This window comes from Balaenoptera musculus, chromosome 10 (genome assembly GCF_009873245.2).
Source record: "Balaenoptera musculus isolate JJ_BM4_2016_0621 chromosome 10, mBalMus1.pri.v3, whole genome shotgun sequence".
NCBI classification, from domain to species: Eukaryota; Metazoa; Chordata; class Mammalia; order Artiodactyla; family Balaenopteridae; genus Balaenoptera; species Balaenoptera musculus.
The window spans coordinates 81,061,911-81,133,999 of NC_045794.1; the positions used below are offsets into that span (position 1 = coordinate 81,061,911).

At 40.1% G+C, this 72,089-nt stretch overlaps 1 long non-coding RNA gene across 1 annotated transcript; it reads right to left on the reverse strand.

Moving 5' to 3' along the window:
* Positions 1 to 6,785: 6,785 nt before the first annotated feature.
* Positions 6,786 to 59,900, reverse strand: LOC118901515. Its single transcript, XR_005021405.1, has 3 exons — positions 59,765 to 59,900; positions 30,140 to 30,236; positions 6,786 to 8,618 (listed from the first exon to the last, which is right to left on the reverse strand). It is a non-coding gene; the product is annotated as an uncharacterized LOC118901515 (long non-coding RNA).
* Positions 59,901 to 72,089: the final 12,189 nt, after the last annotated feature.

The window sequence follows — 72,089 nt, forward strand, 5'->3', positions numbered from 1 at the left end:
CTCACTATAAGATAAAAATGTTGATCCCTTTCTCAAACATGAGGAAAGAGACTCATCAATGTTAAGTGACCAAGGTCACACAGTATATGTGGAAAATTCAGAACTAGAAGCCAGATATTCCATTCCTATTGCTTTAACCATATCACCTATTAACTAGGAAGATGGCAGAGCTTGGAGAGTAGAGAAGACTATCTTGGCACTTTATTCTCAATTTCTTCAAGTCATCATCTCACACCTCCCTGCCCACATGCAAGGAACTTAAAACAGTGAAAAATCTATTTAGACAAATAGGGAACTCCTCTATTCATGAATCATATATATATATATATATATATATATATATATATATATAATGTATGTGATGAAAAGAAAGAGAATTATGTGAATTTAACCTCCAAAAAGATGGTAAGTGATTAATAATGGCAATTACCTTAAGAATAAATAGATTACCTTAGTGATCACAACACCTATGTGATATAAAATCTAACCTTGAGGTGGAAACATCTGCCACCATAATGTATCAGTCAGGACTCTTTTGGTTCCTTTGTACCCAACCTGCAAGGTAGCCTCCGATAGTCTTCATCTCTTGGTATCCACATCCTTGTGTATTCTCCTCTCACACTGAATCATGGCTGACCCATATCAACAATAGAATACTAAAGAAGTGACGGTGTGTAACTTTCAAGGCTACGTCATAACAGACATTTGCATCTTCCACCTTGGTCTCCTGGATTCCTTGTTCTAGGAGAAGCCATTCACCATGTCATAAGAGCACAGGCAGCTCGGTGGAGAGGTCTGTAGGAAGAGGACGTGAAATCTCCTACCAACAGCCAGTACCAATGTACCACCATGTGACTGAGCCACTTTGCAAAAGATCTTCCAGTCCCAGTCAAGGCTTCAGGTGACTGCAGCTCCAACCAACACTGAATGAACCAACCAACCCCAAGTCAAGACCACCCAGACAAGCAGCTCCTGAATCCCTGACCCACAGAAACTGTGAGAGATAATAAATGCATATTGTTGTCTTAAGCTACTATGTTTTATAGTAATTTATTAGATAGCAATAGACAGAAATACAGGTTGCAAGTGACAGAACTCCAATTTGAACTAGCTTTAAACAGAATGGGACCTTTTAACCTATGTAACTATAGGAAGGTCTGGGGGTACACGGCTTCTGGGAAAATGGAATGAGGAACCCAAAAGGAGCCAGACCCTTTTCTTTTATCTCTCATCTCTGTTTCTCTCTGCACATGTTTTATTCTTAAGACAGAAAACACAGCCAGCAACATGATCAGATGTTACATCTCACTTTCTCCCATCCCAAGGTCTGAAAGCCTGGAAAGTGCTCCAATTGTCCTAACACAGATCGCATGCCCATCCTAGACCAATCAGTGTAGGCCAAGCTGGTGGGATCCATGAGAATATGTCCAAACCACACGAGTAGGGTGAGGAAAACATTTCTTAGAAGTGGAATGGGGCAGGCAGAGTTTCCTTGGAAGTAGAACAGGAGGCCCACTGCCCACTGTGTGTTTGTATAGGAGCATGAGGGTGCACACATGCATGCTCAGGGTTGCTCTGTGCTAATCCCCTGGTGACACTTGACATTACTACTTTCACGTATCATTTCATCACTTGGCCCTAAGGACAAGCTTCTGACCAGCAAGAAGATCATATCAGCCAAATTTCCAATAAGAAGTAAATCTTGGGGCTTCCCTGGTGGCGCAGTGGTTAAGAATCCACCTGCCAATGCAGGGGACATGGGTTCAAGCCCTGGTCTGGGAAGATCCCACATGCCACGGAGCAACTAAGCCCGTGCACCACAACTACTGAGCCTGCGCTCTAGAGCCCGCAAGCCACAACTGCTGAGCCTGCACACCACAACTACTGTAGCCCGCGTGCCTAGAGCCCGTGCTCTGCAACAAGAGAAGCCACGGCAATGAGAAGCCCACGTGCTGCAACGAAGAGTAGCCCCCGCTCGCCGCCACTAGAGAAAGCCCGTGTGCAGCAACGAAGACCCAACACAGCCAAAAATAAATAAATAAAATAAATAAACTTATAAAAAAAAAAAGAAGTAAATCTTGTTTTTCAAAGAAGGAGAGGAAAAAGAAAAGAAAAATTGACCCAAAGCAGCTCAATATTAGAAAACACTTTTTAAAATGCTTTCGCTAGAATGTAGGGCCTAGAAAATGAGGTAGAGAAATGATAATAATTAATGATAACAGACACCATCTATCAAGCACATGTCAGACACGTGAGGTTTCTGGGTATCACATAATTTGCGCCATCTCACAGAGCAGGTAAGTGCCAGAGCCAAGGCCACACCTGGGTCTGTTTGTCACATGAGTCCAAGCTCTTAATCACTATGCAAAATACCAGAGATGGGCTCACACAAGCCCAAGCATTATCCAAGTTCCCGTTTAGCACCTAAGCTAAGGAGAGGCGGAGCAAGCTGAACACAGCTCAGGATTCATTCTCCTGTATCTAGCTAGACCTCACCTCAGCACTCCTCTGAGCTCCATCTGGGAGAACTGAAATCCAGCCCACACCTGCTGCTCTTGTCTATGAAACAAACCAGACCCAAGGCAAAGGTTTTCAGAATTTTTTTATAGCAAAACCTCTGCTTTTCATTGTCCTCAGAAATAAGCTTTGCTAAACCAGTTTCATTTTTGGGTGGCTCTCAGAGGGAGTTACATAAAAAGAAAGCCCATGTGACTCATTCTGGCTGCGAGCAAACCACATGGAACAAAAGATTTTGAGTGTTCATCAAGGCAGGCATGCCATCATCAGTGACAAGTGAGGCCAACATGCAGCTGAGGACTGTTCCTGTGGCACATCAACCATCAACTGTGTCTTGGAGAAGATATAACTCCATCTCATGGTTTCTTTATCTGAAAAGTGGAAGTAAATCACATATCTCACAGTTATTGTGGAGACCAATTGAGGTATCATTTGTAGAAACACCCAGCACGGTACTTGATAAATATTGCTGGAATTTGTCTTTCATCAACAGGAATTTGTTTTGTTCTGTGTTTTAGTGCATGAGACTTTTCTCCTCAAGGAAACTATAAGTTCCTTATGTCAGAGACACCCTCTTATTCCTGTTCTGTACTCTACACATCACCTATGAGCAGGTAGTGCTTGATGTACTAACACAGTGGGCTGTGCTGGGCCCCATGGAGAGCACATTAAACAAACCAGCAGGCAGCATGCTTTCTGGCATGCTGCAATATGCCCTCATTTCAACCAGGTAACAGTAATATGGATGAATACTTCAAAGGCTGCATAAACAGATATCCAAGCTAACAGGCTCAGTGACTGTAAGAGGCAAGCCTATAGATAGATATAAATATTTTAATCCTACATGTCAAAAATAGTGTCAGTAGGTATAGGAGGTCAGTTGATAGGACCCACTCCTCCACTACCTGATCTAGGAAACCACGCCCTCTCTGTGACCCCTTTGACAAGGAAACCCAAGGCGGTCACATTGCAAACCACATGATCCTATCACCTTACTCAGCTGCACAGCTGATTGGACCAGAGCTAGCATTTTAAGATACAACTAGGCACCGAATGAAGAATTGGGCCAATCAGATTCTTTCCCTTGGGAACCTGTCTTAGTCTGTTTGGGTTGTTGTAACAAAATACCGCAGACCGAGTGACTTAGAAACATTTATTTCTCACAGTTCAGAAGCCTGGGAAGTCTAAGATCAAGGTTCTGGCAGATTCAGTGTCTGGCGAGAGCTGCTTCCTCATTCACAGCCATCTTCTCTCTGTTACCCCACATGGAGGAAGGAAGGTTTCTTTAAGAAGGGCAATAATCCTGTCATGAGAACTCCACCTTCCTGATTTAATCACCTCCCAAAGGCCCCCACCTCCTAATACCATCACCTTGGGGGTTAAGATTTCGGCAAATGAATTTGAGAGGGACACAAACATCCAGTCTCTAGCAGAATGTGAACCTAGAAATACCGAGAGAATAAGGCAGTGGAAGATGGAAGTTAAAACTGAAAGAATGCTATTAGGAGGCAGATTACAGTAGAAAATAAAGACTGGAGTCAGATGGCCTGGATCCATGCACCAGCTCTGTTAGTTCCTACCTGTGTGATCTTAAGCAAGATACTTCACCCCTCTGCATCTCAGTGCCCTCATCTGTAAAATGGAGATGATCATAGAACCTGCCTTGTAGGCTTAGTGTAAGGATTCAAAGAGTATATGAATATGGAAAGTTCTTGAAATGATAGCTGACATATGGTTAGTGCCATACAAGTGATGGCTAGTATTACCAGGTAGACTCCAGGATCAAGGCAAGTCCATGCCACGTGCAGGCCATTATGAGAAAGCAGAAACTATGAGAGACCATAGGAAGCTGGTCAGTACTGAGGGATAATGAAGCATGTGCAGGGAGAAGCCATGAGTCACAAAGACCCTCTAGCTCATGAGAGAGATACACAGAGCATAACCTGTCTTGAAGATGAATTTCCTCCAATTTCCTTAGAATGAACTCCCTGGAGGATGGGTCAACCTGCCTGTTCTCTGAGCTGGGCAACCTAAAAAACCTAAAAACTTGGTTCAAGAAGGACCCTGAATAAGCAGAAGCATTATGTCTTTACTGCTAGGAAGTCTGCAAAGGCTAGATGGAAATAACATATCCCAATTTTTTCAGTAAAGAGAAAAATAATGAGGCTCTGAAAAAAAAACCATCAGTATGCCCCTTACCTCATCATGAATTTCTGGTGCAAGCCCCAAGTTGGCATATAGGAGCTTTCCATATCTAGCAAAGTGATAACCCTTATCAAAGAGGCAGAGTCAGAAGCAAAGAATGTCTTGCAGCCCTGATAAGCTCTAAGGGGCTCGGCCAGGGTAATGGACCATAGGAGATGGAGCAGGGGTCTGCCAGCCTCAATAATACAGCATTGTTGCTGCATTGGAAAATGTTGTAATTTACATTTTCAAGTGCAACATATTTTCCCCTCATGCTTTAGCTAAATTAGGTAGTTAAAGTCTGTGAAGTGGCAGTAATTGGAAACAATGGATTTTATATTTGACATTTATTATTTTAGTGGAATCTGTCTTACATTTACATCAAACACCCAAGGACCCCGGAAGAAGTTGCTTTTGCTATTGCATTGCCATTTAATTCTAACAATGCACTTCGAATCCCCAAGTCTTAATTATAATTATATCATTTCAGATGGAGTAAGAGATAGGATAGAGGTAAACCTTCAGTGGCAGTTGTACCCCCATGCTTTCCTCTCCTTTTGTTGAACTTTCATAAGCTGATAATTTGCTCAATGTATTTTACCCTAATTTTTTACACTTTCATGTTGTTCTCTAATTACTTTATATACTTTAGTCTTACTTCACCAAAAAGCTACTTAAGGGCAAAGATCATGGCTTATAACCTCATAGTACTTGCTTTGAATCCAAGCACGTAATAAGAATGAAGAAATGTTTGATTGACTATTCAAAACACACTAGTGTTATCTTATAGGCAACGGGGAGCAGTTGGAAAGACAAAATTCCAGTTTGGTACAAGGAAAGACTCTTATAGAGCTACTTAAGTTGGATTAGGCTGATCCAAAAGTGGTGAGCCCTTTGTCCCCAGTAGTGTTCAAACAGAAATTCAATGACCACTTGATAGTGAGGAAATCAGCCAGTAATTAAAAGGTTTGGAGTCAAAAAGAATTGGGCCAGACCCCTAGCTCCATACCTTAAAACTGTGCAACCATAGCCAAGTTACTGACCCCCCTCTAAGCCTCAGCTTCCTCATCTTTCAATGGGATAAACTGTCTACCTCTTATGAAAAGTGAGGAAACATATCCATGTAATGAACCAGATGTCCTGAGGGGCCCCCAGATATTCAGTGGTTCTTTCTCCCTTAAGACAGCCCACATCTTTCATGGTGGAGGCAGGTCAAAAATTACCATTTCATTCTTGATTTTGATAATTAAAGAAATATAGACTAAGCAAAGCTTTAAAATAAAATTCAAAGATAACACTAGAAATAAAACCAGAATGCATACCATCCAAATTATAGGAGAAACTGAAAGTAACTGAGAAAAAAGGGAAAAAGAAGAAAATCTAAGATGACAGAAGCTATAAAGTAAAATGATATAACAAAAATAGCATACTTATTAATGCAAATGAAAGTATTGGTGCCAGGACCCATAGTAAAGACCTTACGTACTTTATCTCATTTAGTTCTCATGTGTCCTAGAGGTTGGCATCATCGTTATGCCCATTTTACAGGTGAGAAAACTATGGCTTAGGGAAATAGGAAATTCCTAAATTTACCCAAATTTGAACTGTAGTAGCCCAACCACAGAGGGCATCGTCCTAAACATTATGACACCATGTAGGAACAAAAGAAGGATGCATGTGTCTAGATGTCTAAATATGCTCACAGATTTACATTGGTAGGAATGAATGGGTCATAAATAAATGAAAATGTTAAATAGTGTTTATTTCTATCTAGGTAGTAGGATTATGAGCAACCTTAGTTTTCTTTTTTAACGTTGTCCATATTTTCTGAAATTTTCTGCAGTGAGCGTATATTTTTATAGTCAGGGGTAAGGCTGTAAAATGTACAATAGATTGTTCCTTTTCTTGTTATATTAGGAAGCCTTAAGTCATGGTATAAAATTCTTGAGATTTTCATGGGATTTATGCTTCCTGAGGGAAAATGTTTCCAAAGGGTTCTCATTATTTCTTCCAGTGGAACGAGAATTAAAACTAGTAGATGAAACTGTTTCTTTTGTTGTGTCTAGTATAAGGACTTTTTAAAAAAAAAAAAAGTAGAGGAAGGTTTTGTCAGAGGAAAACTAAATAACCTCTCATCCTATGTTACAATTTGAGTCAAAGTAAAAATTATAAAATACGGTTGTCAGAAGTTCTGCAATGAAGTCTGAAGCACTGGTATAAAGTATGTCTCATCTGAGGAGTTCAGAGAGAACCCCACATCCAGGAAAAGCCCCACCCAAAAAGCAGCATGTGAGAGTGCATGCTACACACCAGTCATGTGGTCACACAGCAATACACTCTTCCCCAAAGTATTTCCATTCCCCCAAACCACAGAAATTGCCGGAAAGCTTCCTAATGTTGAGTCCAGCCTTTCTTTTGCAAAGAGGAAACTGAGAACCTGAAGGGCTCTATCACTTTGTTTCTAGCATTTTCTCCCTAGGTAGGGAGGAAATGTGTTTATAACACAGTCACCAAGCTGTGGCTGTCACTCACCTGGATTCCTCCCTTGATCTGACTCGTCGTGCCCACTCCAGCCTCTCTCAAATCCACTTACCACCCGCTGATCACCCCACTCTCCGACTCGTGGCTTCTTACTGCTCTTACAATAAAGAACAGTGTTCTTACCATGTTTGACAAGGTCCCCCGTAATCTGACCCCATCCCTCTCACGTTATCTAAATCACCCTCTTTAACCCTCTAAGTTCCAACTGCACTCTTCTTTCTGTTTTCCAAACTTGCCATTCTACCTTTCACCAAAGCACCTTCTCGGGTGCTCTCTTCCTCCATCTGCTGGTCTCCTAGATAATTTCCACTCAGAAGCCCTCCCAGACTCTAGTCCGAGTCAGATTCCTTTCACCCATCATCTATATGTCCTTCCTAGCACTCATCACAGCTGTAGCTTTACATTTCTGTGTCTGTTTTCTCCCACTAGGTTGTAAATCCCAAGGCATAGGGACGTGTCAGTTTCATCCACCATTCCATCGCCAGAACTAGCCCTGTGCCTGCCACATTGTAGGGCTTCATCAACGTTTGTTGTGTGAATGAATGGGTGGCACATAGCAAATCAAGGATAGAGCAGGGTAAGTGCTTCATCACACACTATTTCTTTTACACTTTGGGGGACAGAAAAGGAACTTCTGGAATCCCAGGAATTTGTCCACCCTGCATTGTCTAAAATTGCTTATTCCTCTCCTTAGAAACACAGTTTTAGAACCAGTGGGGCATTAGATGTCATCTAAGCTTCTCATTTTATAATCAAAGAAACAGGGGCCCAGAGAGGTTACATGGTTTCTCCAGGGCACATACCAGTAGTGATGTAGTGAAAACCCAAAACCCAAAACTAGGACTCCAGCATTGTTTCTAAAGAACCCATCATCTCTTCCAAATAGGGCTGCCTTTATCCATCAGTTGTAGCTCTAGCCAAATACTTTTTTTTTCCTTCTGACTTCTCTCAAAGTCTACCTTTCCACCCTCAATCCCAAGTCCCCACTGAATACCTGCATTTTACTTAGAGTGGCAAAACTACTTGCTTGTGTTTGGTTCAACATGTTTCCCTGACATTCTGAACTTTCAATAAATCAACCAATGCCAAAAATGTATTCAGTCCCTCCTGTGTCTTCAGAACTAATCTGGGCACCACAGGGAATAAGGGAAAGACACAAACGTCCTTATGACAGTCAAGAAACAGAAAAGCTACCTCAGGAAGTAGGGTTTGCACACCTAACACTACTAGAAGGGGAAAAAAACAGTAATGTTAGTAATCAAGCTTTTGAATATAGACTCTAAGTGCTACAGAGATTCAGCCAAAGAAAGACAAGGAAGGCTGCATGTGGAAGGTAGAAGTTGATTCGGAGCTTGAAGGAAGGGAAGAACTTGGACCTGTAGAGAGGAGAGAGAAAAAGCAAATCACCATCTTCCAACAAAGGATAATGTCTCAATAAGCCTCATCAGCAAATTTTGTAAAATATCAACCAAATGAAGAGCAGGGCCAGGTTTGGCAATGTGAAGAAAAATAAGGGCGTAACGTCTTTTCCAAATTCCATAGGGACAACTGACAGACAAGTTAGTGAGGCTTGGAGTATGACTCTTAGACTCTGCTATGACCTCTCTGTCATCATCTTGTCCAGATGTCAATATTAATAGTTAATAATAAAGTTAACCATTATTGAAATCTAACTACATGGCATGCATTGTGTTAAGTGCTTTGCATGTATTGTCTCACTTATTCTCACTTAACCCTCCCAATACTCCTATGAGAACAGATAATGTTATTATCCTCACTTTATATGAGGAAACTGAGGCTTTGACAAAGTAAATAACTTGCCAAAGAAGATTACATGGCTGGATTACATAAATCCAGTCTCAACTCAAATTCTCTGACCTCAGCCTGAGCAACAATAAAAATAACTCAGAAGTTTCCAATGCCATTTTTAAAAACCTAAATAATAGCGCAGAGCATGAACTGAGAAAACCATTCATTCTACCTATTATAGATAATTGTAAGCAAATTTTTTTGCGTTGTGCAGGAATCCAGAGATGCAAAAGGGTCAGTTCTCACAACTTTACAGTATTAAAATTTCATTAGTTTAAAACCATTAAGTCATTAAGGGGTGGGGAAGCCACAGTGTATCTGAATTGGCAACCCCAAAACTACACGAATCCGTCTCCATTCTTCCCTCAACACTGAATTGTTCTTCCTGATGTTAATAACAGCATTTTAACACACCCATTAGGGGTAACAGATGTAAACTGCAGCACCAAAGGAAAGAAGAAAGGGAGGGAGAGAGGGATTCTAAAAAATTGTCTTCTGTTATTGTCAAATGATGCTAGCCACCACTTCGATCTTCCCTCCACCTCCGGTAATGTGTGTTGACAACAGTGACACCCCCTGGTGAAAACAAACTCCATCTCCTGCTGCATTTCATTTTGCTCACTCACTGCAAATTACTCTTGACTCTTCTTGTTGCCTCCAGGTGTAATTTTCTTTTCCTCATCTGTAAAAGCGTACACTGACCGGCCCATCTTCAACCTCAGAAACTCAATAACTCAGTGCTAACCTGACCGCAGAACTCCACTACGCAAAGCCCCCCGAGTTTCATCCTGAACACGTCAGCATGAGTAGCCCAGAGACCCAATTCATAGTCCTCCTACTTACAGCTACATTAAATATACGTAAAACAAACTAAATACCAGCTACTGAAAAATAGTTCAATTAAATCCCACAATGAGACTGCCTCTTGATTTTCATGTGTTTGATCCCCTGGGAAACACGGTTGGTGTATGCCTTTCTTTTCTTGTAGAATGCTTTTTTGGTCTCGGACTTGTGTAAATCATACAGCCACCAAAAAGACTAAAAGATGTTGGTATTATTGTTAACCAAAAGCAGTAAAAGATTTGTTTAATGAGTGTGGAAGGTATTGTTTCATCTCATTTGCAGAACATTCTAGGGCATGATCCCTATGGTTACTCACCTTGAGAATAGTATATTGGAAAATATAGTAAGGTGTTTTGTCCCTTCTTTGAAAGCAGTGCAGCATTTTATTTGTTAAACTAGACCACTGAATAAGCATAGTTGAAGGAGAGAGGAATTGGCCAATCACAGGAGAGAGTGGAGAGCTCAGACTCCACGGTATTCTCAAATTTTATAAAATAGCTGAGGGCTTCTGTTGTTCTCTCTAAAAGGAAGGCACTGAGTGTTTCAAAGCATGAAGAATTTACCTTGAAACTGGGTTTGCTTCTATTCCATGCACAGTCTGCACAATGTGAGTGTTTGGCTAACTAAACCTTGTTAAGTTCACGGGTTGGAAAATGTCTATGAACTTTCCCTTAGTTATGCTTTTATTTTGAAAAGGTTCCTCTGAGAGATCTGCACAGTAATTCTCAGGTGAACTTGCATTCTAAATTAATAAAAATTCAAACCCTAGCTCCTTCCCACATCTAGTGATTCTTTTGGCAAATAAACCTTGGAGATTAGATTATGTCTTTGCTATGCATGAACAGAAAACACTTGTATTAGAGAGAACAAAAGCCCTTCAAACTGATCAAAAAGGAAAAGGCAGTTGGGTTGTGGAAGCTATGTTTTTGCTTCTGTTTTGTTTTTCAATGAAAATTGCGGTTGAAATTTCAACTTCATTCTGACACAGTGACGATTCCAAACATGGGCATTTCAAATCATGCATGCAAAAGCAAATTGTGGTGGAAGGGCCAGTTCCTAAGCTCTCTGCTTGCTTTAAAACACACATGAAATATAGACAACGGGACTAGAGAACGTGTTTCATGATTAACCAAGCATTAAAATGACAGATCTGGATCATGTCAGCACATAATATACAGATACTAAATTTATGTTTGGACTTCATTAAGTAGTTTATTTATTTCGTCAACAGTGACTAAAGTGTGTGCAGTGGGTTAAGCAAAATGCCAGGTGTTGGGAACAGTGATGACCCCTGCCCTCAAGGGAGATCAGTCTAGTAGAAGAAAGGGTTGTTTGGGACATACATATACTAAAAATTATTCATTGTTTATCTGAAATTCAGATTTAATTAGGTGTCCTGTATTTTTATCTATTAAATCCTGTAGCCCCAGGAGAAGGTAAATGGGCGATTTCATCACAGCATGAAGTGGTAAGTATGATCTGAGTGCTAAACAAGTGCATACGGAGGTACAGGTAACCCAGATTTGGGGACCAAGATATAAACGATGAATAGGAGCTAACCAGGAAAAGAGAAAAAGGTAAGGGATTTCAAGAGGAAATGCAAGTTCAAAGTTCACATGGAGTCAAAGAGACTGGCACATGTCTATCACTGTTGTTAAAAATGACAGGGCACAGGGTGATAAGGCAGGCCAGATAAGCAGATGCCAAGCCATGGGGGGCCCTATAAAGGCATGTGGGCACTTTTAGGACGGTGGAGAGTTGTAAAGGTTTCTAGGCAGAGGCGTTTTACAATCAGATACATGATTTAGGAAGACTATTCTGGGTGAATGGTGGAAAATGGATTGACAGCTGGCAAGATGGAAGGCAAGGAAACCCGATGAAATAATTTGCCTAAGGGACACTGGTGACTTGAACTAAAATCCTAGCAATGGGGATGTAAGAAGTGGGTAAATTAGACAGACACCTGTCGTAGAAATGGACTATGAGATAGGCACAAGAAGATTTGATGATCAACTGGATGTGGGGTTGCTGGAAAGGAAGGAATGAAGTATAATACAAATACAACATTAATTGAGCACTTACAGATCAGTCACTATGCTAACTGCTACATGCATATATGTACAGTCCTTACAAGTCTATGCAATAGGCACTATTATTCCCATTTTATAAATGACAAAAAATGAGATTTAGAGAGACAAACAAGTAATTAGCCTGTAAAGCTAATTGTAAGTGGTGCAGTAAGAATGATGACCACGTTTGGAGGCTGGGCAAAGGGCTGAACAATGGTACCGCTGACCAAGATTAGAAATATAGGAGGGTATACATTTGTGGGAAAGATGCTGAGCTCCTTTTTAGACTTATTGAGTCTCAGGTGCCTGGGAATGATGTCTGAGGGAAACTGGAGAGATGGGTGTAGAGTTCAGCCAAGGGATTGGACCAGGGATCGGGACTGGGAAGTCATCAGAGTAGCACTCAAAATTAAAAATATAGATAAGGTGAAGGAATTCCCTGGCAGTTCGGTGGTTAGGACTCCACACTTCCACTACAAGGGGCATAGGTTGGGGAACTAACATCCCGCAGACTGTGCCGCGAAGCCAAAAAAAAAAAAAAGTATACATAAGATGAGAGTACAGCTCACTATAAGAGTATAGATAAGATGACCCAGAGAAGGTATACAGACTGAGACCAGAAAGGGGCCTAGGGAAGAATCCTGAGAAACACCAACGTTTAAGGGTCAGGAGTGGCCAGAGTAGTAGGGGAAAGACCAGGAGAAAACTGTCTCAAGGAAGAAAAGAGGACACTCTAAGATGTAGGAAGTGTCAGCACTGTGATTTGAGCTATGTGAGATGTGCTCTTGTATAGGAGCAGAAAAGAAAAGTTCCAAAGCTAGTTGGTTGAAGCAAAAGGATTTAAATTAGTAAATTTAGGGTATATACTGCTGTACAAGGAGAGACAGATAAAACAGGGGGAAGAGGAAGGTGGAAGTGTAAACTGCTGTGTATTCTTGCCAGCCCCGTGACCAGATAGGAGTAAAGTCGATTTCAATAAAGACTAAATTGTACATTTTAATAAGTTCAGTAAAGACCAATGCCACTCCTGGTTGATCTAGTCATGGGGAGGGGGTGCCACCACCCCATGCTGATGGCATGACTGGGAAAAAGAAACGTAGGGGTGGAGCCATATTCAACCAAGCAGATTCGACCCAAAGGAAGAGTCTGGGGAGGTGCTGGGGAAAGGAAGGAGTTTAAAGTGGTTTTGGTTGATGATGAACCCAAGTGATGGGCAGAATGAAATTCAAAAAAAAAATTTTTTTTAACATCTTTATTAGAGTATAATTGCTTTACAATGTTGTGTTAGTTGCTGCTGTATAGCAAACTGAATCAGCTTTATGTATACATATATCCCCATATCTCCTCCTTTTTGCGTCTCCCTCCCACACTCCCTGTCCCACTCCTCTAGGTGGACACAACGCACCGAGCTGATCTCCCTGTGCTATGCGGCTGCTTCCCACTAGCTAGCTATTTTACATTTGGTAGTGTATATATGTCAATGCCACTCTCTCACTTCATCCCAGGTTACCCTTCCCCTTTCCTGTGTCCTCAAGTGTGTTCTCTATGTCTGCATCTTTATTCCTGTCCTGCCCCTAGGGTCTTCAGAACCTTTTTTTTTTTTTAGATTCCATATATATGTGTTAGCTTACGGTATTGGTTTTTCTCTTTCTGACTTACTTCACTCTGTATGACAGACTCTAGGTTCATCCACCTCACTACAAACAATTTTGTTTCTTTTTATGGCTGAGTAATATTCCATTGTATATATGTCCCACATCTTCTTTATCCATTCATCTGTCAATGGACACTTAGGTTGCTTCCATGTCCTAGCTATTGTAAATAGCACTGCAATGAACATTGTGGTACATGACTCTTTTTGAATTATGGTCTTCTCAGGGTATATGCCCAGTAGTGGGATTGCTGGGTCATATGGTAGTTGTAGTTTCAGTTTTTTAAGGAACCTCCATACTGTTCTCCATAGTGGCTGTATCAATTTCCATTCCCACCAACAGTGCAAGAGTGTTCCCTTTTCTCCACACCCTCTCCAGCATTTATTGTTTGTAGGTTTTTTGATGATGGCCATTCTGACTGATGTGAGATGATACCTCATTGTACTTTTGATTTGCATTTCTCAAATGGTTAGTGATGTTGAGCATCCTTTCATGTGTTTGTTGCCAATCTGTATATCTTCTTTGGAGAAATGTTTATTTTTGGATTGAGTTGTTTGTTTTTTTGATATTGAGCTGCATGAGCTGCTTGTATATTTTGGAGATGAATCCTTTGTCAGTTGCTTCATTTGCAAATATTTTCTCCCGTTCTGAGGGTTGTCTTTTAACCTTGTTTATGGTTTCCTTTGCTGTGCAATCACTTTTAAGCTTCATTAGGTCCCAATTTTTTATTTTTGTTTTTATTTCCATTCCTCTAGGAGGTGGTTCAAAAAGGATCCTGCTGTGATTTACGTCATACAGTGTTCTGCCTATGTTTTCCTCTAAGAGTTTTATAGTGTCTGCCCTTACATTTAGGTCTTCAATCCATTTTGAGTTTATTTTTGTGTATGGGGTTAGGGAGTGTTCTAATTTCATTCTTTTACATGAAGCTGTCCAGTTTTCCCAGCACCATATATTGAGGAGGCTGTCTTTTCTCCATGGTATAGCCTCCTTTATCAAACATAAGGTGACCATAGGTGCGTGGGTTTATCTCTGGGCTTTCTATCCTTTTCCATTGATCTATTTTTCTGTTTTTGTGCCAGTACCATACTGTCTTGATTACTGCAGCTTTGTAGTATAGTCTGAAGTCAGGGAGCCTGATTCCTCCAGCTCCATTTTTCTTTCTCAGGATTGCTTTGGCTATTCGGGGTCTTTTGTGTTTCCAGACAAATTGTGAGATTTTTTTGTTCTAGTTCTGTGAAAAATGCCATTGGTAGTTTGATAGGGATTGCATTGAATCTGTAGATTGCTTTGGGTAGTAGAGTCATTTTCACAATGTTGATTCTTCCAATCCAAGAACATGGTATATCTCTCCATCTGTTTGTATCATCTTTAATTTCTTTCATCACTGTCCTATAGTTTTCTGCATACAGGTCTTTTGTCTCCTTAGGTAGGTTTATTCCTAGGTATTTTATTCTTTTTGTTGCAGTAGTAAATGGGAGTGTTTCCATAATTTCTCTTTCAGATTTTTCATCATTAGTGTATAGGAATGCAAGAGATTTCTGTGCATTAATTTTGTATCCTGCTACTTTACCAAATTCATTGATTAGCTCTTGTAGTTTTCTGGTAGCCTCTTTAGGATTCTCTATGTATAGTATCATGTCATCTGCAAACAGTGACAGTTTTACTTCTTCTTTTCCAATTTGGATTCCTTTTATTTCTTTTTCTTCTCTGATTGCTATAGCTAAAACTTCGAAAACTATGTTGAATAATAAGGTGAGAGTGGACAACCTTGTCTTGTTCCTGATCTTAGTGGAAATGGTTTCAGTTTTTCACCACTGAGAGTGATGTTGGCTGTGGGTTTGTCATATATGGCCTTTATTATGTTGAGGTAAGTTCCCTCTATGTCTACTTTATGGAGGGTTTATAACATAAATGGGTGTTGAATTTTGTCGAAAGCTTTTTCTGCATCTATTGAGATGATCATGTGGTTTTTCTCCTTCAGTTTGTTAATATGGTGTATCACATTGATTGATTTGCATATATTGAAGAATCCTTGCATTCCTGGGATAAATCCCACTTGATCATGGTGTATGATCCTTTTAATGTGCTGTTGGATTCTGTTTGCTAGTGTTTTGTTGAGGATTTTTGCATGTATGTTCATCAGTGATATTGGCCTGTAGTTTTCTTTTTTTGTGACATCTTTGTCTGGTTTTGGTATCAGGGCGATGGTGGCCTCGTAGAATGAGTTTGGGAGTGTTCCTCCCTCTGCTATATTTTGGAAGAGTTTGAGAAGGATAGTTGTTAGCTCTTCTCTAAATGTTTGATAGAATTCGCAAGTGAAGCCATCTGGTGCTGGGCTTTTGTTTGTTAGAAGATTTTTAATCACAGTTTCAGTTTCAGTGCTTGTGATGGGTCTGTTTATATTTTCTATTTCTTCATGGTTCAGTCTCGGAAGGTTGTGGTTTTCTAAGAATTGGTCCATTTCTTCCAGGTTGTCCATTTTATTTGCATATAGTTGCTTGTAATAATCTCTCATGATCCTTTGTATTTCTGCAGTGTCAGTTGTTACTTCTCCTTATTCATATCTAAGTCTGATGAATTGAGTCTTCTCCCTTTTTTTCTTGATGAGTCTGGCTAATGGTTTATCAATTTTGTTTATCTTCTCAAAGAACCAACTTTTAGTTTTATTGATCTTTGCTATCATTTCCTTGATTTCATTTTCATTTATTTCTGATCTGATTTTTATGATTTCTTTCCTTCTGCTAACTCAGGGTTTTTTTGTTCTTCTTTCTCTAATTGCTTTAGGTGTAAGGTTAGGTTGTTTGAGATGATTCTTGTTTCTTGAGGTAGTATTATATTGCTATAATCTTCCCTCTTAGAACTGCTTTTGCTGCATCCCATAGGTTTTGGGTCGTCGTGTTTTCATTGTCATTTGCTTCTATGTATTTTTTTATTTCCTCTTTGATTTCTTCAGTGATCTCTTGGTTATTTAGTAGTGTATTGTTTAGCCTCCATGTTTGTATATTTTTACAGATTTTTTTCCTGTAATTGATATCTAGTCTCATAGCGTTGTGGTCGGAAAAGATACTTGATACAATTTCAATTTTCTTAAATTTACCAGGGCTTGATTTGTGACCCAAGATATGATCTATCCTGGAGAATGTTCCATGAGCACTTGAGAAGAAAGTGTAATCTGCTGTTTTTGGATGGAATGTCCTATAAATGTCAATTAAGTCCATGTTGTATAATGTATCATTTAAAGCTCTGCTTCCTTATTTATTTTCACTTTGGATGATCTGTCCGTTGGTGAAAGTGGGGTGTTAAAATCCCCTACTATTATTGTGTTCCTGTTGATTTCCTCTTTTATGGATGTTAGCGTTTGCCTTATGTATTGAGGTGCTCCAATGTTGGGTGCATAAATATTTGCAATTATTATATATTCTTCTTGGTTTGATCCCTTGATGATTATATAGTTCCTTCTTTATCTCTTGTAATAGTCTTTATTTCAAAGTCTATTTTGTCTAATATGATAATTGCTACTCCAGCTTTCTTTGATTTCCATTTGCATGGAATATCTTTTTCCATCCCCTCACTTTCAGTCTGTATGTGTCCCTAGGTCTGAAGTGGGTCTCTTGTAGACAGCATATGTACAGGCCTTGTTTTTGTATCCATTCAGCCAGTCTATGTCTTTTGGTTGGAGCATTTAATCCATTCACATTTAAGGTAGTTATTGATATGTATGTTCCTATTACCATTTTCTTAATTGTTTGGGGTTTGTTATTGTAGGTCATTTCCTTCTCTTATGTTTCCTGCCTAGAGAAGTGCCTTTAGCATTTGTTGTAAGGCTGGTTTAGTGGTGCTGAATTCTCTTAGCTTTTGCTTGTCTGTAAAGGTATTAATTTCTCCATTGAATCTGAATGAGATACTTGCTGGATAGAATAATCTTGGTTGTAGCTTTTTCCCTTTCATCACTTTAAATATGTCCTGCCACTCCCTTCTGGCTTGCAGAGTTTCTACTGAAAGATCAGCAGTTAACCTTATGGGGATTCCCTTGTATGTTATTTGTTGCTTTTCCTTTGCTGCTTTTAATATTTTTTCTTTGTATTTAATTTTTGATAGTTTGATTAATATGTGTCTTGGCATGTTTCTCCTTGGATTTATCCTGTATGGGACTCTCTGCACATCCTGGATTTGATTCACTCTTTCCTTTCCCATATTAGGGAAGTTTTCAACTTTAATCTCTTCAAATATTTTCTCAGTCCCTTTCTTTTGCTCTTCTTCTTCTGGGACTCCTATAACTCGAATGTTGGTGCGTTTAATGTTGTCTCAGAGGTCTCTGAGACTGTCCTCAATTCTTTTCATTCTTTTCTCTTTATTCTGCTCTATGGTAGTTATTTCCACTATTTTATCTTCTAGGTCACTTATCCATTCTTCTGCCTCAGTTATTCTGCTATTGATTCCTTCTAGAGAATTTAAAATTTCATTTATTGTGTTGTTAATCATTGTTTGTTTGCTCTTTAGTTCTTCTAGGTGCTTGTTAAATGTTTCTTGTATTTTCTCCATTCTATTTCCAAGATTTTGGATCATCTTAACTATCATTACTCTGAATTCTTTTTCAGGTAGACTGCCTGTTTCCTCTTCATTTGTTTGGTCTGGTGGGTTTTTACCTTGCTCCTTCATCTGCTGCATATTTCTCTGTCTTCTCATTTTGCTTAACTTTGTGTTTAGGGTCTCCTTTTTGCAGGCTGCAGTTTCATAGTTCCCATTGTTTTTGGTGTCTGCTCCCAGTGGGTAAGTTTGGTTCAGTGGGTTGTGTAGGCTTCCTGGTGGAGGGGAATGGTGCCTGTGTTCTGGTGGATGAGGCTGGATCTTATGTTTCTGGTGGGCATGACCACGTCTGGTGGTGTGTTTTGGGGTGTCTGTGACCTTATTATGATTTTAGCAGCCTCTCTGCTAATGGGTGTGGTTGTGTTCCTGTCTTGCTAGTTGTTTGGCATGGGGTGTCCAGCACTGGGTCTTGCTGGTCGTTGAGTGGAACTGGGTCTTAGCATTGAGACGGAGATCTCTGGGAGATCTCTCGCCGACTGATATTACATGGGGCCAGGAGTTCTCTGGTGGTCCAATGTCCTGAACTCAGCTCTCTCACCTCAGAGGCTTAGGCCTGACACCCGGCCAGAGCACCAAGACCCTGTCAGCCACACGGCTCAGAAGAAAAGGGAGAAAAAAAAAAAAGAAAGGAAAAAACATAAAATAAAATTAAAAAGTTACTAAAATAAAAATTTTTAATAATATTATTAAAATAAAAAATATTTAAAAAGTAATTTAAAAAAAAGAAAACCAAGAAGAGAGCAACAAATCCAATAAACAAATCCACCAATGATAACAAGCACTAAAAACTAAACCAAGATTAACATAAAAATCAGAAACTGGTCAGTCGCATACAGCAAACCCCATGTCTACAGTTGCTCCCAAAATTCACCGCCTCAGTTTGGGGATGATTCGTTGTCTATTCAGGTATTCCACAGATGCAGGGTACATAAAGTTGATGGTGGAGATTTAATCCTCTGCTCCTGAGGCTGCTGGGAGGGATTTCCCTTTCTCTTCTTTGTTCGTACAGCTCCTGGGGTTCAGCTTTGGATTTGGCCCTGCCCCTGCGTGTAGGTCACCTGAGGGTGTCTGTTCTTCGCTCAGAGAGGATGGGGTTAAAGGAGCAGCTGATTAGGGGGCTCTGGCTCACTCAGGCTGGGGGGAGGGAGGGTTACGGAATGCTGGGTGAGCCTGTGGCGGCAGAGGCCAGTATGACATTGCAACAGCCTGACGCACGCTGTGTGTTTTCCCGGGGAAGTTGTCCCTGGATCAGGAGACCCTGAGAGTGGCAGGCTGAACAGGTTCCCAGGAGGGGAGGTGTGGAGAGTGACCTGTGCTTGCACACAGGCTTCTTGGTGGCTTCAGCAGCAGCCTTAGCGTTTCATGCCCATCCCTGGTGTCCGCGCTGATAGCCGCAGCTCGCGCCCATCTCTGGAGCTCGTTTAGGCAGTGCTCTGAATCCCCTCTCCTCGCGCACCCCGAAACAATGGTCTCTTGCCTCTTAGGCAGGTCTGGACTTTTTCCCGGAGTCCCTCCCGGCTAGCCATGGTGCACTAGCCCCCTTCAGGCTGTGTTCAAGCAGCCAACCCCAGTCCTCTCCCTGCGATCTGACCTCCGAAGCCACAGCCTCAGCTCCCAGCCCCTGCCCGCCCCGGCGGGTGAGCATTCAAGCCTCTCGGGCTGGTGAGTGCTGGTCGGCACCGATCCTCTGTGTGGGAATCTCTCCGCTTTGTCCTCTGCACCCCTGTTGCTGCGCTCTCCTCCGTGGCTCCAAAGCTTCCCCCCTCCACCACCCGCAGTCTCCACCCGCGAAGGGGCTTCCTAGTGTGTGGAAACTTTTCCTCCTTCACAGCTCCTTCCCGTCCCTATTCTTTTGCAGGTCCCGTCCCTATTCTTTTCTCTGTGTTTTTTCTTTTTTCTTTTGCCCTACCCAGGTACGTGGGGAGTTTCTTGCCTTTTGCAAGGTCTGAGGTCTTCTGCCAGCGTTCAGTAGGTGTTCTGTAGGAGTTTTTCCACATGTAGATGTATTTCTGATGTATGTGTGGGGAGGAAGGTGATCTCCATGTCTTACTCCTCCTCCATCTTGAACGTCCCCCCCAGAAATTCAAATTTTTCAGGGAAGAAGTCAGTGTCAATCCAGGCTAACAGTGATTTGAAATGTTATGGACTGTAAAAGATGTTAAAATGTGAGAAAAATAAAATAAAATAAAAAGTGCCCTAGGCTCTATGAAATAATATAGTTATTTCATGTTTCTACCAATTGGCGCAAAGGAACCATGGACTTCCCCTGGTGCCCCAGGAAATTGACTTGGATCAGAACTTAGATGGGTTACCCTGGGATCAGAGCTTACGTTGCTCTGTCTTACTCTCATCCAAAGCACTGGCCCTGCCCAGAGAGGTCCTGAAAGAAGAACAGGGAGTTTTATCAGGCTTGGCTCAATGATCAGGGTGATGGAGGTTTCAGGCCATAACTGTTCCAGTCCAGCAGAATTCTTCTTAGGGCAGATGGCAAGCTGTGTTACTGGGCTCACTGCAGAGACCAGATCACACTCTTCTTCCAAGTCAATAAAATAAGGACTAAAATAGTCCAGTGGGCAACTACATCACTGCTCTTCTTTCCAAGAACAATTCTGATGGAATCAAGGAGAAGAAAAATTGTATTGAGTCGAAGCTGGAAAGGAGGTGAATAAACAGGCAGTATGTGAAAATGATGCTTATGATAAGCTCAGTTCTAAATGAAAGGACAGATATTTTGATCCTCAAACATGGTGTCTGCCCATTTTATCTATTATGGAAGCTCAAAATAATACATTCCTGGAAAACCTTTTGGGGGTTTCACTGGTGAGGGAACCTAGTTTAAAATCAGTAGTTATATAGAACCAAAAGCTCTTGAAATGAAGGATTTCTTCATGCACTTGCTTCCAGATGTGTTAGATTAGACCACTGAAGAGACATAATACATTTTTGCATATTAAATGACTTTTATCTTTTTGACCCAGTGTGAAAGAATTTTTAAATTAATTCAACTTGCTTTACTCCACTGACTAGCGTACATTTATATCTTTCTGTCTAGTATGTATTCTAGTTGACACCAAAGTGCTCTTCTTTAAAAATTTCCCACAACCGTATTATCAGCTGTTGATGGCCTCCTCCACCTTCACATCATTATTCTAAACTAGTGAGGTCTTGCTGCCTAGGTAGTAGTTATGTTTAGAGATACATGGAATAGTTCTTAAAGTTCTGCTCATGATTTCCAAACTTGAAGAATAAAATGTAAAATAGGCATTGCCTCTGCTATCGAGGTTGTCCAGCGAAAGATCCAACTTTCTTACTCTCCAGAGAGAAGTAAAGTCACACAGATATGTTAACAGTCCAATGGTTCAGATTGTTTTGCTTAGAAGATACATATTATTCTAGTTTCACCAGTCTAGCCAAAGAGATGTTTTGATGTATTCTCTTTATGCAGCTTATCTCCCTAAGTGAAATGGAGCTAGTGGGCCAATAGTAAGATGTCTTAGGAGAAAACTGACCAATGAGAAAGATCATCTCTGCCCTTCTGATTTAACAGTCTTGATGAAAAGGACGTTTAAAAACTAGGGCTGCTTTTATTCCCTGAGGATCAGTGAGAGATCAGAGCCTCATTTAGGGGTGGGAATGCTGTGGCGTGGATCTTGCTAGACCACCTGATACTCTGAGACCAAAGTTAACAACTCATGACTTCTACAAGAACATGGCAAGCAACTAAAGATGGGAACATAGCAGCAGCCGCATCTTCATCCAAGTAGAGTTATTTGTATCATGTCTAATGCCACCTACGTCCTTTCTGATAAAGAGCATCCAGGTTGTAAGAATTTGTACCTTTAGGCCAAAAATAAGAGGAAGGGATGAGCTAATGGGTACCAAGTCTATATTTTCCTTTCGTTCTATCGCCTTTAAATCAGTAGGCTTATTTTCCTTCTGCTAAACATTTTGTGCTTATGAATGCTGAATTTGAAACAGGCAGCTGGACCATTCCAACTAGTCTAGAAGATAATTTGCAAAAATGGAACTTTTAGACACTGTGGAGGTTCATTTGCCTGGCTGGTAGGCCCCAGTGTTTGGATGTCATGTGAGTTCCTTACTCTATTCGTTTCCTATCGCTGCTATAACAAATTACCACATTCCTATTGGCTTAAAATAACAGAAATTTGTTATCTCACAGTTCTGAAGGCCAAAAGTCCTAAATCAGTATCACTGGGCCAAAATCAAGGTGCCATCAGGATCACACTCCCTCCAGAGACTCTAGGGAAAAATTCATTCCTTGCCTCTTCCAGCTTCTGGTGGCTGCTGGCATGCTTTGGCTTGTGGCCATATCACTCCAATCTTCAAGGCCAGTATCTTGAAAGCCTTCTGCTCCACCTCCACACCAGCTTCTCCTCTGTGGGTGTCAAGTTTTCCACTGCCTTCCTCGTGTAAGGATACATGTGATTGTATTTAGGGCCTAACTGGAAAATCCAGGATACCTCCCCATCTCAAGATTCTTTACTTAATCACATGCATAAAGACCCTTTTTTGAGCCCAGTAAGGTAATAGTCACAGGCTCTAGGGGTTAGGATGTAGAGGGCCCATTTTTCAGCCTACCACACTCACTGCTTACCTATCATTGAACACATACAAAGTCACATAGATAGAGGCAGAGATCCAATCTGAAAGCAAGTGACAAATTATCAGTTTACTCTTCTTCAAACTTTGCTATATTCAGTTATCAGGAAAATTCACTTGCGAAGAACTGTTTATTCAAACAACGCTAGATGAATAAGATGCCTAGAAAAACAAAACAAAACAAAAAACCTCTTTGGATCACCATTTTGCATCATGCCTTACGAAGAGCTTAATAAGGAAATGAGAGATAAAACAGAGAACTAAAATCTCTCTACATCCTCTGATTGTGCTACATCTACCCTCAGTTTTTGTCAACTGACGCAGGTGTCTGAGGGCAGGAGAAAGAATGGAGTTGTCCACCCTTGGAATTCAATATATCCTTAAAATCCTTATAGAAACTCTGTGACAAAGTGAAAGCCATTTGCTTTTGTATTGGAAGAGGACATGCTTCCCTGGGGTAACAAAACTCAATTCAATTCCCGACCCAAGGGAAGATACAGACTTGGATTTAGAGTTAAACCATTCAGAATTTAAATACATCAAATTCCTAATATCTTCAAATGTCATGTTGGTGAGTCATCCAGGCAAGATGGTGTGGTGGATGAGATTAGGGGTGGGGATAGAGCAAGAGCAAAAACAAGATCTGAGAGCCTGCAACTCTGGAAGAGCCCAAAGTGACCCTGAATTTCAAAAACAGGAGGAGAAAAGCTGCCAGTGAAGCCTTCCAAAGGAAACCTTTGCTTTTTGTTTCCACCTTTTATTTCCACTATTTTCTCTCTTCCATTAAATATTTTCTAGCCCTATAGTAAATGTGATGTTCTGAGTGGGTGTGAGTAAGAGGCATTCTGGGATTTAGACCAGAAATCACCCAACAGATGAAGGCACACGTGCACGTGCACACACACACACACACAGAGCTATCCTCACACAGAAGGCTGTGTGAAGACACCCGTGTACGGTGTGGAGGGTAAAGGGACTCTGGAAGCTAAATTGTACCGACGGTTTCTAATCCCAGTTCACCAGGGATTTAAATTATATAATAAGGAAATGACTTGTTGGATAACTTCCAGAGTTTGTCTTAAAATTTAATTGCAGCCTACCTAACACTTTTATAAAACATATACATTTTACTTAGGTTTCTTAGTCAAAATATTCCTCTAACTTTTTTTTAGTAAGTGACGAAAGTGTTCTAGTTGTAATTAATGGAGTACAAAAATATTGCAGAAACATGCCTTAAGGCTTAAACTATAATTCTATTACTAATATATTCCCTTGGCTTGCCTTTTGAACTCTGCTGCCTCTTGCCTTGCAGCTGTGTTTAATGAGTGGAGAGATTATTCAAATGAGCCCACAGCAGAGCATTATTTCTGAGGTGCTCGCCATCTTGAACAGGCATCCTCTCTCACAACCAGGCGGTCAGAGCAAACCATCCATTCCTCTTTAGTTACCTGGCCATGTATGTGGTAATATAATTCCATAGACATCCAATCACATCCCTAGATTTGGAAAGAAGCTAATGATACTGTGACCAAACAAAATGACAGCAGAAACAGCCTTCAAGGTGAAAAATGAGAAGATACCTACACCAGCCTCTACCCGGCTTCAGCTTTCAATTTGTCATTGCCTGTCAGTGATGGAGATTGTCAGTGTCTAATAATGAAAACATGCAGCCATACAAAATAGTCTCTTTAAAACGCACTGTTTGCTGGCATATGGCCTTTGTCCCAACTAATATTGAAACGCAACCCATTGTAAATGGGCAGGCCAATGTTTAATGATTTTTAGGATGTTAAAATGAGTTTCTATTCATGTAAGATTTAAAAGTAAGTATAACTCTCTAGGGGAGAAACCCCTGAGACGGTTACAAAGTTGCCAAGAAAATTTAATAAGAACTAATTTTAAACTGATAAACATTCAATCCAATATGGTGGGATTAAGCAATAAGAATTCTTCCTGGGAATTTACAGAGAGATAAGCATCTCATGAATAAGTAAATTCTGAAACAGGAGGCTACAGGGTGTTTATTGATTTTGAAATCATTTGTTTGAGAAATTGCCCTTGAGGAAAAGACTATTATGTCTGATAATATAATAGTTATATTCAGAGACAACCCACTTCTTTGGCTGATGGCAGAATATAAAGATTACCCACCCAATACAAAATTTATAAGCAAAAATTTAAATTGCAAAACCTGGGTTACTCATTATTATAATCTTCCATTTCTTAATATCTAGAAATTAATTTTCAGATGTAATACAAAAGTCAAAAATAAGTAAAAGCTAAATAACTGAAATCCTCAATTCACAAATAGTTTTGCTACAACTGGAATTGGGGAGTTTTTTTTGGAAAAAAAGGCTCTCTCCATGGACATCCTAAATTCCATACCCATTAATCCCAATTCCTTACACCATCTGTATCTACCTGTGCAACTCGGGATAATTCGAATTAAAATTTGGAGAAGCTTCTGAATCACTTCAAAATTTTAAAAACAAAATGTTCTTTCAATTTATCATTCTCGTGAAAGAAAAAAATGCAATCATTTTTAACAATGGTTGGAAACATAAATGGTGTTTTGTAAATTCTGAGTTAGTCAGAAAATTCCAATACAATGCTCTGTGTTTTCTAACAATTAAAAAAATTATTTTTTTCTAAACACTTCCCCTGAAGAAAGTTGCCACATCTCTTAACTGTCATCCAACATAAAGTGAGGTAACAGAATTCAATTTAGTTGCCAATGACTCAGTTTCTATAACAATACCATCTTCCATGCTGAATCACTATTGGGTTCCACAAAAGTGGTAAAATGCCCATCCTCCCCTCCCTACCTCTAGTTTCTGAAAAAGAATGAGCAAACTCTCCCTCTCTCTGTCCTCTCAATTTCATCCCTTCTTATCCCTTCTAGAACTTCACTACATCAATTGTGCCCTCTTCTATGTCTATTCTGTTACCTCTTCTGTTGGCTATTTCCTCTTAGCCTACTAACATGCTCAAGTGATCTTAATTCACTAAAAATTAAGATCGCCCTCTCTCAAGTTACCAGCTCATCTTCAGCCATATGCTTGAGTAACTACACACTGGTCTCCACACTGTCACTCCACACACTGCTTCATCCTTTGATCCATTTTCCACCAGCATGCTGAAACGTCTCTTAAACCTCCCCCGTGTTCAACTGCTTCAGGTTCTCTTAAGGTCACCCCCTTAATCCCTCTCTGCCTTCCATGACCCTGCATTCTCCTGGCTCTCCTGTCTCTAGCAGGTCTTCCTGCTGGCCTCTGAGCCTGAAATACTATCCTACTTTTCCTCCTAAAGAAACACTATAAACCCTTCAAGGTCAACATAAAATACCACATTGTCTGTGGAATCTTCCCTGACTCTGTCCAAAAGAAGGAATCATCCACACCTCGTACATACCTCTTTAAAGCTCTTATCACATGAAATGGAACTTCCATTCATTAATTCCCCAAACATTACGGAGCATCTTCTTGGTGCCAGGTACTCTTCCAGGCACTTGGGACATCTCAATGAGCAAAACCAAGGTCCCTGCCTTTAAGAAGCTGCATTCCAGTGGGAATAATTGTGACACATAAGAATATTATGTAGGAAAAAAAAAAGAATATTATGTAGTATATTAGAAGGTTATATGCCCTACAAAAAAAAACAAGAGTACAGCATGGAAGGATAATAAGGATTGCAACAGTGGAGAAAGACAGCAGTTGTATGACAAAATATGGTGTTTGCATGTTTGTCTCCCCTGCTGGATTGTGATCTTCTTGAAGGCAGAAATCATGCCTTATTCATTTTTGTACGTCCAGAGATTAGCCCAGTGCCTGGTACATGGTAGATTGTCATTTATTCATCTGTTTCTTCAATAAACATCTATTGAGGAGTAACTGCCCCCAAGGACCGTGCTAGGCACTATGAATAATAATAACAGCAACACTTATTGACTGTTTATTCTGTACCAGCTACTTCCATTTCATGTATGAAGAAGCAAAATCTCAGGGAGGTTAAAAATCTTATTAGTCCAAGGTCACAATGTTAACAAATGGCTGAGCCATAGTTTGAATCCAGCCAGTCTGACTCCAAAGCTTGTAATCTAAGCTACGTTACACTGCCTCTCTAGAACCTATCCTCAAGCTGTGTAAAACTAGTAGATAGGACAAATATCAACAAACTGTTCCAGAGTGACCAACCATCCTGGTTTGCCCAGGACTGTCCTAGTTTCAGTACTGGAAATCCGGCATCCCAGGAAACGACTCCGTCTCATGCAAACTGGAATAGTTGTTCAATCTAAGTCTCTGCTCAGATTTTGCTTTCTCAATTAGACCTACTGACCTTTTAATCTGCCCTCCTGCACCACACCCATATCCTGAACGACTTTTTCCTACCATACTTACTATCTTATAACAAATATATAATTTGCTTATTTGTTATGTTCAGTGTTTCTTGCCCATCTATCAATTAGAGTGTAACTCAAGCACCCAGAACAGTACCTAACACTCTATAAAGAGCTGCTTTCTAGCACTCAAGAATGAGTGACCCAGCATGGCAAGTGCCCTTAAGGAAATATGCCTCTCATTTTATGGAGTCAACAAGGAAGGTCGGGGACACCTTCCTGAAGGAACTGTGGCTAACTCAACGACTGAGCAGCAGATTGACCAGTTGACAAGGAGGAGCCCAAGGGTATGGGAAAGATATTCTGAACAGAGGGCATGACAATCACAGAAACCCAACTGGCATGGTGCTGTAAGTACGTATGTATGGGATGTGGGGTGCTTAGGAGAAGTTTGGAGTTGCTGGGATACAAGGAGCGAGGCAGGAATTGGCCAGATATAAGGATGAAGAAATAAGCATAAAATATATTTGGGTTTCCATCTGTCTTTAGCATAAAGTCCAAGCTCTCAACATACAAAGTCCTTTATTATCCCAACTTCTAAGCTCCCATTACTGCTTCATGTATCCATTCCAGTCAAGCTGGACAATCTGCTATTCTCTGTTCATACTCTAGACTGTCGTACCTTCTATGTCTTTACAGAGAAATACCTCTATTTAAAATGCTCTTCCCCTCCAGCTTCTCAGGCATTCTCCTTCAAGGTACAATTCAAAACCACCTTTTCTATGAACACCCAATGGCCCTACGAAAGCAATAGTCCTTTCTCTCTTAATGCTCAGAACCATTAATCTGCACCTCCAACTCTTGCCTGCTTTCTTCTCTCTGTAAGGTTACCTTTGTGCAGAATGTTTACCCCCCTATCTACCTCTAACCTCATCTCTGACCTCCCACCTGCTCTGAGGACTTTGGCTTCTTTCTGCTCCATGAAGTTGCTAGCTCCTACCTCAAGACTTTGGCACTGGTGTTCCTTCTGCCCAGGACTCAATCCCTCAAGATCTTCATTTGACTGGTTTTTTCACATCATTCAGGCCTGCTGCTCAGAGAAGCATCCCAGAACTCTTCCCCTGTCCCAGCCACTTTCTATCATATTACCTCTGTATTCACTTCTTTATAGAGCTCACCAGTACTTTTTTTTTTTTGGCCATGCAGTGAAGCTTATGGGATATTAGTTCTCTGACCAGGGATTGAACCCCAGCCCTGGCAGTGAAAGCGTCAAATTCTAACCACTGGACCACCAGGGGATTCCCTCATCAGTACCTATTTTTAAAATGTGTTTATTGGAATGCAAGCTCAATGAGAGCAGAGACCTTGTCTATCTTGGATTCGGCTGACTCCCCAGTGCTTGTAACACACAATAGGATGAATATGTGTGGAAAGAATGAAAACCTCATGGCCTCTATTAACTTACCAGCTAATTTGAGAACATAGAAATTCCTTTATGTCTTTGAACCCCCAATGGTGCATAGTCTTTTTCCTAATGGATAGTAGTCATTCAAATACTTATTGAGTGACTGAACAAGAGTTCTCTAGATATATTCTAATGATAAAAACCCTACAAACCAACGGCTTTTAAACTTTGCTGTCCATTAGAATCATCTGGAGAGCCTTTTAGAAATGCCAGTGCCCTGGTCCCACCCTCTGATATTCTAATTCAATTGGTTTGGGAAGGAGTTTGGGCATCCACATTTTTTTAAAGCTCCTCATATGATTCTAACGGACAGCCAAGGTTGAGAACTGCTCTAAACCCTATAAAAGAATGCTAAGTCCAAATAAAATGTTGAATTCCAAACAAACTTTAGGACATGGCCATTGATTTAATTCTTGAATTGCTCGTCATGAGGAATTGTGAGCAAGTGCCTGCTGAAAGAGAACACTTCGAAGAAAAAAAAAAATAAAGACTTTGGTGCCATACACTGAAGGAGGTGGCCTTTCAAAGCAAACATTTCTTAGACCCATCTACTGTTCACAATTTCTTTGGAAAATTCATTGGCTATAGCACATGCAGGACCCCACAATGCAGACTAGGAAAATACATACTGTGTCATAAAGGCATTTAGAATCATTCTTGAAGTTATTTGGCGGCTTTATGCAAAAGGGTGGATTATACCTCCTTATCAAGGTATTAATATGAATGTGTAAGCCCATTGTGCTCAGGATTCAATAGACCTGCAATGATTTAGGCAGAGAGTGTGTTTGTGAAGCAGAAGAAAGCCTGCCTAATTAGGAAACAAGGAATGGGAAAATAAATAAAGGGGTTGAACAAAGTCAGCTCCGGCTCTAATTTGCCTGGAGACATCCTAACACTTGCTGCAAAATAAATCGAATTTTTGCTGTATACATTATTTGTTAATAAGCTGCCAGCTAGCAGGGGTTTTTTTTCCTGTTTTCCTGTACATGCAGGGAATGGTGTGCATATTTTCAGGCTGGGACATGCAATGAGCCACATGGAGGTAACTCCCAGACTATGGAGGGACAGCTTGGGCCAGGAGGAGACTGTCCCCAACTTGCAAGAATGGGGGGTGGGGAACACAGGTGAGATCCATGGGTTTCACATACTATCTTGGGAGGAAAATATGATTTTTAGAGGCAATTTGACAAGGAATTTCTATCCTGCTAGTCTGGGTTAGCGTTTCTGAATGTGATAAATAACAGGGCTCTTGGACAGCCCATTTTTTCTTTATTTTGATACCCTCACAGCAGTAATCATGCCTCTTGTCAAGTGTTATAAAGATAAAGACAAATGTTCCCTATTGCTATTCTGTCAATGCAGCTCAACCCAAGCCAAAGAAAGGTACCCCTGCCGGATGTGTGGAATGTACCATTTGTCTTGTCTCTGTCACAGATTGAGGCACATCCTATCCCAACAGGATCCTCAGGTCAGAAAAACTGAAATCCACTGCAGACAGTGTTGAGGCTTGCTTTACCTGATCTAGAATCCAGCACCCCATGCATGTTCCCTCCATGCTGACACCGAGATCTATCTTCCTTTTCTGGGTCTATCGATTAGACCGTGCAACATATCTGTAAGGTCAAATAAGCAAAACAATCACTTTGTCAAATAAGATGGGCTTTGGCATCAGTGATTTTTTTTTTTTAATCAGAAAGATTCTGCACAGTTGTCATTTATTGATGGTAGCAATATTTGAAAAACATGAAATGATTTCCAGAGATGTGGTTCAGGAACCCGTCTGAAAAATTGTGTATGCCAAAACAGATGGAGTTCAGCTTAATTGTTGAAATAAATTGTCATATGGAACAAAACACAGCTGATTATTGCATTAACACTAATGTTAATATGCTTCATTATTCTATTGTCATTGTAGCTACAGTTGTCACCAGACTTTAATCAATGTTTATAAGGGAATTCAAAGTGTGGAATTTGGGGCCCAAAGGAGATTTCAGAGATTATCTAGTTATTTTACAGATGAGGAAACTGAGGCTTACAGAGGATGAATGATTTGTATTAAGGCATATACCCTACAACCTGAAAATGAAAGGTATTTTTTAAATGTAGGCCACATTTGGGCAAGTTATTCATAAAAAGCAAGGCCACTATAACTCAAAATAAAAAACAACACTACTGCAAATGAGCATGACAGGAGATTTTGTGCAATTGGACAAAACAGACAGGACTACCTAATTTGACACAATTTCTTTTTCATGCTTAGCATCTCTTAGTTAACACCCAAGATATTATATATGTTCTCTTCTGGAACTTTTGCAATGATTTCTCGCTTAGTATCTTCTTCCCAGGATATTCTCAATATAAAATAAAAACCATTGTGGATGATAGGAGGAAAACACAAATAAACCACAGGAGATGGTGGGGAAAAGAAAATGGGATATGAGAATAAAGAGATATCTTCCATTTCCAGTTGTGGTGAGTGAAGTTTTTTCCTTAGTTTTTCTCATAACTGTTGATCCTTCCCTGGTCCTCTTTTCTCTGTAAAGTTGGAAATGAATGGGAATTGATCTGAAAAGCTATTTCAAAAGTTATTACGGGATTGTCAGTAATCCTCTAAACCTAACTTTCGTCCCTACTGCCACCCCTACACCCGACACACAAAACCCTTTGAAAAGCTAGTGCTGGAAGTCTGAAGTGAGAAAACAGTAAGCCAGTAGCCATCCCCTACCCCCGCCCCAGCTCAAGGTCAGTGACCCAGAAACAAGTGAGAGGAGGCTCCAAACTCTGTGAAAGAAATTGTACAGTTGCGTTGAATGGATGCCTCGTTTCATGATTTGTGTTTCATCCTACTGCGGCAAACTTTTAAGAGATGTCCAAAATCCTTTCATTTTCTCTGGATACCACCCCTGACAGAGTCCTCTGTTACAGTTCTCTTCACCTTTAATTTCCCTTTTATGTTAATTTTTTTCTATCTTTCCCTTCTCATTTTTTAGCACCAAAAAAAAAAAAAAAAAAAAAAAAGTAATTATCTGTGCAACTTTCTGCCTAATACACAATAGGAGCTCAGTCACTGTTATTGAATAAGTGCATGAATCTAGCATTTACTGAGCTCCTGAGTTCTAAGTACTGTATTAGGCAGTGTGTGTTTATGTGTTTGGGTCTGCAATGTTAAGCATGAGTTAGGGTAAAAGTCAAGCTGCTATAATAAAGAGACCTGAAAATATAGTGGCATACTTAACATAGAAGTTTATTTTTCTCTCATGTAACACATCAGCGGTAGGCAAGTGGTTCAGGATGGGTAACTAGATCTGATTTGCAAAGTCATTCTGGGACCTGAGCTGGTGGGTCATCTCTGCTACCCTGAACATGTGGTTTCCATCTCTGGGTCTAAGGTGACTCAATTTCCCAGCCTGAGAAAATGAGGAGGGGAAAATGAGAGGAAGGAAGAGAGAGTGAAGAACAAGCAGCTTTCTAACCACACATTTCTCCCACTCACAGCCCACTGGACAAAACTTTGTCACGTGACCACACCTTAGCCACAAGAGAAGCTGGGAAATTTAGTCTCAAGCTAGACAGCTGTGTGCCCAGATAAAACTCAAATATGAGGAGGTAGAGGAAGTGGGGAGGTCTATTAATAAAGAAAAAGAAAAAAGTGGATGTCAGGGGACTAGTTGTCTGCAACATTGTGATATAAGAAATATATATCTATATTACTCAGATGACCAAAATACATTTCTCTGATGTATTTGATCTTTGTCCATGGTTCCTGGCTCACAGCTCCCAAAAGCCTTGGAATTTCCTGAGCTGTAAGAGCAATGGGAGTATCTTTGGTTATATTTGGTCTCTTGTCCTCTTCCTAAAATCACTTCGGAGCCATAAAGGTGAAATGGGTGTCTTCTTGTTCATAACACGCCCCTTTTCACCACAATTGGGTTTATGTTAATAAGGTGACTTTTGCAAAGCACCTAAAGATGGGGGCTGGTTGCCAGGGGAACCAACCTTAGATAAAGGGGTGGAACTTTCTGTCCCACCCCCTCTGATTTCTGGGGACAGGAAAGGAGCTGGAGGTTGAATCAACTACCAATGGGCAATGATTTAATCAATTATGTCTATGTAATGAAGCCTCCATGAAAACTCAAAAGCAAGCAGTTCAGAAAGCTTCCAGGTTGGTGAATCAGAACATTCCACATGCCACTATGCTGAGCCCAAACTCCGCGGGACAAAAACTCCTTGGTTTGGTACCTCGTCCTAAGTATCTCTTCATTTGGCTATTGATTTGTATCCTTTAATATCCTTTGTAATAATCTGGTAATCTAGTGAGTGAATGGGTTTCCTGAGTTCTGCAAACCACTTGAACAAATTTATTGAACTCGTGGATGAAGTCATGAGAACTTCTGGTTTATAGCCAGTTGGTCAGAAGTACAAGTAACAACCTGTTTGCAAGTGGCATCTGAGGTGGAGGACAGTCTTGTGGGACTGAGCCCTTAATCTGTGGAATTTGATGCTGTCTCCAAGTAGTGGTGTCAGAATTCAGCTGAATTGTAGGACACTCAGCTGGTGTCAGAGAAGTGTTTGGTGGTGTGGGGGGAAACTACCCCCCTGCCATACGTTGGCACTCATGATCAGAAGCCTTATGTCTCTACTACAGTGTGTGCTTTGGAGAAAAGAGAAGCAAAAAGAAAATACACTTTGGGGTTCACAGAATATAAACAAATAGGGATATGAGCTATATCAGTTAGATTTTTCTGTCCCAAACTTAGCACTTTAAACATTTATTTGCTCACAGTTCTGTGGATTAGCAATTTGGGTTAGGCTCAGCTGACACCATTCATCTCTGGTCCACATGTTGTTGGTCAGACTCAATCATGTGTCAGTTAGCTGACAATAGCCTCATTGGCATGTCTTGTGGTTGGCTGTCTATTGCCAGCAGCAAAAGAAGTAACTGCTCATATGTTACTCATCATCCAGCAAGTAAGCCTGAGCTTATCCACATAGCAGTAGTAACAGGGTTACCAAGAGCAGCTAGGGAGGGTCCCGTGTGCTATATTTTTGAATGTTCTACTTGCATCACATGTGCTAATGTCCCACTGGCAAAGTAAATCAAATGGCCAAGCCCAGATTCAAGGGGTAGAGAAACTGATACCACCTCTTGATGGCAGTTGTTGCAAAGTCACATCACAAAAGGGCATGCATATAGAAAGAGGAAGAATTCCGGACCATTTTTGCAAACAATTACCAAAAAAGCTAGACTCAAAGGACACAAAAGAAGTATCATGGAACTTTCTGCAAAGTTTTATAAGAGAAGGCATGTGCTAAGATTCTTGGCAAAATTTTGTGAAAGGAATAATTATATACATATTATCTGTAGCATCATCAAAAGTCCAATCTAAGCAGAATGAACCATTTCATTCTCTAACTTAAAGAATTAAATAAACTCTTTAAAAAGAGTATCATAAAAGCATTAGGAAAACAAAAATAACTCACTTTCTGGCTATCAAGAGTCATGCTCCCCAGAAAGAGTATATTTTGAGCTGAGCAAATAAAATTATATTAGCCCTAAAGAAACTTGGAGAGCATTTTACATATTCTCCCATTTTACCTCTCTAATTCAATTCCATAAGTTTTTATTGCGTACCTACTACATGCTAAGCCCTGTGGCAATTACGTAAAGACAAAGAATATTATAAGATCATGAGTTTGGGATTATTTTATTTCTTTTTTTCTTGTTAAATCATTAATAAAGTGAGTTTGGTGACAGTATTCCTATTTTTTTGGTAGGAGAACTAAGTTCTGAGTGTCTTACAACCTAGTCCAAAAATGGGCAGAAGACTTAAATAGACGTTTCTCCAAAGAAGACATAAGGATTGCCAACAAACACATGAAAAGATGCTCAGCATCACTAATCATTAGAGAAATGCAAATCAAAACCACAATGAGATATCACCTCACACCAACCAGAATGGCCATCATCAAAAAATCTACAAACAATAAATGCTGTAGAGGGTGTGGAGAAAAGGGAACCCTCTTGCACTGCTGGTGGGAATGCAAATTGATACAGCCACTATGGAGAACAGTACGGAGGTTCCTTAAAAAACTAAAAATAGAACTACCATATGACCCAGCAATCCCACTAGTGGGCATATACCCTGAGAAAACCATAATTCAAAAAGAGTCATGTACCACAATGTTCATTGCAGCACTATTTACAATAGCCAAGACATGGAAGCAACCTAAATGTCCATGGACAGATGAATGGATAAAGAAGGTGTGGCACATATATACAACGGAATATTACTCAGCCATAAGAAGGAATGAAATTGAGTTATTTGTAGTGAGGTGGGTGCACCTAGAGTCTGTCATACAGAGTGAAGTAAGTCAGATAGAGAAAAGCAAATACCGTATGCTTATGCATATATAGGAATCTAAAAAAAAGGTACTGGGACTTCCCTTGTGGCACAGTGGTTGGGACTCTGCCTGCCAATGCAGGGGACTTGGGTTCGAGCCCTGGTCTGGGAAGATGCCACATGCCGTGGAGCAACTAAACCTGTACGCCACAACTATTGAGCCTGCCAGCTCTAGAGCCTGCAAGCCACAACTACTGAGCCCGTGTGCCACAACTATTGAAGACCACGTGCCTAAAGCCTATGCTCCACAGCAAGAGAAGCCACCACAATGAGAAGCCCGTGCACCGCAATGAAGAGTAGCCCCCACTCACTGCACTACAGAAAGCCCGTGCACAGCAACAAAGACCCAACACAGCCAAAAATAATTTATTTATTTATTTATTTAAAATAAATAAATAAATAAATTTTTAAATGGTACTGATGAACCTAGTGGCAGGGCAGGAATAAAGACACAGACATAGAGAACGGACTTGAGGACACAGCGGGGGAAGGGTAAGCTGGGACGAAGTGAGAGAGTAGCATTGACATATATGCACTACCAAATGTAAAATAGCTAGCTAGTGGGAAGCTGCTGCATAGCATAGGGAGATCAGCTTGATGCTTTGTGATGACCTAGAGGAGTGGGATAGGGAGGGTGGGAGGGAGGCTCAAGAGGGAGGGGATATGGAGATATATGTATACATACAGCTGATTCACTTTGTTGTACAGCAGAGACTAACACAATATTGTAAAGCAATTATACTCCAATAAAGATTTTTTTTAAAAAAGAGCGTTTTACTAAAGCTACCCAAGGATACAGTGGCAGAACCCAGGACAGCATCCAGAGCCGCCTCTACAGTGTGCTGGGGCACTGTTGACAGGAAGAAGGCAAACAAGACAAAAGAGGACGAGATGGGGACATCTCTTATTTTAGGAATGTTTAGATGTAAAAATAGGATCGTGAAGAATTAGATGCAAGTTATAAAATTAACTCTATGTGGTTAGCATACATACTAATAATATGCTTCTAGAAGCTTCCATTTGACTCAGAATAAAATCCAAGTCCTTATTATGTCCTACAAGGGCCTGAAAGACTTAGCTGTTCCTCTGACCTTGTCTCCTAGCATCTCCTCTACCTCTCTCTGCTCCCACTACCTTGCCTTATTGCTGTTCCTCAGAAACACCAAGACATCTCATCTCAGGGCTTTGTACTTCCTGTCCTCTCTGGCTGGACCACTTTTCCTTCCCAGATCTCTGCAAGCCTTCTTCAATTCTTGGCTCAGATATCACCACACAAAGGAGGCCCTTCCTTACTATAAACATACTATATGAAACACAACCCTCCCTCTGCCTTTCATTCTCTGCCCCCCAACATGTTCTCTATTTCTATTCTTAGAGCTTATCATCTCCTGATTCGATATAATATTTATTGTCTGTTTCTCCTACTAGAATATAAGCTCTTCAGGACCTGGTCTGTTTTTGTTGGCTGTTTTATCCTCAGTACCTAGGAGAGTGTCTAGCACACAGTGTTAAGTAAACATTTGTTGAATGAATTTTTCATCACTGACGTACGTGCATAGATGTATATCATGTATATACATCTATGCATATATCTATATGTATAGATGTATATATACCTACATAATCATATATGTCAATGCAGAATAATTGTTAATGAAGCCCAGAACCATACTATAGCAATCTCTTCTCATCAGGGCCTTGTTGTCACTCTAAAGTTGTTAACTTTATGTTTCTACCTGGTTCTGATCTTCTTTTGTTATTCTGTTTCATCGGTGCTCACTGACTGGTTTCTGATTCGCATTTCACACAGATTCATGAACTTCACCTTCTTTTGTCAGACCAGGTATGACTAATTAAAGAGAATCCCAGTGACCTTCAATTGCTTAAAGTGTACTCTTTCAAGTAGAGAGAACATCTGCCTTGCAATGCATAGATACCACCTATAATAGTTAATTCTATTGCTCTAGATGTTCCCTTTCATATTTGCTATTACACAAACCCAGGCAATGATGAAAGACAATGTCTCCGTACAACAGATTCTGCATTACAAAATGCGCCCCACAAAATTCCTGTTACACAGTATCCACTGCAGATATATAATGAAGAGGTTCAAATGCACCTCTCAATAGTTCGGTATCCTATAAGAAAAGGAAGACTTTCAGATTATTGCTTGGAAGCCTCTCAATTACACAAAAGCTCTTTGTTGTGTGATTGTCTTCTGCTTCTAAAATATCCCCTACCTTAAACAAGTGAGAATAAAAGCTGTCGGCTTCCTAGTTCACTGAGGTCTTGCCATTCAACCCTGTGGTTAGGTACACGTGAGTTACTGAGTACAGCGGGATCATCATAGAAGCAATTCCACAGGAATTCCTGTGGACAGCAGGAACCACAGCTTGGAGACAAAGGAAAAATGTTCGGGGAGAATTTACAAGACAGCATCTACCTTCCCAGCTTTCAGTTCTAGCCCTTCTTTTCGTCCCCAACCACTTCTCCAATTTAGACTCTCACAATCTCTCACTAGACTATTCTAATGGCCTCTAACTGTCCTCTCTGACTCCAGTTTCTCTCTCCTCTAATTTCTCCTTCACAGAATCACATGAGTCTTTCTCCTAACTCACAAATGGCATCATATCGCTTCAATAGCCTTCAATGCTTCCTATTGCCCATAGAGTCAACTCCGTACCCCTTAGCAAAGCACTAAACCTCTTGCTGATCTAATCCCAGGCCACTCTCCCAACTTCATCTCCCAGTTCACACCCTCATTCAGCATCAACACTGCAGCTAAAGAGAGCCGCATATCAGGTACTTTCTGTGTTTTCTCACCTGATTCCCCTTGTTTCTTCCACCAAGAAATCATTCCCTTGAATCCAGCTCACTCCTCCATACCCAGACCACAGTGGACCTAATTCATGAGACCTTCCCTGGGCCTTTCAGTTGAAATTAATTGCTCCTTCCTCCATGCTCCATCAAGCTCTACAATTTCTCCTCTATTGAATATGTATCCTACTCCTCCTTGTTATTGGTATATGCTTTAATCTCCTCACTAAATTGCCAGCTCTTTAAAAATGATTTCATCTCCATATCTCTTCTCGGGCTTTTACTATATGCTACGCATGATTTCAAATGCTGCAGGTGTATTAGTAATTTTTTAAAATACTTACAGCAAACCTACAAAGTAATACTTTTATCTCCATTTTACAAATAAGTAGAAAGAGGTACAGACAAGTTAAGTAATTCATCTACCCTCACAAAGGGTATTGGAGCTAGTCAAACTGACTCCAGAGTCCATATACTTAAACACTATAGTATGAATATATTTAAATTTATCCAAAGAAAGCATTTAAATAGTTCCAAAGACTGATAGAAAATGCTATAAAAGCAGGTGTTAAGAATATTAGGGAGTAACTCAAACTAAAAAAGCCCAGAGAAGTTAAGCTGCTTATCCGAGTTCACACAGTGAGTTACTGGCAGGGACAACATGAAATCTGGGTCTCTGGAGGCTGGCCTAGTGCTCTTTAAACTAGATCATGGCTGCCATGTGGTTCCTAGGGAGTGACTGGTGAGAAAAAAAGAGATGAGAAATGTAATTGAGTCTCATGTAACTGTAAGAAGTAATAAGGAACTCAGGCAAGGATGGATCTCAAGATACTGTAAGCAAACTCCCTAATAAACACACCTCTGAGGATGAATTTTTTTTAACTCTGAAACTCGAAAAACCTAAATCCATGGACCCAAGTAAAAACATGGGCAAAGTGTGAATGGACAGAACCTAAAATTTAATAGCAAACTCTTTTTTCAGTACTTACCACATGTTGGAGTTGTGTTAACACTTGGTCTGATATAATCCTCACAACAGACCTGTCATCATTACTATTAGCCTCATTTTAAAGAGACAGCAACAGTCTACGAGAAATTGAGCAAATTTCCTAAGGTCACAGAGAGGGTAAGAGGTAGCACTGCGACGCATATTCCAAACAAATGAATTTTTCAGGTAATAGAAGCTCATTCCTTGAAGCCCTAAAACCATTTTGGATTTCAGCACCCTTATATGCAGTATATACTTTCCTGCCTTCCAAGAAAAAGAACTGCAACATATTTTAATTTTTCACTTGGTTCCCAAAGTCATCATTATGTGTGTCCCTATGCACCAGCTCCCTTCAAAATGGTTGTAAAGAGGCAATTATCATACAACAATGCCATACTGAGGCAGGTATACCTAGTGTCTGACAATAAATGGTCTCTTAAATACTGTTTTCTTAGTCCCTTTACCTGCTATTATAGTTTTCCCACTTTTTCTCATCAAAACACAGCAGTTATGATTTCTTGCAGTTACATGCCTTCATCATCCTCACCACTGGCTGCCATGGACTGGGAGACCACATAAAGAGCATGTTAGAATTTGGTAAAAATTCAGAGCTGTTCAAATTCGAGTGAGGAGCAGAAATACTGTACCACAAGCAAAGTTCCTGAGCAGAAGTGAAGCCATGTGTTTTCCTTTTACTGGTCAAGCCCCTTTCTTTAGCTGTATTCCTGATTATGTAAATACTATACAAATACTGCGGGCAGGGCTGGGGCTGGAGATGGCAATATAACATTACCTTGTAAGGGTAGATTTATCAGGGTGAATTTTTAAAAGCACCATTTTTAAAGAAAAAATAATAAAATATTCTAATAGAATCATATTCTAAAAATTCAAATGCTGCTTTTAATCTTTATTAAATATTAGAGAGGCGATATGGTGAGATATAAGAACCTGGACTTTAGATCAGGAAATACTTAAGTTATACTCTTTCTCCACTCCTTTCTGACAATTGACTTTGGACAAGTTACTTAATTTTCTCTGAGCCTCCATTTTTTATTTTCATATCTTAAATTGTGGATAATGAAAAAACTTAAAAACTATGTAGAGTACCTGACACATAACAGTTAGCTTTAAAATCCCATATAATAGAGTGGAGATCATATTTTTATTACTTGAACTTAAAATACACTTAGTCTCAAAGTTACTTTCATGGTCTAGAATTTATAACTCATAATTATATTGCAGAAAATTTAAAGAATTCATCTTGTCATCTCAGAAACTCTGAAGCTAGCAGAGTTTTATCTTCAGAGTTTTTGTATGGCTTAAATTTACCAGTCATCATTTGAGCCAGATGGCTTAAATTCAGTAGTTTCTTGCTAAATATCAGTTGGAAGGATGGATGGATGGAGGGATGGATGGAAAGAAATACCAATGCTTGGACACAAAGTTAGTATTTAAAGAGGATGGATTTTCAGTTGAATACATATGTGTACTTGCTATTTTATCTAGATTGGAAGCATCATTTAATACAAGATTAATTTGGCAATACCTACCTGGATTTGAGCTTTACGTTTGAAGAGACCTCAGAAACATGGGACTGGAAGAAAGAGGAGAGAAACCAGGTAGGGTAAGAATGGTGATGGGGATAGCACAGCATCTGGCCCAGCTACAGAGGCTGGCCCAGGGAAAGGCAGCTGGATAGTCTAGACTTAGAATCCAAGGAGTCCAGAAAACTCAGCTCAATTCATGGTACTGTTACTCCTGGGTGAGCTGGTCTGACAGAGTGCACGTGAATAGCAAATTTAAAAAGGAGGAGAGTAAGAACTCTCGGGAAATGGAAGAGGTCAATGATGGCAGTGCTGGGAGCTCTATCCATTCCCTTTAGAGTTGGGGCCTGAAGTCTGATATACCAGGATGATGCCCTAACCCTCAGGGAAAGAGACTGAATGGAACCAAGCAGGTTGATGTTTGTGGCCAGAGGGCCAAAGGAAATGGACAGAGAGATTTGGCTGACAGAAGAGTGGGAGGTAAGGTGGAAGCACAGGAAAAGGAAGGTGCCAGACCAGATAAAAGAGAAAGAATAGCAAATACTACAACTCCAGCAGTGTGATGACAAAACAGTGTCCCTTCCAAATCTAACTGTTAAGACTCAAGAAAGCAACATGGCCCAGGGCCCTTGCCTGGGTCCTGGGTCCTGGATCCCAGGTCCAAGAGTGGGACTCATTTTCAAGTCCTTCTGAATAGTGAAAATGAGGCTATATTTCTGCCTCACTCAGGATGAGCTTTAGAATCAAGACACAGCTGATGCTGGGTAGTGAGAATCAACTAATGAGAAACTGGGAAGGCAGAAGCAAGAGAAGCAATGCTGATATTATGTTTCTGAGGTAAATATACATTGAAAACCTCCTTGTGGGCATGAACCAAGTTTTCTTTATCTACTCATACCTTGTAACACAGCCTTGCATAGGGAGGTGGGCACTATAGTTAATCCTTAGCAATAGTTAAATCTATACTCATGGGTACAAAATAAGTACATGAGTACTATCTAACTGTTACAAGCACCACTTACCTTTTTTTTCCTGTGTATCTGTAGACAAGGATATCCTACCACATCCCCTTTGCTACTCAAAAATATTTTCAGAGCTTCTGACTTTATCTGGGCCCACACTGCTTTTCAAAGTAAAGTGTTAATTACTTCATAGGATTTATCTGTTAATCTGAAACCCTCTTATCAAAGGTATTTTGACCCATATAAATTAGAGCTCTGAGCTTCTGAATAATTTTCTCTTCATAGTAGTGCTAAATTTAATTAAACAAACATTTGTTTAGCAACTGCCATGGAGATTAGATGAAAGGATGCAAAGGAATGGCAGGCATATGGAGCAAATATGATTAAGATGAGGTCCCTGTCCTCAAGAAGCTTTAAAACTAGTCAAGAAGCAAATACAAATAATGAAGTATGCTAAAGCTGAATGAAACAAATACTGTAATGAAAATGCAAAGAACATGGAAGCAATTAATTCCTTCTCAAACTGTGTATATTTATAATCTCAATATCACCTCCCTTGTGCATATCCTGGGCCCTCCAACAAATTGCACTTATTCTCTTCTCTGAAACTCCCTAGTATTTATTCCAACCTATGAAGGGACTTTCTTAGACTTTCTACCATCTTAGTTACATGTTCCCCACCCTCCAAGTAGACTGAAAGCTGATGGATGACTTTTGTGACTCTGGCACAGATTCTTGGACATAGAGTGCATTTAATCTCCATTTCTTGAATTGAACATAAACACACACACACACACACACACATACATGCACACACGGACAAACACACACAATTAATGCCCATTGTTTCAGGAGCTAATAATTATTCTTAATACTTGGATTCCAAAATATACCCCCCGCAGGTATCCATGATTAAAATGTTGAATTAGAGATGGTTCATCTCCCACTAGTTTCAAAACAACTGTCTTAGCTATTTTTACTAAAGAAAGTTACAAAATCATGATTCAATTTCCTGATGTAGGAACATAAATACTTTACAGGGAAAAATCTAAATACATCACTACTTTAATACCCACAATGTATAATATCTATAAAATGAAATGTTAGCTATATCTAGGCATACAAAATATTCAAAAACATAATCAAATAACAAAAATTCACTCTTTGCAGAAGACAATAACCATAGTCACTTGGTTACTGCTTTAATGCATTTACTGCTTAAATGCATTAAAAGAAAAGACAACAATGTACAGCATCTATATTAATTTAAAAGAATTCAAATCTTGAAATTGGGGCCAAATCCAGAACGTGGAACACTGAAATCAATAAATGCATAATTTTCACCTATGTATACTCCTCTAAATCACAGAATACAGATGATTTTTGAAGTAAACATTCCATTATAAAAAGACCTTGTCTGATGCTTACCAATGTAAACCTCTTTTCCAGGCCACACTTTTCACTGGGAATCCAAGGGCTGGCATTCAGTGTCCACATCCAGAGTTCCTGGGTCTCCAATCTTTGCAAGTTTTTCCTCAAAGAGTTTGATAAACAAGGATGGGTGGATAAGTTACTTTCCTCTAATGAGACTATGGCAGGGCTAGAGACCCTAATAAACATGTGTTGAAGGAAGGAAGGAAGGAAGGAAGGAACGAAAGAAGAAAGGGAGGATGGATTTCATTTTATCTGATGAATTTAAAATTTTAAAGTCTCCAGAAATTCTCCTAACAGCATACAGCAAATGGAGAAACATAATTGAAGAAAAATTTGAGTCACAGCATGCTCATACACTCTACAACCCAACTCAGTGCAATGCAAGCTCTATTCTGGGCAGTTATAGCCAGGAAGATGGGGCAAGAAGGGAAGAAAGGAGAGACTGAGGGAGTTTAACAGTTATTATGTGTCAACTTGACTGGACCACAAGGTACCCCAGATATTTGATTAGCATTATTCTGGGTGTTTCTGTAAGGGTGTTTTTGGATGAGATGAACATTTAAATCAGTAGATTGAGAAAAGAAGATTGCCCTCCCTAATGTGGTGGACTTCATCCAATCAGTTGAAGGCTTGAACAGAAAAAAAAAGGCTGACCCTCCTCCAAGCAAGGAAAGATAGAGTATTTTATATAGTATGGTGAATTTGAGAGTTACTCTTGCTTAGTTAAGCAACACTTCAATAATGGGAATACAATTTTCACCTTTGTTAAACTTGGTCTTAAAGTTATAATTTATTTTATGTTAACATACCTATCCTTTGTCATTGATTTTAAGAATTAGACTTGATTTAATTCTGCACCATTAAAAATCTTCTATACTCTGGTTCTAAATTAAAACTAAGTTCTGTTTAAAACTGTTGGTCCCCTATTAAGCACTCAATAGTGAGGCCCCACCAAAAGGAAGAACTCAGGTAAGGTGGATCCTTGGAAATGGGGCATTCATCTTCTACTCAGTCCTGGAAAGATCCCCATCTCTGCTGCTGCATAGAGCACATTGTCTCCTGAGATCAACTTGGAGACCTTTTGGAATATACCCATGAGATATATGTCTCCCACCTCAGACAAACATGCAGTAGGGAGGTCCCATGGTCCCCTCCACAAAACTCACATTTACACACCAACGAGAAAGCAAGGATTGGATGCTGCCACATAGAGAGCACCAAATGGCCATTTGCTTTAGTTTGTTAAGCTGAAAGAATTTATTAAAAGATAATGTAACCACACAGTTACACTAAAAAGATAAATATTCATTTATTTATTCCCTTAATCCCTTCTTCCAGACCTAGAAAAGGAAATGGAAGGAAGTATGCAAAAGCAGATTCCATACAACCTCCCCACTTCAAGTCTTTTAAGTTACAATTGAATCTGAAAGGAAAGGCACATGGTGGGGGTGATGAGAAGATGGAGATGAGATTAAAATCAAATTTGAGGAGTAGCACTTCTACAATGACGGTGTGAGAGTCTCCAAGAATCTTCCCCCCGCAAAACAACCATAACTGGTGAAATTTATTTTTTAAATAATTTGAAGTCTCTGGAAATTATCCTAATGGCATACAACAAGTGGAGAAACATTTATTTAAGAAAATCTAATAAATCTTGATAGGAAAAGCAAGAGTCTGTGGCATTTGAACCATGACCCACTCCTTCACCCCACACTCCAGCTCATTTCAATGGAAATTAAATCATGGAAAGAGCAACCATAAGAGAGCTAGAATAGCTATTCTAATATTAGACAAAACAGACTTTAAAACAAAAATATGTTACTAGAAATAATAAGGATCATTTAATAATAATAAATGGATCAACCCATCAGTAAGATATAACACTTACATGCATATATGCACCTAACAACAGAGTCTCCACAATACAAAAGCAAAGATTGAAGGGAGAAACAGACAATTCAACAGTACTGGTTGGAACCTTCAGTGTCCCACTTTCAAAAATGGATAGAACACAACCAAGCAGGAGATCAACAAGTACATGAAGACTTGAATGACACTAAATCAACTAAACCTAACAACCATGCTATAGAACAGTCCACCCCATAAAAGCACAATACACATTCTTCTCAAGCACACATGGATCATTCACAAAGATAGACCATGTGGTAGATCATTAAAAAACCTCAATAGAAATGGAAAGATTGAAAGTATACAAAGAATGCTCTCCAACCACAATGAGATGAAGTGAGAACTCAATAACAGAAGGAAATTTAATAAATTCACAAGTATGTGGAAATTAAATAATATACTTCAAAATTACCAATAGGTCAATAAATAAATCACAAGGAAAATTAGAAAATACTTTGTGATGATGAAAACAAAAACCATAATATAGCAAACTTTATGGGATTCAATTAAAGCAGTACTTGGGAAAATGTATCAACTAAAGAAGCATTTGGAAGGAAATTATAATAAATGCTTATAGTTTTAAAAAAGAAAGATCTCAAGTCAATAATCTAACCATCTACCTTAGGACACTGAAAAAAGAAGAGTGAACTAAATCTAAATCAAGCAGAAGAAAGGAAATAATAAAGACCAGAGAAGAAATAAAAGAAATAGAGAATAGAAAAACAATAGTGAAAATCAACAGAATGAAAAATTGATTCTTTGAAAGATCAACAAAATTGACAAACATTTAGCCAGACTGATCAAGAAAAAGAAAAAAGGCTTAAATTACTAGACTCAGAAATGAAAGAAGGGACATCACTACCAAGCTTACAAAATAAAAAAGGTTTTAAGGGAATACTATGGAAAAACTGTATGCAATGAATTAGATAACTTAGATAAAATAAACAAATTCCTAGAGAGATGCAAACTACCAAAATGGACTCAAGAAGAAATGGAAAATATGAATAGACCTATAACAAATAGGGAGATTGAACTAGCAATTTTAAACTTCCCACAAAGAAAAGCCCAGGATCAGATGTATTCACAAATAAATTGTATCTAATATTTAAAAAAAAAATAATAGCAATTTTTTACAAACTTGAAAAAAACAGAAGAGAACACTTCCTAATTCATTCTATGGGGTATCACCCTAATACCAAAACCAGACACAGATATCATAAAAGAACACTATAGAAAAATATCTCTTATAAATATAGATGCAAAAAGGTCCAACAAAATACTATCAAACCAATCTAGACATATAAAAAGTATTATACAACATGATCAAGTAAGGTTTATTTTGGTAACGCAAGGTTGCTTTAACATCAGAAAATTAATTAATGTAATCACCATATTTATAAGATAAAGGAAAAACCCACATGGTCATCTCAGTAGACACAGAAAAACAGTTGACAAAATCCAACACATTTTCATGATTTAAAAGAAAAACAAACACTTAAATACCATAATGTGAAAGACCAATGCCCTCCTCCTAAGATCAAAAACAAGACAAGGATGTTCATTCTCATAACTTCTATTTAATTTTGTACTAGAAGTTCTAGCCAGGGCAGTTAGGCAGGAAAGAGAAAATAACAGCATCAAGATTAGAAAGACAAAGTAAAAATATCTCTATTTGTAGATGACATAGTCTTTTATGTAGAAAATCCTAATAAATCCACTAAAAAACTATTAGAACTAATAAACAAGTTTAGTAAAGTTGCAGGACACAGATCAATATAAAAAATAAATTGTTTCTATAAATAAGCTATGAATAATCTGAAAATAAAGTTGAGAAAACATTTCCATTTAAAATAGCATTTTAAAGAACAAAGCACTTAGAAAAAAATTTAACAAAAGAAATACAAAACTTGTACCCTCAAAAACACAAAACATGTTAAAGAAAGGGAAGATCTAAATAAATGGAAAGATATCCCATGTTCATAGATTGGAAGACAATATTAAGATGGCCACTCCCCAAACTGATCTACAAATTCACTGCAATCCCTAGAAATATCTGATCTGGCTTTCTTGCAGAAATTGACAAGTTTATGCTAAAATTCACATGAAAATACACAGGACCTAGAACAGTCAAAGCAATTTTGAAAAAGAATAAAGTTGGCAGACTCACATTTCCCAATTTCAAAACCTGCTGTGAAGTACTGGTATAAAGACAGACATATAGATTAATGAAATAGAATTGAGAGTGTGAAATAAATTTTTACATTTATTATGGTCAACTGATTTCTGACAAGGAAGCCAAGACAACTCAATGGGAAAAGAATAGACTTTTCAACAAGTGGTGCTGGAACAACTGGATATCCACATGCAAAAGAATGAAGTTGAACTACTTTCTTATACTGTACACAAAAATTAACTAAAAATGGATGATAACCCTACATATAACAGCTGAAACTATGAAACACTTAGAAGAAAACATAGGAGTAAAACTTTGTGACCTTGGGTTAAACAAAATCTTCTTAGATACAATGAAAAGTATATGTGAAAGCACAAGTGAAGTGTACTTTTGTTTGTGATAAAGAACACTTGATATGAAACCTACCCTCTTAAACAAATTTTCAAGTGTACAATACAGTATTGTTTACTATGGGTACTATGTTGTACAGCAGACTTCCAGAACTTATTCATCGTATATAACTGTGTAATTGAACAACAACTCCCCATTCCCCCGGTCCTTCAACCCCTGGCAACCACCTTTCTATTCTCTGCTTCTATGAATTTGAATATTTTAAGTACCTTATATAAATGGAATTATGCAGTATTTATCTTTCTATGACTGGCATATTTCACCTAGCATAATGTCATCCAGGTTCTTCTGTGTTGTCACAAATGGCAAGATTTCCTTCTTTTTTAAGGCTGAATAATATTCCATTGTATGTATACTACATTTTCTTTATCAAGATCATAGACTTTGAAAACATATTCCTCAGTATAATCACTCTTCCATGATACACTAGCTGTTTGACCTTGGGCAAGTGACTAACCTCTCTGAGCCTATCTCTCTGCCTGTAAGATGGGAATAATGTACCTTGGACACAGTTCTTGCCCTAGTCCCTGACATGATGATCCCACACCTTCCCAGCCTGTAACAAGTATTCAATAGTTGTTACTTCTGATCCTCCTTTTTCCCTTTTTCATTCCCTCCTTACCTCTTCTGGTTCAACTTGGATGCAGATATAAAGAGATTCACAAACATTTTCATTCTTTGGTTGTTGTTGTTGTATTCAAGAGTTGAATGAGGGAAGTTAGTCAAGTTTTTGGTTGGTTTTTTTTTTTTTTTTTTTTAATACCAAGTTTGAAGGACAGTGAGGTAACAGACATGACCAGTAGCTCTCCACTGTAATAGCAATTCTGAGTGGTGAGAACACTGAGAAGCCCTCCAAGAAAAAAAATACTTTACGGCTTGGTTCCCCTATCTACAAAATGGGAATAGTTATAATTAACCTGCCTGCCAAGTAATATTTTTATAAGAATCAGATGAGTTAGAAAATGTGAAATGTTTATTAAAAAAAAAACAAAGATATTATACTCACACTCTTCTTTCACCTATCTATATGCTTCACTCAGTGAGAAACTGAGTTCAAAACAATTAAGAAATTCACACACTCCTCCTGCTCTTCGCTCACACCCCCTCAACCCAAGCACCCCCCAAAAAATGATCATTCATTCTTGAATTGAATGTGGATTTTGTTTACTCTTTAGGAAAGTATCACTGCAGTAGAGCAAAAGTAATAATTCATACACATTCCACTATTAGCATTTCTAAAATCTTCAAAGTTAGAACTAGGAGATTTACTGCAGCTTTAGGCGATGCTGAAGGTGCCCCACAGCAATAACTGATGCTCTGAAAGCACACACAGAGAAGAAATCATCTGAATTCTTTCCAGCTGTTTCTCTTCAAATTTATGAAATATTGATAGAAAAATATAAATAGGTATTAATGCTGTTTTAGTAATGATTCGGTCTGGTGGAGACAGAGCATAATTTATTTCCAGCCTGCAGCATTAACACTGGAGTTGCCACTGATTCTGCATTAATAGCCAGAAATGTGTTTCATCGGTCTGTGTGCTCCAGGTTTCTCAGGCAGGAAATGAGACCTGATCTTCCAAGGCATGTCTGTGGAGGACACTGCTTAAAGCCTCAACTCCAGTAGAGATGCCCTACTAACAAAATCATGGGCCAGAGACTCTATCCTGTCCTGTTTCCCCTGTTTTTCCAATGCCTAACTATATCAGTCAAGGATTGCATTTGGTTCTGAGTCTTAGAAAACCCAACTGTCAGGGCTTCTACAAGAAATCTGAGAGGTAATTGATAGTGTTGATTTATCAAGTGTAGGATATTAGGGCCATGGTCTCTCATTTTCTTTGTCTTACTATGGCTGCTAGAGCTCCAGCGATCACATTTATTCCAGGCAGAAAAGGAAGATAGAGTGTAAAATAAAGGCGGATGGTGCTGTCCATTGTATCAAGAAAGCAAAGGCCTTATCAGAAATCACAAGTAAGACTTCCTACTTACGTTTCATTGGCCAGAACAGTGTTACATGGCCACCCATGGTTTCAAGGCAATCTAAAAATGTGAGTGTATATATGGAATCTAAAAAAAAAAAAAAATGGTTCTGACGAACCTAGGGGCAGGACATGAATAAAGATGCAGGCTTAGAGAATGGACTTGAGGACACGGGGAGGGGGAAGGGTAAGCTGGGACGAAGTGAGAGAGTAGCATTGACATATATACACTACCAAATGTAAAATAGATAGCTAGTGGGAAGCAGCTGCATCGCACAGGGAGATGAGCTCGGTGCTCTGTGACCGCCTAGAGGGGTGGGATAGGGAGGGTGGGAGGGAGACGCAAGAGGGAGGGGATATGGGGATATATGTATACATACAACTGATTCACTTTGTTGTACAGCAGAGACTAACACAACATCGTAAAGCAATTATACTCCAATAAAGATGCTAAAAAAACATTAAAAAATTTAAAATGTGAGTTTTAGCTTTACAACTTCTATGGTAATGGCAAGGGAAAGAGTTTGGAATGGATACTGAGAAAGCTAACACAGTATCTGGCTTGCAAGCTCTAAATTATATTTGACAGATTAATGAGGTCATCAGAACTGATTCTTGCCTCACTAGTAACTGGTAGAGAGAATTCTGTGACCCTAGAAGTACCTTTGTCAGATCCAAATTAGGGTTCCCCAAATGAAACTATAATGAGGGGTCAGTAATACAGATAATATCCTGACAGAAAATTTAGATGGGATGGATGGACGGATGGATGGATGGATAGATATAGAGATACATACATACATACATAGACACATAGATTCATAGATACACAGATACATACATACATAGAACATGGGTAGAGACATAGAGACACAGATATATAGATAGGTGACGTGTGTATATATGTATATATACATATAATAAAAAACACATATCTTCTTTATTAACTAGAATAAAACCTTTTCGGCTATGCAGCTCAGGCTCCCTAAACCACTCATCCTCACCCGACCTACCCCACACCCCCAAACACACACATACACACCAAATATACATCACACTGAAAGTATAAAGGAAACAAAAATGAAGGCATGTTAAAGAGAGCCAACATATACATGGGCACATGTGTATATTTGGGGAAGGGGTACAAAATAGTTGGGGGGAAGATGATTATGAATTGCATCTATTTATAATCTCTGCTCCAGAATGTGGGAGATACTTTGCATCCACAGAAAGAGAAACACCCTTCCCAGCAGCAAGCCTGTGAGGCCTTCTTTCCTTCCCCATGGCTTCTAACGCCTACTCCCCCTCCCTGCCTTTCCTGCTCCCACTCACCCACCCCACCAACAGGGAAGGAAATGAGGATGTGGGGCAGAAAGCCTGTGTTTATGAACACTGAGCCCTGTTGCTTCCGCCTCTTTAGTATCTCTCAGATCAACCAATTCCATTCCCCCTGCACGGCCTGGGTTCAATCTGAGTCTACTCTGGCCACAGCCACTACAGTGGTTGCCTGTTAGTGGCTCTCCCTGCCCTAGTGCTTGATCCACAATGTCCCTAGGGTTATTTTTCCCTTATCCTTCAAAGAGTATTTATGCATGTGTGTGCATTCATACATGCATGCACTCATATACACACACATACATAATATGCACACATGCATACACATACGTGTATACATACATATGTACATGCATACATTTATGCATACACACATATGTTTATAGTATTGTTTTTATATTATACCTGATTTTTAAAAATTAAATATAAATCAAAGGTTTAAAATGACAAACAAGTATCTCCCTTCCCTCCACACACCTCCCATTCCCAGGACCACATCCTAGAAGCAACCATGTCAGACCTTTCGCTGCTTCTGTAGGTAGTTGCCTCTATATTGCTAAGCAACATACTTCTGATGCTCTTGCTGGATGTATCATTTCAGTATCACCTATTTCTGTTGTGATCTTCCTAAGGCACAAATCTGATCATGGTTCTCTGTCACCATATATGGCTGTGCAAGCTGTGCACTGCCGGTCACCCAGAAGCACCCTTCCCTTTGTACTTCCCGGAGATAGGCAACATGGCAGCCCTGTCTTCCCCCTAGATTGCAAGGTCTCTGAGAGCTATGAGGGTCCTGGGCCAGACCTACCCCACCAGTCTCTCCTGGGCCACAACCAGGTAGCCAGTTTCAGGGTGACTGAATGTGATGGCTAATTTTATGTGTCAACTTGACTGGGCCAGATATCTGATTAAGTGTTATTTCTGGAGGTGTCTTTGAGAGTGTTTCCAGAACAGATCAGCATTTGAACTGGTGATGGACTGAGTAAAGCAAGTGTCCCTCCCCATTGTGGGTAGGTATCATCCCACATTGAGGGCTTGAATAGAACAGGAAGGCAGAAAGTTGGATTCCCTCTCTCTCTGCCTGACTATGTGAGCTGGCCCATCAATCTTCTGCCCTCACTGCCCTGGTTCTCAGGGTTTCAGGTCTGGACTTGAATCTACGCCACCAGCTCTCCAGTTCTCAGGTCTTCAAACTACACCACAAGCTTTCCTGGGCTTCCAGCTTGCAGATGGCAAACTGTGGGCCTCCATAATTGCATGACCCAATCCTTATAATAAATCCTATGTATTATAGTAAGAATAGGTAGATAATAGATAGATACATACATACATACATACATACATAATCTCCTATTGGTTCTATTTCTCTGCAGAACCCTGACTAATACGTTGCACAAGTCTGATGCCTGAGATGAATAGCAAACATGGCTGGCCCTGGTACAATAGTAAGAAATTAGGCCAGAATTTTGATATTAGATCTGGGTAACATGCAGTTTGTACTGCATACTTCTGTGAGAAGGCACTTTTCAGGGCTATCCAATACCTGGTCCTCTCCATTTTTGACAGGAGACAATCACACCATGAAATCCCTAATGAGGGAGCTAGAAGCTCTGCTCATCCTACAACCTCCAAGGTGGAAGCCACCTCATGTACTGTGTTGAAAACTCTGCCATTTGTTCTCAGTTCAGGAAGGTGTAACTTGCAGCAGGTTTGTGTCAGCATGTGAGCCAATTTCAGGACAGGGGTCATGCCTCTTTTTGACTGAAGATCTAGCTCTGAGCCAAGCCTGGTAGATCTGAAGGGAATGAGCACTACTTCTGTGAGAAGTCATCAAAGTTTGTGTTCTGCTTCTGCCTCTTTAGCATGGACCTTGCCCATTCCCTGAGAAGCTGTGTCCCACTTCTCTGAGTCCAGACAAGAATCTGGGGATACACAAGGTTCTCTCTCTCTCCCTCTCTCTCTCTTCCCCTCCCTTCCCTTCTCCTTTCTTCCTTCCTTTCTTCCATCCTTCCCTCCTTGCTTTTTTCTCCATTCAAATTTATGTTTGTTTTGAGTACCCATAAAAATTTTCTCTGAGCTGGACCTGACCTGAGGCCTAAAATATGGGAAACTCTGATCCAAGCAAATAAGAAAATCTTCTAGAAATCAAAATATAGAAAGCAGTATCTAGTCTTTATAAAATAATTAAAATATATACTACTTTTGCCAATAAACTAAGTCTTGTTAGGTTACAATTTTGAAGTAGGCATTCAACAACCTTCTCAGTTAAATAAGGCACTTCTTCTTTGCAATATGTAACTTGTTGCTGTAAGAACTTTGGTCAAAAACAGAGTCAGCAAGGTCTTAGGATAGAAGGATAAATAATGTTAGTTATGTCATAAAGGCAGCAGTGATAGAGGATACATTTTCAAGCATAGATCCATATGGCTGGATTTGAAAGAATGTGTGTGTATATGATCTGTTTAAACTGATCTCTCCTTTGGTTCTCTGAAATTTCACCATTAGAGATTCAGTCCTTTGCTATAAATATTGCCCAGTCCCTGCATTTAACATGTAGCTATTTCTGAAAGAATTAGCATATTAAGTGTCTAAGAAAGCATGAGTATACTAAAAGTGAAATAGGAACAGGAGGTGAAATGCAACAAAGACTCATTCCCAAGGGTTTACCCTAGGGTGTTTTTAATTAGGTTTCATTTTTTTGCAAATGAAAAGTAATTAAAATAGAAATCTAGTAAAGGCTTCCATCAAATATTTTAAAAATGAAAAAAATGAGCATTCACAATGATATTTGATTAGCATTTTCATTACCAATTTTCCTTTATCCTTGTCTACAAATGTCAGCATATAGACTGGGCTTCTTTGGTTTTGCTTTCTTTCATAGCTTCATGTTTTAAGCCCAGAAAATCTGGCCATTAGAAATTTATTTTTAAATGGATTAAGTGCTCTCCCAGGAGCGATCTTTAAACTTTTCCATCTATATTTTGATAAAACTCCACATGAAGTCAATAACAAATTAGAACATAAATATTTAAGCAGCTCAAAGATAAAATGAGAGCTTCCTTCTTTCTCTCTTTTTTATGTTGCTGGTAATATGCCAAACAGAGAGGAATTAAGGGTCTTGGGGAATATGTCAAAAGCCTCTGCTTGTGCAAACAAGAAAAACCAAGCAAAAGGTCACTAAATCCAAGAGAGGCTGGTGTCACCTTGGAGTTGATCTCATTCACTTCAGGAATTCCTAATACTCTCTCCATCTTCTTCCTAGAAGTTTTTAATGCAGGAGGAAAGGCACTAATGATTCTTCTCATGGGGCTTTTGCCCTTAATGAAGGCTTGCTATTAGAACTCCACTATTTTTTTTTTTTTAATGTACAGGAAATTCTATTTATTTTCAAAGGACACCTAAAGAAGAAAAGGGTTCTTCATTTCAAAAGCAAATCAGATGAAATAAGGAGCAGACAGAGTATCCCCATCGAAAGAAACAAAGAATCAGTAAAATGAATATATGCTAATATATGCAAAGACGATTTCAGAAAGTGATGAACTTAAACAGATAAAACCCTGAATAAGCCACCCATTTGCTAAAATTCACTCCGAAAAGACTGTTTACTGGGATCACCTAGGCATGGAGATTGTCTACCAAGGAATGAATCTTATCTGTTCTGTGTGCCGAGATAAGATCTCCTGCTAGGGAGGATTTTTCTCAGGCTTTCATGATAATTGTAGATATTTGATTGCAAATCAGAATGTTTGTTCTACCTAATGAACAAAAGCACTGGATTAGTCATAGCTGGTATTAAAAGTTGTTTTTGTTTACAGCATGGTTTAGACTTTAATGTTCTTGGAGTACTCAAAGAACATTCTCAAATGTCATGTTTGTAGCACACACTAGTTCCCACTTTGAGCAAGCTGGAAACTGACAAATAAGTCTCTGCTTGCCCTTGACTAACAGAAGCATCTCCAGGCTGTGCTCTGACTAATAGGCAAGTGTGGGGAACAGTCCGGAGGACAGTGGTTTGTTCTGATTCACTTCCATTTCATTAAGGATAGGAGAAGGCATTCAGTGTCATGTCATGTCATGTCCTGTCATGTCATGTCATGTCATTAAAGGTGTACTTTCAGAGTAACTTCATGATGTTTTCATCTAGCCGAAGGATAATAACACAAGGGATATTGAGGGGGGATGCCCAGCCAATCTCTCTAATCCATCTCCATGGGAAGGTAGAATGACTAGAATGCATGCATTCATTCATCCAACAAATATTGATTAAGCAAGTTCCAGGTACTGAGCTTGATGCTGCAGATATGACAATCAGCAAGAGAAAAACTTCCCCTTACCACCTTTCCAGACACACACACCTGAGCTTACATTGTCCAGTTGTATGAAATTTGAGCAAAAATGAACATAAAGTCAACAGTATTTGTATTCAACTGTCAATTATTAGCAAAGAAGGGAGTCAGTGTCTGCCTTATAGAAACCAGAATGTTAGCACCGAGAGAAAAAATGAGGACCATCTCTTTGTTAGGAGAGGTGATGAAACAGGATCAGAAAGCTTAAAGGTTTCACATGGGTATTTGAGTGGTAAAGTCAAAACTGGAACTCAGACTCTACTCTTCATCTGCAGCTTCTGCACCACCCCACAAGGCCTCCTTCTCCCAACCCACACCATCCATGTTTGCTTCAGAGAAAGAGAAAGTCTAATTTCTGAATGATGGCTACATAGATTACATCACGATGTAGTTAATGACAAAAGCAAGACTTCAATACATGCATACTTTAAATAACGCATTAGGCTTATCACTGCTGATATCTTTAATTATGCCAAGGCAAAACTGGAGACAATCTAATGGGAAATACAGATTACTTGCTAAAATTATTAACAGAGTTAATGTGCTTACATTTGTTTATGTGTACTGGAATCAGCTCAGATATTTGACTGCAATGACAATATGTGTAAAGATCAATTAAAAGTCATAGAGATGAGATATTGGATTTCCAGACCCTAATAGGATTTCATCTTCACTTGCTATATTATGTTATACAATTATAATTGAGCTTCCATCAAACCACAGAATCTGTCACCTCACCAATTTATTTTCCAAGCACTAATGAAACTTATTTCCTGCTGAGAATGCTTTTAAAAGCATAACCCTGAGGAAGAGAGGTGACACAAGAGATGATAGGCTTCTATTTACTTAGCAAACCTAGGTAACAACTTGGACATAGGTAAAGTGAGTTTGACAGTTTTAGGAGGGTCCTCAGCAGCCATTTGTTCATATTATAAAGAGCACCTAAGTTCTTTCAAAAAGAATTGTAAACAACACGTACAACTCATGCTCACTTTAAGCCCTGATATCAGATTGATTCTCTGCCTCTTTATTGTAAGGTAGTCAAGCTAAAGGCAGAATTGATAAAATATTTTCCTCTGGATCTTTCTGAATTATTTTTCCCAAATTAAAATCATGCATTGAATTATAAAACAAACGTCTCTGTAAAAGAACTTAGTGAGGCTACTTTCACTTGATAAAATGAAAATTCTTTCCAATTTTGTTCAGAGAAGCGAAGACAATATCTAGAGGCCATAGTGTAGTACAGCTGTAAGATGACAAACATCTGGAATGACAGAACAATGATACTCTTTGGAGAGACTTAAAGCTCCTATAATAATAATCTTGTGCTCCTCATACTGACTTGTGATTGTACAGCGACGAGTGAGATGGACAGATTCCCCTGGCTGGCAGGGAGTGTAATTCCTTAGAATCATTTATTTACAGACAGCCATGAGGGACAACAGAGATCATGTGATGTGGACCTCAACAGGCAAACCCCTGCCTGACAAATGTATGGCCAGATCCACCTGAACATATCCAGGAATGAGGCATTCACCTCACTGAAACAATCGCCAGACAACTGCCAGAAAGTTCTTCCTCGTGCCTTGCTGATATCTGCCTCTTTGTAACTTTAACCCTACCCTCTGAAGCCCCACAGTGCAGTTCAGGTCAAGAAGTACTTCCTCTGTACCCACGTGTACCCAACAGACACAGCAGACAGCAGGAGCTCAGCTGCCCTTTTCTTCAGCAGCCCCAGCTCCTCTTCCTCACCCCTGGGTCTGTGATGGAGAACACTTGGACTGGGACACACTCCCCAATTCTACGATGCAGTGCATGAGTCCAGAGAACACCTACACTCATTTTCTTTGGACATACCATATTTTAATAGATGCACTCTTGACTGGTCACTTGGAGACAATAAATTTAATCAAAACATTTTGTAAGCGATGCTATACTAAATATTTGAAAATCTCTCTCACGTATCCTCTTCACTCTACCTCTCCTGACTAAATATGCTCAATTCTCTTAATGAATTTATTCTCCGTCCTCTAAGAGAGAGTTTTCCTGAGGGTATCCCGGTCCCCCCTCACACCCAATCAGTCACCAAGTCCTGCTAATAGTACCTCTTTTGCAGCTCTTCATCCCAAACTCCCACCCTGCTGCAGGACACTGCCATCCCTCAGCAGGTGACTGCAGCAGCTTTCCATGCACCTCTGTGCCTCCATCCTTGCTCCCTTCCAATTACTGCTTTAGACCATCATCAGTGATCTTTCCAAAATATTAATCTCACCATGCCACACCCCTGCTGAAAACCCTCAGTAGCTCCCAACTGCTCTGAAGTCCAAACCCTTTATCTTCTCTAACATAAACTCTTTATAATCTGATCTCTTCTTAACTTCTCTCTTATCTCTCTCCAGTCTCCCCCTTGGAAATCTTAGCCGCAGGCAAAGAAAACTCCTTTCAGTTTCTACAACATGCTACATTCTATCATCTCGCCTCCAGGCCTTTGCCCATGTTGTTTCCTGTACATGAAACATTCTCTCCTAAATCTTCACCAACAACCCTTTCTCCCAGCTAATGCAGGCTTCCGGTCTTACATTGCCCTTCCTCAAGGACACCTTCTCGGACACTTAGGACACCCAGCCATGCGTTCCCACGGGACCTTGCAATTCCCCGGGCCTCATGCTCATCACACGTTTGTTCATTACTTATTCTATTGCCTCTCTTCCTCTCTAAAACATCAGCTCTCTGACGGCAAAGCCCATGCCGTCTTGTTTACCATTGCATGGTGCCTGGTACACAGCACATGGCTATAAATATTTTTGAAGGAAGAGGAAGAAAGGAGGGACAGGGGACAAGGGCAGCTCTGAAGACAGACTCTTGCCTTCCTCACCATTTTGCCCAAGTCTGACTCTGGCGACTTCCTATACCTTTATTGAACTACCATTCTTTAAAATCGGATTGTCAGCAAGAATTCGAGTGTTATCTATTGAATTGCAGCAGAGCTCAATTCCCCAGACGTGCACTGTTCAGGTTTGGTTTATCCTTCTCTCTCTTTTAACCTGTTATCCAAAGCATCATCAGAAAAGATGATGCTGATAAGTGACGGTTCTATTTGCCTTAAAATTTTCCCTTCAAGGCATGGATGTAGGTATGCTTTCAGAGGCTGCTGAAAATATCATACTTCATGGAGGGAGGGGGAACATACTGGTTTTACCATATTTCTATGGTGAACTTGCAATGCTGAAGTGGTGTGGGATACATTGTCCTGGAAATTGCTCTCAGGCCTCCAGTGACTTGGATGGATTCGGGATGAGGACTGGGAGATTTATGGTTACGACTGCAGTTTAAACCCATAAACCACAAATGCATATATGACTGGAAATAAAAAGGAACTGAGTGTTACATCCTCCTAAGCGGATTCTTCCATAGAGTAATGTTGGAGAGGAATCTAGCCCCGAGTGCTTAACTTTGCAATTCAGAAGAGTTGTGACTTAGCTTCCCTTATATAACATGGGCAGCTTTTCATTATGTTTATTTGATGCAGTGTTATTGAGGCAATATTTCATATGAATAATTCATTTCTACTCCAACTTTATCTAGCAAAGTCAAAAGCAGAATCCGAAATTTCAAAACAGATCAAAGAGTTCCTTAAATAAATTGGAAATGCCTTGAGTTGCCTGCTTTCTAAATCTCCCTGTCTTGTCTATGCATTAAGCAAGCACTTACTATGGGCGGTTAGATACCAAAATTATTAAATGTTCACAGCTCTCCCTGCATTTTCTTCGGCAAAGATGAATTTTAGTGCTCCAGTTTTGCACCGTTTCTTCTTGTTCTTATCCAGAAATTGAGTTCCATGAGAGCAAATCACATCCAAGTAATTTCTTTTTACATATTTTTAACTCTGGTTGTACGTGCCTGACTTTCTGAGGCCATCTCAGCCCTGATTACCTTCTGTTCACTGGCCAGCCTGATGAACACAGCGGGCAGGCTGGGGTGAATAAAACAGAGCAATTACATTTGGACGCTCAAGACTGCCAGCTGCCTGCGGACGCCTCACCACAGCCTCCCCACTGGGGTTAGCCTCCTTGCGGGTCTTACCAAGCCATGCAAGAAAGCCGCCCTTCAAAATGACTGACATCCGAAGACTTGCCCAGGCTTTATCCAGCCACGAGAGGTGCAAACAAGAATGGAGCAATCAGAGAGGAAAATTTACAACGGAGGGAAAAAAAGTACTCAGAATCACTGAATCATACCTAAGTGTACTTTTTTTTTTTTTTTTTTAATGCCTTCAGGTCAATAGGAAAAAAATTAAAATAACTAAAAGATCTCTTCAAACCATCAAAGAATGCTCACTTCTTAGATGACTGTGTTAGAAAGGGCCTCAGGGGCAGTCATCTGGCCATCTTGTTGTGTCCCAGAGGAAGACCATGTTTCCTGGCTGGGGCAGGTAAGCATTTGGGGAAGAGTGTGATGGAGACAAAGAAGTACAACAAACACAGGCATCAGAAAACTCTAACTTCCAATCGTAACTCAGCCACTTACCAGCTAGGAGGCCTTAGGCAACTTGATATACATTTCTAGGTCTGTGTAATACAGGAATAATACTACTTACTTTATGAGATGTTATTGGAAAACATAAATAAGTTGATATTTGTAGAGTGTCTAGTACATAGTAGGAAATGGCAACTCATTCAGTAATCTGGATTAAGTGTCTACTCTTCAGATTTATGTAGAGATATTCTGGAGGTGTTTACTGTTGCCTCAGTAGCACCGTGTGTTGAAGCTGAGTAAAAATATCTGCTACAAACATATCCCCTTAGTCACTTGATCTCTGGAGTAGATATTGTTTAGTTGCTTACCCAATAGCCAGATCTACCCGCTGCTTCCTCTGGGTGGAGCCTGTTTCCATGATGGAGGCTCAAAATGCCACATACTCATTTCCCATCATGCCTTGTGGCTACGCATAAATGAGAGTTGCTGGGAACTTCTGGGAAGGAGTGTCTTCCCTGATAAAAGAAAGAAGAATGTGAGGAGAAAACCCTTTCCCATTCTCCAATCTTTCTGTCACATAAGGATATCCTTCAAGCTGTTGCAGCCACCTTAAATCTTGAGGAAACAGCCGAAACAGACTCTGACCTTACTCATTAACATCACAGAGCCATTGAACTAACCCACAAATGACCTAGCACCACTCTCCTTGTCATGTGAGATAATGAAGTACTTTCCTCATTTAAAATATAGCCCCTCTCATTATTTATAACTGAACAATACAGCCCTTATTTCCTTTTCCTCCTCCAGGGCATCAAGAGACTCTTTCCATTTTACGTTTGAGCATTTGAGCAGGAGTATGCAGAAGTTATTAAACAGGAGTTTATCTTTATGAATAATGCTAATTAATTTTCCAGAGAGGTTGGGTAACTCATCCAATGTCACACAGCCAAGAGCAGAGAAGAATTGGAACTCAAGTCTATCTGACTCAAAGGCCAGTCTTTTCAGAACACTGCTACTACACACACGTAGCTGTTAGCCAGTCCAAGAAGAAATTTTTTTTTTTTTTTTTTTTTTAAATCTCAGTATAAGGGCAAGGACGTTCAGTTCTGCAGACTCTTTTTTTTTTTTTTTTTTAACTTTTGGGTTTATTTATTTTATTTATTTATTTATTTATGGCTGTGTTGGGTCTTCGTTTCTGTGCGAGGGCTTTCTCTAGTTGTGGCAAGCGGAGACCACTCTTCATCGCGGTGCGCGGGCCTCTCACTATCGCAGCCTCTCTTGTTGCGGAGCACAGGCTCCAGACGCGCAGGCTCAGTAACTGTGGCTCACGGGCCTAGATGCTCCGCGGCATGTGGGATCTTCCCAGACCAGGGCTCGAACCCGTGTCCCCTGCATTGGCAGGCAGATTCTCAACCACTGCGCCACCAGGGAAGCCCAAGAAGAAATATTTTAAGTAGGTAAAATTCCCTTTCCTTTTCTACCTCTCCTTTCAGTTTCTATTCTGCATAATTCCAAATCTCCCAAAGTTTCACCTCCTTAAGCAAACTCATGTTGTGAAATTTCCCCTTCTTTGTCCTCCTTCTTATCAAAATGTCCCTGTTCTGGGTTCCATTTCCTCAGGAAGCCAATATGCCTAAAAAGTTAAAGCTAGATAATAAGTAAATTTCTTTAACGGGATCCTAGTTTGGAGAGTGCCTTCAACGGAAGTTTTCAATGCCCTAGTGGACACAAAGGGCTGGTTCAGCCAACAGGAGTTAGCTGGGGGTATGGAGCATGATTAGAATCCGTTTGTTCCTTAAGCAGGTACTTATTAAGCACCTCACTTACTATGCCAACAGTATGCTAGATGCTAGGAATATAGCACTAAACAAAACAAACAAATTCCCTCCCTTCATGAAATTTAAACTCTAGTTGAGGAGAGAGAAGTTAAAAATAAATATGTAATATTTCAAGTGGTGAAAACTGCTCTAAAGAAAAATAAAGCAGGCTAACAAGAAGAGATTGGTGGGGGTAGCCTGTCTCATTAAGAGTGAGCAGGACACACCATACAAAGAAAAGGACGTAAATGTTAACAATATGACAATATAAAATTCATGGAAAAGTACAATGGGAGAGGAAAGTGAAGAAAACTACAAGAAAGCTACTACCCTCTTCTTATAAAGTAGGACATCAAGAAATAACTGCTAAAACTGGATTGAACACAAAAGGGAAAATTAACCATATTACTTAAAGTTACAAAGATGATCAGTAGAAAAACTAAAAAATCCTGGAGAAGAAAGGATAGGAGAAGGGATATTTTAAGAGAGCTAAATCCTCATTTTTCATTTCTAGAAGTCAATAGAAACTGCTTAATTGGGAAAATAGGTGTTATCTCACTTGCTAACTTTCACTGATCAGTGGTGGCTGCCTGGGGCTCTCCTGAGTAGAACTCCATACACAAGACCAGCTCTTTAAGAAAGTAGACTGTAATCAATTAATTAGTGCCGTCGGTCAAGGGGGCAGAAAGGATCAATGACAGCCCACAGTCCAAGAACTGTCATCTCCATCTGGAGCAACACCAAGGCATTTGGATCTGGGGCGGCCCAGGGCAAGGCGAGAGCAAGAGCAGCAGTAAGAACAGGTTACACCGGACCACAGAGAGAGAAGGAGGGTGGTAAGGGGGTTCGCGGTATGATGGGTTCTTAGGTCATACTTTTCGTTTTGATGGACAACATTCTGAAATGTACAAGGGAGATAAACTGTAGAGAAGACTGACAGAAAAGAGTTAGCTTTACATCACTAATATAAGAATTAGGTGTGTTGGGCTTCAAACCCTGCCTTTCCGAAGTCTTAGAGAAGAAGTTAAGTAACGGAGTTTCTAAGACAGGTGCCTTCCTTGGCTGGATTGTATCCAGTGACTCATTTAAAGTCAGTGAAATGTATTTTGGGTATTGTAAACCTTCAGTGGAGAAAACTTACTGTTGATCCAATGAAGCCCTCCCATCCGTACCAATTACCTAAACAGAGGATGCCAAAATACCAGGGTCCCAGCTGTACCATCACACCAAATCCTGGGAACACAAACAAAGCTTGAAATCTTGTCTCTAATTAAATCATGTGGTGCCTGGTGACTCTGCTGGCCTCCTACTCAGCAGAAAATCATGTGAAACTCTGAGCAGGCTCCCTTGGTGGCTAATGTCTCTAATAAAGACACAACCCCCAGCCTGTCTGTGCTCCCCAGGACTGGCACCAAATGAAGAGGACAGCAACACTTGCGGTTATCAAAAGGGCACGGTCAGAAAGCTGCCTACTCACTAAACACAGCAACAGTGAAGCTTCACAACACTTCAGTACTCTAAGTCCATCTCCACCTCGGTGAGAAACACCCAGAGAGGTGACTATTGCAAAGAGCCCTACACTAGAGTTCTCATTCACACCCCAGCTCTGACACGTTTACTAACTTGTTCAACCTATATTCTGTCCAATCCTATGCTAAATGATAGATGACCCAGTGTCTCCCACTCCAGTACCCCAGGCTCCATCAGTATCTGGGGCACCTCACTTTACAGTATTAATTCCTAGGCATAAATTGTTTCCAGTGTGGACAGACAGGCTGCCTCTGTGCTGAGGGTCCCATTGCCCATGAGGAATGATTAGAGGAGCCCTGCCTCCAAACACCTCTCCCACTTGGTCCAGGAACTTAAAGTTAGACGCTTATCCCTTTAGATTCCTTATTAAATGCCCCTATAGCAATGGGGCTGCACAGTTATCAGCCATTAACCCCTTAGCATGATATGTTCCCAGAGGAGAGCCTACTGTGTGCCTTAAATAGACTCTATAAACCTCAAAGTACTCCAGCAGGGTCTAACCATTCAATACACACACACACACACACACACACACACACAGATTTTTTTTGAGGACCTACTATGTGCAGGGCATTTGTGCTCAGGTGGAAGATGGTTTGGCATGTCGTAACTAAAGGTAAATCACGTATGGCCCTGAGCACCATCTAGTAGGAGTGATAAGATACATACATACATAAATATAATACAGTGTACAGTGAATTTATTGCCATGACAAATGTACACAGTATTATGTTTGGGATGTAGTTGCGCTAGAGACCAAGCTAGGACCTAGTCATTCATTCAACACTTATTTATAGAGCACAAATGGGCTCACTCATATGAGAGACTGCAGGACCAAAGACTTTAATGTCAGAAAAAAAACAGGGTATGTGTGGGATGCGTACGCAAGTGAGGGGTAAAGAAGGAAAATATGGAGAGACTCATAAGACTATCAGTTTGGGGTAGGATGATGGGAAAGGGGGGAAATGGGATATAAAATTAGAAAAATCAAGAGGTGACAGATCATGGAAGATTTTGTATGTCACACTAGAGAGTTCTAACCTTATTCTATGGTCAATAGAAACTGGGGGGCTATAGAAATTTTAGGGCTGGAAATTGACATAATCAAGACTCTGCTTTCTACAGATTAACCTGGCAACAACATGTGGAAGCAACTGAACTAAAGATAAATAAGGTAGGAGACCAGTGAGGAAATTACTGAGTGCTCAGAGAAAGAGGGAATAAGGGCATGAGCTGAACATTTGACAGTGGAAACAGAGAGGAGGATAAATGCCGGCATTATTGGGTTCTGAAATAGCCATCATCAGCTCCTTAAGCCCAAGTCTTGGGTCATATTTCTACTGAGCATACCACGTAGTGCCTGGCACAGAGTAGGCACAGGATAAATGTCAGAGGTAGGTAAATGGATGGATGAGGGAGAGGGAGGAATTAAAGATGGCGATGCTTGGGGCTAGATGTCTGGCACCACCTTTGGAACAGGTTTGGGAAAATGACCATGATGGATCCATGTTGTTGACTGAGGGAAATAAGAGATCAGAAAATACCTGGATCATGGGGTTTGGGGACAGCACAAGGGACCTGGGATTTTGACAGGAGAAAGGCAGAAGGCAGGAAAGGAGAACACCAAGGGGCTGATTCTAGGCTGCCTCTCAGAACAGGGGGTGCAGACTTGATACCCCATGGGTTCAGGGGGTGGCTGACCCCTCCGAGGACTGTCAGGCAAAAAGGAGGTTGATAAGCATTGCAGCAGGACAAGTGCTGGCATGAGGCACTGGTTACAAATACAGGATTTGCACTCAGAGAGAATTCTGACAGGCCTGTGCAGGAATCCTGATTATACCACTTACTTAACCAGGTCATGTTATTAGAAATATCCAGGTCTTGATTTGTTCATTGATAAATAGAGATAATCTTACCAAATAGGGTTATTCAGGGGATGGAAGAGATAGCAGCTGTCCACCAAAAATGCTCACTCTCTGAAACTTGCACAGTCTGAGTTACTACTGGGAGGAAACCACCCAGCCAGACAGCTGCATAACCCAGTCCCCCTTGTGGCCAAGTATTCCATGTGTTGGACAAGAGAATGTGAGCAGAAAAAACACATGCCTCTTCGGGCCAGGACTTTTTAAGGAGCAGGTAAACCTTCTCTACTCACTTTTCCCCAGCTAAGTGCTAGAGGCGGAGGATCCCAGGTCCTGGAGGACATGCAGCAGCCCCACGGACAAGGCCTTCATAGCAAACCATCGTGTGGAGGAAAGCTGCCCTGGGACCAGAGCTCCAGCAACAGAGGGCCCTGTGGACAAGAAATAGCCTCTTTGGTGTCGAAACACTGCAATTTTGTGGTTTATTTGTGATGGCAGGACACCTCATGCTAACAGATGCAGCAAGGATTACAGGATAAATAAGAGATAAAGCATGTAGCACTCTATCTACTCATGGTAAGTACTCAATAAATGGTAGCCAGAAAAACAAAAGTTAGAAGAAGAAGAAAAAAGAAAGAAATAGAACTTGTGACAATGAGCAAAGAGGATGGTTCTAGGGAGCTCTGAGATCTGTGGGGTCTGGCAGCTCTTTCTTTTGTTTGGGGCCTGAAGCAAGGTCTTAACCAAGTAGAAGTGAAGATACTTTTGAGAATCCAAAGAGAGGGACACTTTCACAGGAATGAATGAATGAATGATAGTTCATGGGCCTCCTGAACCCTATCTTTGTACAAAACACACACACACACACACCACACACATACACACACACACTTCCCCCCAGCCCCAACTGATGCGCACACATGCTTATCCATCTCCCCACCCCCAAGCCAGGTTAAATTCTTTGGCTTGGAATTTGGAGCTGCTGACAACCTCCTACCTCCTCACCCTAGAGCCCATCTGCCAGGCCTGTGACAGGCAGAATAATGGCCCCTTGAAAGATGTCCATATCCCAATTGCCAGAACCTGTGAATATGTCACCTCACCTGGCAAAAGGGATCTTGCAGATTGATTAAGCTAAGGATCTTGAAATGAGATTATCCTGGATTATCCAGGTGGGCCCAATGTCATCACAAAGGTCCTTATAAGTGAAAGAGAAGGTCAGAGTGAGAGAGAAAATGTGACAATGGTAACAAGGTCAGAGAATCAGAGATTTGAAGACACTATGCTGCAGGCTTTGAAGAGGCAGGAAGGAGCCACCAGCCAAGGAATACAGGTGGCCTCCAGAAGCTGGAAAAGGTGAGGAAACAGATTCTCCTCTGGAGCCTCCAGAAGGAACCAGCCTACCAACAAACAGCCTGACTTTAGCCCCGTGAAATGGATTTGAGACTTCTGACTTCCAGAAATGGAAGATAAGAAATATGTGGAGATTTGTTACAGCAGCAGTAGGAAACTAATACACCTCCCCAGAACCAGTCCCCATGACCCTGCTGCTGGGCTCCTCCCTGCCTTGGCTTGCTACACTCTCCACACAGAGATAAGAGGCCACTGGGTTCTCAAAGCTTAGTCCCTAGAGCACAGAAGCAAGGCCCTCTGCTGATGGGCAGAGCCTCTTCACAGCACCGCTGTCCAACTCTGTGATCCAGCCATTATCCATCACGAGCCAAACCAACCATGACGGCACACTAGATAACTACCAGCTCTATTAACTGGGAAATGACTTCGCGGCAACCTAAAGGATTTCACAGTCAGCAGATTACTAACGCATTACTGGGAAGGCTTTACACTTTTTCTCAAGTTCTTCACGAGGTAGTCAATTAGGCAGCGGGTGTCATAAGATAATACTATTTTTATTGAAACTTCTATATCCGCTAGATTTGTTTCGTGCGTTAAACAATATAATGGGTGAGTTTCCAAATTCACTTCATATTTTAAAAGATGATAATGAGCACATAATGGCACCTAGACCCACATAAAACCTCCTCAGGTGGAATCAGGCCCTCTCTATCCCCCTACCATGGCTAAAACAGGGTTGGCAAGGTAGGAGAAGGTTACAGGATGAATTTCATGCCCTGAAATTCATATGTTGAAGTCCTAAACTCAGTACCTCAGAACCTCAGAATGTGACTGTATTTGGAGATAGGGTCTTCAAAGAGATAACTAAGTTAAAATGAGGTCATTAGGGTGGGCTTTAATCCAATATGACAGGTATCCTTGAAATAAGAGGAAATTAGGACACAGACACGCCCAGAAGGAAAACCACGTGAAGACATAGGCAGAAGATGGTCACCTACAAGCCAAGGAGAGAGGCCTTAGAAGAAACCAAACCTGCTGACACCTCAATGTTGGACTTCCAGTCTCCAAAACTGTGAGTAAATTAATTTCTGTTGTTTAAGCCACCCAGTCTATGGTACTTTGTCATGGCAGCCCTAGAAAACTAATACAGGGGTTTTTCTTTATCAGCACCCTAGAAATTGCACTGAAGATTTCTTTACTAGGCAAATAGCTGGAATTAATGTACTAAGATCTTGTTTCCAATGTATTCAACTCTTTTATAAAAGTAGCAAATTGGTATCTTATATTCTGTCGGTGCAGTAAATAATTAGGCAAAAGGAACGAACATTTTTCAAATTCCTGCTATAAACTAGTCACTGTAATAAGCTCTTTACATCTGTTATCTCATTTAATCCTTAAAGAGGCATTGTTGTTTCTTAAAAACAAACAAACAAAAATACACATGAGGAAATGAAGGCTCAAAGAAGTTAAATAACCTGCCCAAGGCCACGTGGATGCTTCGTGAAATTAACATCTCAATCTGTGTGTCTCTCAATTTCCTGTTTACCCCAGATTTTGCACAAACTTTGCCACACAGCTGCATGATATCTTTGCACTGAAAGTGGCGAGAGTTCCTAAAGAGGTATGAAGATTAATAGAGGCCCTATTCCATCTCCTTTGAGCTTTCGAGCTGTTTCTGGGGAGAGGGGTACAGAGTAGTAAGAGTATGAGAAAAAGAAAAGCATCCTTTTTTTGTATACATAGGAAACAAAAATCTGGCTGCCTATCGAGAGAGTACGTGCATCATTCCCCCTCCCTTGGTAACACTGCGGATGCTGCGGCTGCTTGGGAGTGCAATAAACAAGTTGTAATATATTAGCACGAACAGTTGCAGTGAGCTCCTATAGCTGGCAGAATTCCTGAGAAATGGTTTTTATGGTACAGATCTCCTTGGAGACCTTAAATAACAGCCTAAAATGTATGGTACAGGGATCACAGGGTTTATTACTTTAGTTTTAGCCTGGTGTTCTGCAATTTATAGTTTTACTGATAAATTGGGATCCATTCAGCTGGTACATATTATGTGGGATTGTAGAACTGTCTCTCTGCATTGAAGGATTAGAAAAGGGCAGATGCCTTGACTGGGTAATAACGGCGCTAGCCCAAGCTGTGCAAGTCTGACAGGGCCCGGCTGTGCATCTGGGCTCATTTTAAAGAGGAATGGGCTCACACAGTAGGACTGCACCCCTTCCTCTATACCTTCTAATCCCAGAGGAACCCGACACGGAGTTAGTAGTCTCATGCTTTCACTACAACCTGGCTAAAGGCAAACAAATTCAGCTCCCTTTTGGGGAGGGTGGAGAAGATCTCCACTAAAATAAAAATTACACTTCTGAATCCAGCAATAGAGGGGTGGCTTTTTATGCAGGACCCAGGAGTACACTGTTCCCTATTTTCCATGGATTAAGTTGAAATAAAATCTGCTTTTAGTGGCTGTGGCTGCTTTATATACACTTAATTAATTTGACGTTGTTAGGAATCAGATTTTACAGGCCGTGAACACAGTACATTTGAGAGAAAGCTGTTCATGTTCCTGATTTTCAACCAGTTGATCAGTCTCTTGGCTTAAAAAAAAAAAGAAAATTTTTTTTTTTTTTTTTTTTTTTTTAGGAAAGGGACATCAATTGAATTTTGTTGTGTTGGTGGTGTTCTAGTTTTTAAAAAATCAAGCTAGTATGCAGGAATAGTAACTTTCTTTCAGCTGAAAGTCTGGTATAGATTTTAGCATTTGGACATTGGAGCCCTTTCAAATCCCATCTGACTGTTAATCTGTAAAGGATGAAGGATTTATACAAAGAGCCTCAACTCCAAGGTGTCATTAAGTTCTATGGGGTCAATAATTCCTGAAAATGCATTTAAACAACAAAGCTCAATAATTCTATAGACATTGTTAGCCTGTTTCTTTGGGGAACAAAGAGGACAGGGGGAGGAAGGAAATGGGCTTAGGTATGAGAGATTGGAAAAATAGTTAGAAGAGAAGAAACAGTCCCCACCCCCACCCATGAATTCTGGATCTTCCTTTGAGCTCAGAAGGTGCCCAGTCTTCTGTAGTAAGAAATGCTTTCCAATGTGTGGATGTGCTTTGGGCTCAGTCCTGGGTAGCCAACCTTCTTCCTAGTGGGTCTAGTCCTGAGACAGCTAACAGCCCTTTATGATGTCATTCGGCTCCTTGAAAAGGAGATGGGGCAGAGGATGAAATGGACATTCAGTGTTGTGAGAGAGTTGCCATATTCCATGCCTCAGTTACATTAACTGCTGCTGCAGAACCATTCAGAGCCAGCTCTGTTGAAGGCTCCTACCGGGTCAGGTACAAGGTAGCATCCTCACAGGGATTTTATCAAGGATCAAGCTAACTATTTTTGATAAAAGGGAAAGATAACTCAGGGTGCTTACTATTGTTTAACCTATGGTAAGATTCTCAGTGGCCTTGTCTCCTGGGAAAGATGCATTCTGAAAACGACTCCTGTGAAAGCAAAGATCCAGTATGCAGTGGCCATTCAAACAGAGAAGGAGGGAGGGAAATGTGACAAGATGGAGGGAGAAGGATTCAACGATAATTATTGCTAACTTAAAAATAACACAGCAGGGCTTCCCTGGTGGTGCAGTGGTTGAGAATCTGCCTGCCAATTCAGGGGACACGGGTTCGAGCCCTGGTCTGGGAGGATCCCACATGCCGTGGAGCAACCGGGCCCGTGAGCCACAACTACTGAGCCTGCACGTCTGGAGCCTGTGCTCCGCAACAAGAGAGGCCGCGACGGTGAGAGGCCCGCGCACCGCGATGAAGAGTGGCCCCCGCTTGCCACAACTAGAGAAAGCCCTCACACAGAAACGAAGACCCAACACAGCCAAAAATAAATAAATTAATTAAAAAGAAAAGAATATACGAAAGTCCTCTTTAATTAAATAATAAATAGGAGAACAAGCTAAATAAAATGTTCAAAAAAAGATTTGAAAAAAAAAAAAAACACAGCAAAGGAAACCATTGACAAAAAAACAAGACAACTTACTGAATGCGAGAAAATATTTGCAAATGATATGACTGATAAGGGATTAATATCCAACATATATAAACAGCTCATACAACTCAATGTCAAAAAAACAAACAATACAATTTTTTAAATGGGCAGAAAACCTGAACAGACATTTTTCCAAAGAAGACATACAGATGGTCAACAAACACATGTAAGGATGTTCAACACTGCTAATCATCAGAGAAATGCAAATCAAAACCTCAAAGAGATATCACCTCACACCCGTCAGAATGGCTATCATCAAAAAGAACACAAATAACAAATGTTGGTGAGAATATGGAGAAAAGGGAACCCTTCTACACTGTTAATGGGAATGTAAATTGGTGCAGCCACAATGGAAAACAGTATGAACGTTCCTCAAAAAACTAAAAATAGAGCTACCGTATGACCCAGCAATCCCACTCCTGGATATATATCTGAAAAAAACCCCCCACTAATTTGAAAAGATATATGCATCCCAATGTTCATAGCATCATTGTTTATAATTGCCAAGATATAGAAGCAACCTAAGTGTCCATCAGCAGATGAATGGATAAAGAAGATGTGGTACATATATACAATGGAATATTACTCAGCCATAAAAAGGAATGAAATTTTGTCATTTGCAACAACATGGATGGACTTGGAGGTCATTATGCTAAGTGAAATAAGTCAGAGAAAGACAAATACTGTATGATATCACTTATATGTGGAATCTAAAAAATACAACAAATGAGTGAATATAACAAAAAAGAAGCAGACTCACAGATATAGAGAACAAACCAGTGGTTAACAGTGGGGAGAGGGAATGGGGGAGGGGCAAAATAGGGGTAGGGCCTTAAGAGGTACAAACTATTAGGTATAAAATAAGCTAAAAGGATATATTGTACAAAATGGGGAATACAGCCAATATTTTACAATAATATAAATGGACTGTAAACTTTAAAAGTTGTAAATCACTATATTGTACATCTGGAACTTATATAATATTATAGAGCAACTATATTCAATAAAAAAAGTAAAAAATAAAAATAACATAGTTATGTTATGGGCTAAGTTGTATCTCCCCAAAATTCATGTGTAAACCCAGTACCTCAGAATGTGACTACACTTGGAGATAAGGCCTTTAAAAAGTAATTAAGGTAAAATGAGATCATATAGATGGGCCTAATTCAATATGACTAATGTCCTTATAAGAAGAGGAGATTAGAACACAGAGACACACAGAGAAAAAACCATGTGAGGACACCAGGAGATGTCTATCTACAGGCCTAGGAGAGAGGCCTCAGAAGAAATCAACCCTGCTGACATCTTGATCTTGGACTTCTAGTCTTCAGGACTGTGAGGAAACAAATTTCTGATGCTTAAGCCACCCAGTCTGTGTACTTTGTCATGGCAGCCCTAGCAAACTAATACACTCTCTAAGAAAGAAACTAATAAAAGATAGTACATAACGAAGGTGTTTCTTATAAGAGCAGCAATCTTGCCCCCCTTGCTCACCTTTCTATTCTAGCAACTCAAGAATGGTGTATCACAGATGCCCCATAAATATCCGTTCCCTGCATGTGCCAAGCACACCTGGCCTCAGGACATTTGCACTTGTTACTCCCTCTACCTTGATGTCCCCGTTCTCCCATCTGCATTGCTCACTCTTGCTCTTCCTTTTAATCACTCTCAGTGCCTTCTCCTTACTTGCGCTTTTCTTATTGCACCAGCCACCTGACATAGCACATGGCTGTTTACTGTCTGTCCCCCCACACTGCCCACCCCCACTGGAACAAAAGTTCCATGAGAGTATAAGCTTTATCTTTTCTGCGCAGTTGATATCTTCAGCATTTAAATGGTACCTTGCACAGAGTGAGCACCAAAAAACCCTTGTTGAACAAAGGCATGCATTGGTCCTACAGTTATACTCTCCCTCAAAGTCATCCTCATACTTTCACTCCAATTCTGTGTTCATCAAACCACCTAATTAGTATCACTGATCTTAATTCAGTGATCTTAACACCAGGAGACTTCTCTGAAGAGTGCTTTTTATCTTCTTTTTTTCACTTTAACAATAAGGTCAAGACAATAGACAAC